Source organism: Coregonus lavaretus (assembly GCF_964263955.1).
Source record: "Coregonus lavaretus genome assembly, chromosome: 18".
Lineage (NCBI taxonomy): Eukaryota > Metazoa > Chordata > Actinopteri > Salmoniformes > Salmonidae > Coregonus > Coregonus lavaretus.
Window position 1 is genome coordinate 27,020,698 of NC_140005.1, and position 72,089 is coordinate 27,092,786.

Genomic DNA, 72,089 nt, shown 5'->3' on the forward strand with positions numbered 1-72,089 from the left:
TTTATCAATTGTAACCCACCAGAAAAACGTTGTAAACCCTTCTCCAATTTGATCTGTGATTCGCATTACTTTGGTGTCTATAACATTGATAATCTACAGGGTTCATGGTGAATTGGGGTGCCTTAGTATTATCCTTTTTAAGAGTGGTTATTTTAATATCAGAACAATTAGGTGAGGTTTGGTTTGATCCCAAATCTATCACACAAGAGAACATGGTCTGAGGCATAGGTGCAGTTAGGGTTGGCCTACCTGATGAACAGGCATAACAATTAGTTTGACCCAATGCCCTAGCTGTGTAGTTCATCCACCTTACCCAGAAGTTCTCATTTGAAATTCCTTCTACTTCTCCTTGGTTCATTTCCTGCTAGAGGAAATATTCTACCCTTGGTGGTTTAGTGCTATTTAGGATTCCTTCTGAGGGCCTTCCAAGGGGTATTCGATTATTTGTTGATACCTCTGGTGATAACATTGGATCTACCTGCTGATCTGTCTCGAGGGTGGAAGATTCATTTCTCTCCTGAAAAATGAACCTCAAACATATATCTGCCCCGAAATCATCAACACAGGCCCAATAGTTCCTTGCTATGTCATCTTGCATAATTGACTTTACCGTTATCACCAGTTCCGTTTTACATTTATCATGGGTTTGTTTAATTCCCCATCGGTGTACTGCGTCCATTCCATTCTCATAGTATGTTCCCCAGGTATGTTTAAACACCCTTGCCCAAGGACAGGAGCGTTCCCCAGTGCAAATGTATTTACCATACCTTCTAGGACCTAACTTTCTTGTACACGCCCCCTTCTTACCAAAGCCCCCAAAACCACCTATCTCTTCATGGGAGAAGTCAAATGGTATCTTGAATCCCCCATCTTGTCCTAAACTGACTTTAACTATTAAAATAATAATTCCCCCAATAGTCTTTCTTGGTTTCAGTATTTCTATGAGATCGAATCAGTGCATCATTTCCCTGTTTAGGTTGACCTGGATTAATCCATAATATGGTTAACATGATGATGCAGCTCAAAGTCCCCCAAAATCCCCAAAACCGCCATCCCAATCCTGTCCCTGACCCACCTGCCTGGTACTTCCCCATACCCACACCTCTATAAACACCCCACAGTGATGAAAGGTTGGGGTAGGGTTTCTTCGTTAACAGAGTTTACCCCCGAACCCTAGTGGGTCAGTTCTTCTCTTTAACTCTGTGTGTGTTCAACTGTGTTGGTATGTGGGCCTACCATTTTGCAGTGGGTAACGTGGACCCAAGTGGCTCTCTCAGCTATTCTTATAGCGAAGGCAGTTACCAATAGGACTTGGTATGGTCCCTCCCAGCGTAGCTGCTTTCAAGCCTTTTTCCTCAACGATTGGATCCACACCCAGTCTCCAGGTTATATACTATGAATCACCTTCTCCTTTAATTCTCCTGTAGGACACAAATTCTTAGACATACGGGTATGGTTAACGAACAATTTTCTCATGTGTTCTGCTAGTGTATTCTCTAGTTCTATGTCTGCCTGTTCTGGTCCTGCCAACTGTGGCATTCTGTAAGATCTTCCAAACACTTTAATATATATATATATATATATATTGTAATTTGTTATACCATAGGCCACAAAGTGTTTCCTAACCTCTACCAACCATCCCTCCCGTTGACACATGGCTCTGCCCGTGTGTCAATATTGCAGCATATATAAACAGTAATTACGGGATAATTGGTAAGCTGTCTTTGAGCCATATTCCTTCCTTATTTACTGCGCCTTGCTTCACCCATCTGTGAACTTCCTTAATTGGGGCCCTACTGTAGCTCTCTATAAGTAGATCTCTATCTATCGAAACTTCCTCTTTTGACAGCTGACTGGGTCTAGAGAAGTGTTTTAACCCTGCTGACAACATTTGATAATACCTCAACTTACTTCTATCCCGTAAAAGTAATCCAAGATTAGTACAATTGACTAGCAACAGGTATCCCTCATTCAGGGAAAGCTCTCTCTCTCTTCTGTTATTTTATGGTTCGAATCATATATATTATTACCAAATTATACATTTCTTCACACTTTTCACAGTACTATAAATTACCCTCAACTTGGTAAAATAAACTATCTTAAAGTCCTCCTCTCATGCCTTTAGAATTTACCAGTGTGGATGATCAATTAACACCAGAAAGTCAAAACAGAGTTCAGAGGCCGTTGAAATCATTCAACGAACTGTTCCATCCCATAGTATACTAAACATTACCATCATTCTAAATATTTCATAAGTCCTCATGACATTTGTTCTCACAAGAAATCATATATACCCTAAACTCAGTCAAAACAGAAAAACCCCATAAAATTCACTGTGTGTGCTCCTTTAAGACTTATCACCTTTGACCTGTTAAAAACCCCCTAAAATTGAAATAACAACCCTTTATAAACATCATACTAGGTGTGTTGTTTTTTATTTGAAAAACCCAATTGAAAAACAACAACCAAAAATAGCCAGGCCCCACTTAATTTGGTAGCTCACTTTTACAACCTAAATACTGCCTAACTCCACTAAACTGCTCCCCCTAGCCCTGGGCAACATTCCAATGAGATAAGCGAATCTCTTTCTCCTGGAAGAGAAATTATACATTTTATTAACCTTCAATTACCATCAGTAATCTAAAGATGGTAAGTACACACAAAACATGATACAGATATCCCCAGTCCTAACTCATCAATAATCGTTTGTATCAATCTAATTCCTCATAACTAATCCATAAAACCACTCAAAATTCCTTGAGTATACAATGATTATGTTTAATTGATTACCCTTCAGATCTTATCCTCTTTAAATCTCACAATGATTATTGAACCCCTAAATCTGCTCCATGTGATCTCATCTCAAATGATCCATTATCAATTATTTGATCAACACCATAGGAAAATCTGTCTCCCCTTCTATTGTTCCTGTCGCCCCTGTAAATGTCATATTTCATTAGTTAGCCAATACAATCAGATATTCTGTGTAAGTAAGACATTATATTTTATCCCAGGCATCTTCTTAACATAATGCTATAGGAGACTTCCATCAATTCTGGAAGACACTATATAATACCACGTTTCATTAAGTTCACTACACCTTCTAATATAAACCTATATCCCCTTTCTATTAATTGAATCCTCACAACCTGTTGCATTGATGTTTTTAAAATATAAACCTATTGTTCATTAACTTCATACTTATAACCAATGTTTATTCAATCCATCATCCTAATAGTCACAACTATATCCCATTGTTCAACGTACCAGAAACAGATTATCGTTTTAGAAATCACCAATTATTTTCATACACCACTGGTATACAATAAAGTAATAACCATTAGAATTTGTCAAATAAATACTTTTCATTCAACTTCCCCCGCACCCTGCTCCTTCCTACACAACGGGGGAGGCGCGGGGACCTGCCCTAATCATCTTCTTTCTTACGAAATCATGTCATTAGTACTTGTAACCACAACCCATTACTACTAAATAACATATTTTCATAGACCTTTCTAGAATACTCATCTACTTAAGCTATCTAATTCAACCTTTCACATTTCCCAATCCACCTAGTAATCTAGGTCCATAGCCCCAATGCAAAAGCTTTACCCACTGTTCCTACCTGGGTTCGAACCAGGGACCCTCTACATACATTGCCAGTCACTCCACAAAATCCGCGATCCTTTCAAAGCAACTACTTCCAGTTCATAGAGCAAGTGACGTCACAAAATGAAAACCACACTAGCTCTCACCTCATTCAGCAACACAAAAACTATCTCTCCCCGCACCTATTCCTGTTGAATAAGTGAGTCTTTCTATTTAACCCAAACCACGCTACAAATCTTCCATTCAACATCACCAAACCAAATACTCAGTAGTATCCGGTTACCACCCATACCAGCCGTTGAATTACACTCATACATAAAGATTTCACCTTTTGCCATTGAAATGCCCAATAAACCATAATAGTTCAATGGAACCCTATATTGGCTTTCTACTATATTATACATTACTTCTATAACCACATTATTTTTAACTTTTAGTCAAAACAAACAAAACATCTGTTCCCAGAGCTGCAACTTAAACTACTCTGTTATACTAACCGCTATGTGTTGCTAGGACAATCTCTTTTCTCACCCATGACGTATATCTATGTTTGGGTGAGCAAGTCAATATATAATTATTCTTCCAATTATTATTTTATGACATCTCTAGTCTCTCATTTAACACATCCCCTTCATCAAATATACTCCCAGCAGAACTGAAAAAAACAAAACAGACTGTGATTTCCAGGACACTGCCCCTTTGTTTCTGGCCTCACTACATCTAAAGTTGCTGGGGCCCCTTTCATTCCCCGCCAATAGATTAGGTAAGGCTATCAGTGGGTACTGGCCCCCTCCTACTCTCTCATCTCCTGACTCCCTCCTGAGCTTAGCTCTGAATCCTCCTGTTCCTCTCTTTTCTGTTTAATTTAGATCAGTACCACAATTTACATGCATTTGTTTAATCATGGATACCAGTTTAATTACATCAAGTCGCCCAGTAAAGACATTTATTTCCCTCCATAATACACATTTAGTTTCTCTCTAATTTCCATGTATTTCTCGTCCCCAGTAAATTCTGGGACCTCTTGTGAGGATTTGCCTCCCATGGTTGGTACTGTTACAAATCCCTTAGCCACCTCTTCTATATAACAAGTTATTCAAAACAGTTTCACACCACACCTGGAATCACCCCTTCCTGTATAGGTACAACAGGTTGACTAGACCCCCAGAATTATCTCCTACTCTACGGAGGAATTTATCCCCACAATGTAATCTTGATAATTCCTGACAGTCCCATACAACAGGAATGGGTTCTCCCTCTTTTCTATACAACCACCTGGAATTATTCATAGATGTGACTTTTGAGCAAATATTAGGTCTCACACATATACAACCTTACATGATTATTGGTTAACACTATCGGTAACCCAGAGTTTGTAAGGCTCCAGTTTCATGAAACGGATAGAGTTACGGCAAATCTACAGTTGTTTGTGACTTTTGACTTTACTAATATTCTATTTCTCACACATGCTATTTTAATTCCTTCTGGTGTACTTTTTGTATTTGTTTAACTCTGATTATTTGTTGACTGTTCTATAATCTCTTACAGGTTACATCCCATATGTGTACTTTTAATAGTTCCTTCTATTTCAACACTGGGTAGTTTCTTTTGGTAATTGGCCTATTACCGTGGATCGTTACGGACCCACCAACCTTAAATTGGCTACAACCTTAAATCGGCTACCGGCTACAACCTTAAATTGGCTACCTTAAAATGGCTACGCATTGATCAATTTGCTACTTTAAATTATGACGTTACCCTCAGTCAATATTTTAGCAAGTTCTCAAATCAATTTCACCAAGTAATGAATAACGACTACTGACCTTATCCTTGCAGCCGAGATTCAATGTAGGTTTTGATTCCGTCACCGTCTCTGTCATTAATCAGGTGTCCTCTGGCCTGTCTTAACCCTTAATGTCAAAGGGCAGGACTTTCTATTTACGAATGTATAATTCGCCCGTCGACGGTTTTCAGAGTTACCTGGAATGACAGAGGCAGGTATTGGATTCCGGCTCAGAAGGACCAAGCTGTTATGAGAATTCTTTAACAAACTATTTCAGTGTCTCTGTGCGGCTCCCAAAAGGTTGTAAGTCTTTTGGATTTAAGAAACGGACAGAGTCCCGGTCTGCATAGTCAGATATTTATTCATTGAGAATTCTGCCATCACAATTTCAGAGTCCATCTTTTATACTCATACGTCATACAAAAATCCCTCCTCTCTGTAGGTGGGCTGCAGTTTTCCACTTTAAAACTGCTCTCCTGACCATCAGTACACACACACACACACACACACACACACACACACACACACACACACACACACACACACACACACACACACACACACACACACACACACACACACACACACACACTCTTCCAAGCCTAACAGTTTCTCTCCTCCCTAAATTCCACAGTTATCTTGGTTTCTCAGTTGCCTGTAGACAGTTCTCCTTGTCCTTTGTTGTCTGGTCTAACTCTTACTCACATTGCTAAATAGTAGCTCAATGTCATAGTCTTTACTGGTCCTACACTCACACATTCTAACACATTTCACACAGTTTCAGGGTGTAATAATTAGTCATTAATAATTAATCTATCAGTTTCCATGGCCGAGCAGCCGTACACAAGCCTAAGATTACCATGCGCAATGCCATGCGTCGGCTGGAGTGGTGTCAAGCTCGCCACCATTGGACTCTGGAGCAGTGGAAACGTGTTCTCTGGACAATGCCTCCGTGCACAAAGCAAGGTCCATACATAAATTGTTTGTCGAGATCGGTGTGGAAGATCTTGACTGGCTTGCACAGAACCCTGACCTCAACTCCATCTAACACCTTTGGAATTAATTAGAATGCCGACTGTAAGCCAGGCCTAATCGGCCAACATCAGTGCCCGACCTCACTAATACTCTTGTGGCTGAATGGAAGCAAGTACCTTCAGCAATGTTCCAACATCTAGTAGAAATCCTTCCCAGAAGAGTGGAGGCTGTTATAGTAGCAAAGGGGGGACCAACTCCATATTAATGCCCATGATTTTGGAATGAGATGTTCGACGAGCAGGTGTTCACATACTTTTGGTCATGTAGTGTATCTCTCTTGCTCTCTCTCTCTTGCTCTCTCTCTTGCGCTCTCTCTCTTGCGCTCTCTCTCTCTCGCTCTCTGTATCGGGTTAGTTTGTGAGTGTGTGTGTGTCTAACATGTCTCTCTCTCTGTAGGTAAAAGCTTTACTCTGACCATAACTGTGTTCACCAGTTCTCCCCAGGTGGCCACGTACCACCAAAGTTACTGTAGACGGACCTAGAGAGTCACACCATGAACACACACACACAAACCCAGGCAACCCACCTAGGTTAGCAGGGTGTGTGTATCTGTAACTGCGTTGTTCTCTGGCCTGGTGTATTTGATGTAGGCCGAGAACTTGGCAAAGATGTCTCCCAGTTTGTAGCTGCCAGTTTAGGATACCTGATGAACACCAGCGTTAACACACACAATCTTATTCACACTCTTGACTGTGTGCTTGTGTACCTGGGTGGAGCCAGCATGTCCTCTAGGTATTCTTACATCTTATTGATGTCTGTCTTCACCTCTCCTTCGAAGGTCAGGAAGGGACGGTGTGTACCTGGAGCCATGTTATGGAGGTCCACCGGCTTCCTATAGGACAACACACATGCAGCTGGATTAGTGTGTGTCTGAGAGTGTGTGTGTTACCTCTTCAGGTCGACTGTAGTGACATTGAAGACGACTCCTTTTAGCCAGAGGATCATAAAGAGACACTGAGAGAATGATCAGTTACCTATACTCTCCCCATCGCTCCCTGCCTACATACACACACACACAATGGCGGCGGTTAAAAAAGGATCTTGTAAGGGGACACCAGACACACCAAGAATAATATAGAACAATTCCATTACACACTTCTACTACAACATTATAATTACCCTACTGTACTAAATTAACTATCCATAGAACTACCTCATATACCAGCTAACTCACACATTATAACTACCTTAATGTACTAAACTAACTATCCCTAGAACTACCTCATATACCAGTTAACTACCACACTATAACTACCCTACTGTATATAATATAATATGCCATTTAGCAGACGCTTTTATCCAAAGCGACTTACAGACATGTGTGCCTACATTTTTACGTATGGGTGGTCCCGGGGATCAAACCCACTACCCTGGCGTTACAAGCGCCATGCTCTACCAATTGAGCTACAGAGGACTGTACTAACCTAACTACCCCTAGAACTACCTCATATACACTGTACCAGCTAACTACCACACTATAACTACCATACTGTTCCAAATTAACAACCCCTAGCTACCTCATATACTAGCTAAATATCTATACCAATTTACATACGACACTATACCAACTACCCTGGCTTCATTAGACCTGTATATAAGGGAAATATGAATGAGTTTGAACAAGTCTCATGAGAATGAGTCTGGCAAGCTTCAAAATGTGGTTGTAGGGTGTACCTGTGTACACCCAACCCAGCTCCTGTGCCCTCTGTCGCCGGTGACGGTAGGCTACTCGAAGCGAGAGTGCGGCCAGGTTCGGTGGGCCCCCGCAGCCTGTGTCTGCCTCGGTCAAACACTGCTTGCCTCTCTTCCCAGAGTTGGGCTATCTAAACTAGCGCTGCATAGCGTGCTAGCCAGGTTGGCTAACTCGCAGAGACGAGCTAGCTATCACTAGTTATCCCTGCCTCCCCATGTTGGAGTTGCTGGGGTAGCTCTCTTGTTAAGTATACGTAGCGTTAAGTCGTTTGGTTATTCTAAACGGACCGTGCTGCGGTCAAAGAGGATAGCTAGCCTAGCTTATGCTAAAACGCCTCCTGGCTAACGTCGGCTAGAATGCTTAACTTTCAGCGAGTGAAACGTACTAGCTTTCCCCGGGGTTATGGCAAACCCATTCCTATGTTCAGTTCCTGGAGTTGGAGGGAGTGAAGGAGACAGGGTTTGCGTGCCCATCCGATGAAGAAGAAGCCCCCCAAGCACTTGGCTCGGTTAACCCCCGGAGCGAGAAGCCTTGGCACGGGTCTGAGTGACCATTACTGTGACAAATGTGCCCCCACTTTTGGCAAACGGGGTACTACGTCAGCCATTGCAAGAGCCCCCTGTGCCTGTAAAGTGGCCCGAGCTTCATGCAGGCTATACAGTCTCAACTCCTCCACCACCAGCCAATCGCTGTAATTGCTGGCGGCTCGTGAGCATTCAGAGTTTGTAGACTCAGGTGCTTTGTCACGTTCATTCATTTAACAGACCAAGGCGCAGCGTGATATACGTACATGTTTATTTAACTTAATAAACACTCGACAAAACAATAAACGAAACGAAACATGAAGTCCAAGGTAGCACACACAACATACCTTACAAGGAACAAGATCCCACAACCCACTAGTGCCAACAGGCTGCCTAAGTATGATCCCCAATCAGAGACAACGAGCTACAGCTGTCTCTGATTGGGAACCACACCGGCCAACATAGATCTACACATAATAGATCAAAACATAGAAAACACCACAAAGAATATACACACCCTGACTCAACATATACGAGTCCCCTGAGTCAGGGCGTGACAGTACCCCCCCCCAAAGGTGCGGACTCCGACTGCACAACATAAACATAACAGGGTAGGGGCCGGGTGGGCATTCCGCCTCGGAGGCAGATCCGGCTTGGAGCGTGACGACCTCTCACTCTCCGCCTCCCTGTTGCGCCCCTGGTCTGGTCTGGACCTCGGGGCGCTGCTTCCCCTCTCCTTCCTCCCACGATATGCCAGGCCCTGTCTGGACCCTGGTGTGGGAGACCCTGATCCTGGAGAGGGGCTGACTTCATGGTCTGGACTAGAGCCGCTGACCGGAGCTGGACTAGGCACCGGTGGAGCGGACTGCTTTGGCTCCGGAGTGGCACAGCTGACCGGAGCTGGATCAGGCACCGGTGGAGCAGTCTGCTCTGGCTCCGGAGTGGAGCAGCTGACCGGAGCTGGATCAGGCACCGGTGGAGCGGACTGCTCTGGCTCCGGAGTGGCGCAACTGACCTGAGCTGGATCAGGCACCGGTGGAGCGGACTGCTCTGGCTCCAGAGTGGAACGGGCACGGGCCGTGCCGGACTGGACAAACGCACCACTGGTCTGGTGCGAGGAGCAGGCACGGGCCGGACCTGACTAGGAACACGCACCACTGGCTTGGTGCGAGGGGCAGGAACGGACCGGGCCGGACTGGCGACGCGCACCACTGGCTTGGTGCGAGGAGCAGGAACAGGCCGGGCTGGACTGGCGACGCGCACCACTGGTTTGGTGCGAGGAGCAGGAACAGGCCGGGCCGGACTGGCGACGCGCAACACTAGCTTGGTGCGAGGAGCAGGAACAGGCCGGGCCGGGCTGGCGACGCGCACCACTGGCTTGGTGCGAGGAGCAGGAACAGGCCGGCTCCTAACCCTAGGCTCCGCCAACCACCCCGTGTGCCCCCCCAACATTTTTTCTTGGGGCTGCTTCTCGGGCTTCCTCGTCGACCGGCCTCCTCCGTGTTGCCGTTGCTCCTCTCCTGCCTGGGCATCTACCTTAGCCCATGGTCCTTTCCCCGCGAATATCTCCTCCCATGACCACAAATTGGCCACCTGTGACATGGCCATCCGCTCCGCCTGGACACGCTGCTTGGTCCTCGTTTGGTGGGATCTTCTGTCACGTTCGTTTAATGACGGGACAGACCAAGGCGCAGCGTGATATACGTACATGTTTATTTAACTTAATAAACACTTGACAAAACAATAAACGAAATGAAACGTGAAGTCCAAGGTAGCACACACAACATACCTTACAAGGAACAAGATCCCACAACCCACTAGTGCCAATAGGCTGCCTAAGAATGATCCCCAATCAGAGACAACGAGCTACAGCTGCCTCTGATTGGGAACCACACCGGCCAACATAGATCTACACATAATAGATCAAAACATAGAAGAATATACACACCCTGACTCAACATATACGAGTCCCCTGAGTCAGGGCGTGACATGCTTGCTGAGGTTTTTTCGCTCGGATTCCACTGCTCCCAGTATAGCACACAGTGTGCTTATGGCTGGGACAGGGGAAAGTCACTAGGCAGTGTGCCGTGTGCGCAATACCCAGACTGCCGCACCTGCCGGGGTCAGGCCGTTTCATTTAGTATCCGTTGGGGTTGGCTTGGGGCTTGATTATATTTCCCCATACTAAGTTGTACCGAAGTTGACTGACTGAAGGAGGAAAAACACCTGTTTGGTCCCGCACTGCCCATTCCTGGGCCCGGTGAAAAGCGGTATTAAATTGAAGGAATGAATCTGAGCCTCACACTTATCACATGTGGAAGGTGGGGCTTCCAGTGAGGTGCGGATTTCATTGGCCTTGTCAGGCATGATTGTAGATCATTCAACCGAAGTCGCGAGAGTGTGACTCCCCATAGTATGTTGTACCTCGTTTCCCTCCTTCAGGGAACAGTAGTTATAGTCATTACGTTACGTTTTCCTGTGCAGAAGTGTGTTTGTATGTAATAGTCTGTGTGTGTTCTCAGCCTGTGGTCTGGCCCCAGTCACATCTGTTCTGTTGTACCCAGCAACTCCTGGCTGTGCTGCGTGTGTGTGTATCAGAGCTTCTGTCCTGACCGTGACTCTGTGTGTGTGTGTGTGTGCCCTGGTTGTTTTGATTTGTACTCTGAGACCTGCTGTCAGAATGTGTGTGTCACTCAAAAATTGCCATGGGGGCGGGGGGATGAGGTGTCAGGAAGAAGAGGGGGAGAGAGGAGAGGAGGGATAGAGGGAGGAAAGCGGTAAAGGGTGGAAAAGGAGAGGTGCTTTGGGATTGTACTGTACTGTAGTGTAGTGAAAAGGAGGACAGGATGGATCATGTTCCCTTCCTTATCAACATAATTCGATCTGAAATGACACCCTATCCCTACATTGCACTGCTTTTGGCCAGAGACTTTTGCCCCGAGTCTAACCCTATGTGGCTCCGGTCAAAAGTGGTGCCCTACATAGGGAATAGGGTCCCATTTGGGACTCACCCTTAAACTCAAATGCACCTTGATGAGTTGGGAACGGTGTGTGTGTGTGGGTGTGTATGTTTGTGTTATGCCAGTGAACGTGTTTTTATTTAATGAGATGTGTTGTTGTGTTAAATCCACTATAGATAAGTATGAAGTTGACTATATAAAACATCAAACACATAATCAGCTACTCCACTTCATCAAGCCCTCACCTATACACTCACACCTGCCCTAATAAATTAATCAATCAATCAAACTTCCTGAAAGGAAGAAACCTTGAGAGGAATTTTGAACCTGTCAGAGAGGTGCAAGGCGCTCTCTAGTGGCCTTCAGCATTACTATCAGCCTCAGTCCTGTGTGTGTGCGTATGTATTTTCATTACTTGGTGCCGGAGAAGATGGCTGCCGTTTTACAGCCCTCTAACCAATTGTACTATTATGTGTGTTTTTTCGCGTTATTTGTAATTTATTCTGTACATAATGTTTCTGCCACCGTCTCTTATGACCAAAAAGAGCTTCTGGATATCAGGCAGCGATTACTCACCTCGTATTGGATGAAGATTTTTTCTTCAACGAGTCGGACGCGAAGGATATTCTACAGACACCCGACAAGGCCCAAATCCCTGTCATTCGCATGAGAAAGAGACGGAGATATCGTGGACGTAGGTCGGAGTGCCTTGTAAGGATCTGATGGCGAGCGAGTAAACTGCCTCTTCCATCAATCCTATTAGCCAATGTTCAATTATTTGAAAACAAATTGGATGACCAAAGACTAAGGTTATCCTACCAACGGGACATTAAAAACTGTAATATCTTATGTTTCACCGAGTCGTGGCTGAACGATGACATGGATAACATACAGCTAGCGGGCTACACGCTACATCGGCAGGATAGAACGGCTGACTCCGGTAATACAAGGGGTGGCGGTCTGTGTATATTTGTAAATAACAGCTGGTGCATAAAATCTAATACTAAGGAAGTCTCAAGGTTTTGCTCGCCTGAGGTAGAGTATCTCATGATAAGCTGTAGACACACTATTTACCAAGAGAGTTTTCATATATATTTTTTGTAGCTGTCTATCTACCACCACAAACCGATGCTGGCACTAAGATTGCACTCAATGAGCTGTATAAGGCCATAAGCAGACAGGAAAATGCTCATCCAGAGGCAGCGCTCCTAGTGGCTGGGGACTTTAATGCAGGGAAGCTTAAATCCGTTCTACCATAACTCTATCCTCCTGATTCCTGCTTATAAGCAAAAACTAAAGCAGGAAGCACCAGTGACTCGGTTAATAACAAAGTGGTCAGATGACGCAGATGTTAAGCTACAGGACTGTTTTGCTAGCACAGACTGGAATATGTTCTGGGATTCTTCAGATAGCATTGAGGAGTACACCACATCAGTCACTGGCTTCATCAATAAGTGCATCGATGACGTCGTCCCCACAGTGACCGTACGTACATACCCCAACCAGAAGCCATGGATTACAGGCAACATCCGCACTGAGCTAAAGGGTAGAGCTGCCACTTTCAAGGAGCGGGACTCTAACCCGGAAGCTTATAAGAAATCCAGCTATGCCCTCCGACGAACCATCAAACAGGCAAAGAGTCAATACAGGACTAAGACTGAATCATACTACACCGGCTCTGACGCTCGTCGATGTGGCAGGGCTTGAAAACTATTACAGACTACAAAGGGAAGCACAGCCGCGAACTGTCCAGTGACACAAGCCTACCAGACGAGCTAAATCACTTCTATGCTCGCTTCGAGGCAAGCAACACTGAAGCATGCATGAGAGCATCAGCTATTCCGGATGACTATGTGATCACGCTCTCTGTAGCCGATGTGAGTAAGACTTTTAAGCAGGTCAACATTCACAAGGCCGCAGGGCCAGACGGATTACCAGGACGTGTACTCCGAGCATGTGTTGACCAATTGGCAAGTGTCTTCACTGACATTTTCAACATGTCCCTGACTGAGTCTGTAATACCAACATGTTTCAAGCAGACCACCATAGTCCCTGTGCCCAAGGACACTAAGATAACCTGCCTAAATTACTACCGACCCGTAGCACTCACGTCTGTAGCCATGAAGTGCTTTGAACGGCTGGTCATGGCTCACATCAACACCATTATCCTAGAAACCCAAGACCCACACCAATTTGCATACCGCCCCAACAGATCCACAGATGATCAATCTCTATTGCACTCCACACTGCCCTTTCCCACCTGGACAAGAGGAACACCTACGTGAGAATGCTATTCATTGACTACAGCTCAGCGTTCAACACCATAGTGCCCTCAAAGCTCATCACTAAGCTAAGGATCCTGGGACTAAACACCTCCCTCTGCAACTGGATCCTGGACTTCCTGACGGGCCGCCCCCAGGTGGTAAGGGTAGGTAACAACACGTCTGCCATGCTGATCCTCAACACGGGGGCCCCTCAGGGGTGCGTGCTCAGTCTCCTCCTGTACTCCCTGTTCACCCATGACTGCATGGCCAGGCACGACTCCAACACCATCATTAAGTTTGCCGACAACACAACAGTGGTAGGCAAGATCACCGACAACGACGAGACAGCCTATAGAGAGGAGGTCAGAGACCTGGCCGTGTGGTGCCAGGATAACAACCTCTCCCTCAACATGATCAAGACAAAGGAGATGATTGTGGACTACAAGAAAAAAAAGAGGACTGAGCACGCCCCCATTCTCATCGACGGGGCTGTAGTGGAACAGGTTGAGAGCTTCAGGTTCCTTGGTGTCCACATTACCAACAAACTATCATGGTCCAAACACACCAAGACAGTCATGAAGAGGGCACGACAAAACCTATTCCCCCTCAGGAGACTGAAAAGATTTGGCATGGGTCCTCAGATCCTCAAAAAGTTATACAGCTGCACCATCGAGAGCATCCTGACTGATTGCATCACCGTCTGGTATGGTAACTGCTCGGCCTCCGACCGCAAGGCACTACAGAGGGTAGTGCGCACGGCCCAGTACATCACTTGGGTCAAGCTTCCTGCCATCCAGGACCTCTATACCAGGCGGTGTCAGAGGAAGGCCCTAAAAATGGTCAAAGACTCAAGCCACCCTAGTCATAGACTGTTCTCTCTGCTACCGCACGGCAAACGGTACCGGAGCGCCAAGTGTAGGTCCAAGAGGCTTCTCAACAGCTTCTACCCCCAAGCCATAAGACTCCTGAACAGCTAATCATGGCGACCCGGACTATTTGCACTGCACCCCGCACCCCACCCCATTCCCCTCTTTTACGCTGCTGCTACTCTGTTGACTATTTATGCATAGTCACTTTAACTCTACCCACATGTACATATGACCTCAATTACCTCGACTAGCCGGTGCCCCCACACATTTACTCTGTACCGGTACCCCCCTGTATATAGCCTCCCTACTGCTATTTTATTTTACTGCTGCTCTTTAGCTATTTGCTTTTATTTTTTATTTTTCTTAATTAACACTTTTTTATTTTAAATTTTTCTTTAATAAACTGTGTTGTTGGTTAAGGGCTTGTAAGTGAGCATTTCACTGTAATGTCTACACCTGTTGTATTCGGCGCATGTGGCAAATAAAATTTGATTTGATTTTATGTGTTATATAGCCCATGTTATCTCAGACCCTGAGAGAGCAACCTCCACTCTGATATTAGTCTACAAAGCATGATGTAACACACATACACACAAACACCAATGGTGTCTTAAACTCTCACACAGCTCTGTACATCTCACCCTGACATCATTACACACTTTTCACAGTACAGTCGTGGTCAAATGTTTTGAGAATGACACAAGTATTGGTCTTCACAAAGTTCGCTGCTTTAGTGTTATGAGATATTTTTGTCAGATGTTACTATGGTATACTGAAGTATAATTACAAGCATTCCATAAGTGTCAAAGGCTTTTATTGACAATTACATTACGTTTATGCAAAGAGTCCATATTTGCAATGTTGACCCTTCTTTTTCAAGGGTTTGTCAGAATATGTGGGTTTTTGTTTGTCCACCTGCCTCTTGAGGATCGACCACAAGTTCTCAGTGGGAATAAGGTCTGGGGAGTTTCCTGGCCATGGACCCAAAATGTCGATGTTTTGTTCCCCGAGCCACTTAGTTATCACTTTTGCCTCATGGCAAGGTGCTCCATCATGCTGGAAAAGGCATTGGTCGTCACCAAACTGTTCTTGGATGGTTGGGAGAAGTTGCTCTCGGAGGATGTGTTGGTACCAATCTTTATTCATGGCTGTGTTCTTAGGCAAAATTGTGAGTGAGGACTCCCTTGGCTGAGAAGCAACCCCACACATGAATGGTCTCAGGATGCTTTACTGTTGGCATGACACAGGACTGATGGTAGCGCTCACCTTGTCTTCTCCGGACAAGGTGTTTTCCGGATGCCCCAAACAATCGGAAAGGGGATTCATCAGAGAAAATGACTTTACCCCAGTCCTCAGCAGTCCAAACCCTGTACCTTTTGCAGAATATCAGTCTGTCTCTGATGTTTTTTCCTGGAGAGAAGTGGCTTCTTTGTTGCCCTTCTTGACACCAGGCCATCCTCCAAAAGTCTTCGCCTCACTGTGCGTGCAGATGCACTCACACCTGCCTGCTGCCATTCCTGAGCAAGCTCTGCCCTGGTGGTGCCCCGATCCCGCAGCTGAATCAACTTTAGGAGACGGTCCTGGCGCTTGCTGGACTTTCTTGGGCGCCCTGACGCCTTCTTCACAACAATTGAACCTCTTTCCTTGAAGTTCTTGATGATCTGAAAAATGGTTGATTTAGGTGCAATCTTACTAGCAGCAATATCCTTGCCTGTGAAGCCCTTTTTGTGCAAAGCAATAATGACGGCACGTGTTTCCTTGCAGGTAACCATGGTTAACAGAGGAAGAACAATGATTTCAAGCACCACCCTCCTTTTAAAGCTTCCAGTCTGTTATTTTTACTCAATCAGCATGACAGCGTGATCTCCAGCCTTGTCCTCGTCAACACTCTCACCTGTGTTAACGAGAGAATCACTGACATGATGGCAGAGCAGCTGGTCCTTTTGTGGCAGGGCTGAAATGCAGTGGAAATGTTTTTTGGGGATTAAGTTAATTTTCATGGCAAAGAGGGACTTTGCAATTAATTGCAATTCATCTGATCACTCTTCATGACATTCTGGAGTATATGCAAATTGCCATCATAAAAACTGAGGCAGCAGACTTTGTGAAAATTAGTATTTGTGTCATTCTCAAAACTTTTGACCACGTCTGTACATCTTAGCCTAAGGTAATATTAACATTGTCTTACCCTGACATAGAGTGAGACCACCTGCCCATCTGCTACTGGCAGAGGTTTCTGCTGCTCTGAAGATGATGATGAAGATGAAGAGGAGCACTGGGAAGAGGCTTCATCTGTGTTCACCTCGGCCTGCAGAACCATCCTCTCCCCCTCCCTCTTTTCCTCCTTCTCCTCTTCATCTCTCTCCTGCCTCTCCTCTCCTCTCCTCCCTCTCTTCCTTTTCCTCCTTTTCTCCCTTGTCTTCTGATGAGCTGGAGGAGCTGCTCTTGCTCTCCCGCAAGGTCAGAGTAACCATAGGTGCCTTTCTCAGGCTCCCGGTGTTCTCGTACTTCACCGTTAGACCGGTTCCGTTACTGGGTGCCTGGGGTGCTTCCACATCACAGTAAAGTTTGAGTAAACAGAATCATTCACCACGTCACTGGGCATCATACTACTGGTCTGGTTCTGGTTCTGGTAGGTAACCTCTGTTGGGCTATCTGAAAAAAGAAATACCATTGTTTTGTACTAGCAGCATGTAGTGAAACATGAAAGCATGGTAGTTGTTTACAATGTATTATGATGGTCTGTGTCCCAAAGTTTTTTGGGTAAAGTGACCAAAAACGTAGTAATTTATGAAACCTTGAAGATTTAAAATAGTTAGTTTATCTGGTGCTTCTCTCTTCAATACAGTTTTTAGTTGGCTCGCACTCATTCAACTGACTTTGCTACTCTTATACAATTCTAAATAGCCAACACACACAAAAAAAAAAATCTTATCATTCTCAACATATCCCTAAAAACAGCAAGTTACAATGTTTACCTTTGTTTACACTTCGTTGGTCCTGTCACCATGACGACAGGCTTGCTTAACTGTAGCTAACTTTAGCCAACGTTAGCTACCTATGCTAACAGACTTTTATAAATTAATTTAACTATCAAAACATCATCAAAAAATAACAACAATTATATCATTACACTCCGCTTAACTTGGTGTTTCATATCCTATGCTTTATAACTCGCTCACCGTGATGATAACGTTTAAAATATTTTGTTTATCTGGTGCTTCTCTCTTTAGTTTTCAGTTGGCTTGGCTCTCTCATTCAGCTGACTCACTGACTACTACTGCAGTGTCGCCAACTCCTCAGTAAGGAAAGTAGCTATTGGCTGTCCTAAAAGTCACTAAATGATGTCATCACCCAATTTGCATAATTGGCCATGTGCATGTAATTGTGATGGACGCTGTAGGAGAGAGGAATAACGTTGTAGGAGAGACAAAAAGTGAGTAAAAAACACCCTAAATATGTTTAGAACTACAAATGAACTTTCTTCTGTCGATTCTTGTTTTTTTTTATGTCACAATTCCAACCCTCCTCCTTTATCCGGGCTTGGGACCGGCAAAAGTGACCCAAAAGAGACACTCTGGTGGAGTAACTTCGTTTTTTATTTTATTTTATTTATTTATTTATTGTATTTATTTTTTAGTTTCGTTTTCTTAAGTTTGGTTTGGTTTTTAACCTTATGGTCCACTTAGGAGCCTACAACAAGTCACAGTGAAACATGAATATTTTTAACCATAACATTTAAAACATTTTTTTGTATACAATCTACATTAACAATCTAAATGGACCAACAAGAGACAATAGAAAAAACTGTCAATGGCAATGTGACAAAATGATGGTAACTAGTCTGGCCCTAATTCAGGTTAATTGTTTGTTTTTTTCAAACCACCCTCCACACACACACAGGCAGTGCTGGCTCACAGAAAGAGTGGGTCATCGTCATTTTGGTCAAGGCTCTCTATGGCAGGTTCAGCAACTGAGGGAGCTGACTTAAATGAGTAAGCAGCTGATGTGCCAAAAAGCTGCAAAACACAATCAGGCAGCTGGTGCTCATAGCAAGCCTCACCAGACAGATTCAGTCCACATCAAATGTACAGGATGGAGTTAAGGGTCTGCAAGGACATCCGATTTCTAAGTTTGCTTTTTACCACACTCATCTGGCTGAATACTCTCTCGACTTCAGCATTCGAGTGTGGCAAGGACAACACAGACACAGCAGCCATGGCAAGTTCTTGAAACGGGTTGATATCTGCTGCATCCCTGAACTTCCAAATCTCACTCCAGAAGCCCAGTGTGTTTTTTGTCTCATTCCATTTACTAAGATGGATGGCACGCCATTGCTGGACAATCTTGTCTATCTCTGCAGGGGAGTAGGCAAGGAGCTTGGCAATTTTTTCTATTTCTCCAGGGCTCTTATTGTGCTTTAGAGTTTCCTCCACATTGAAAACTGACATGTACTGCAATGCTTCGATGTTGTCTGGCAGTCTCACCCTCAACTCATTAGTGAGGGAGATGGTGAAGGCTACACACCGCTTTCGGACATCGTTTTCATCCTCAGGCGCAAGGTGGAGCTCAGCTGCCTTTGACTCCAAAAGGTAACCAAGGTACGGTTTGGGCCCTTTGAGTACATCAACATTTGCCAGTGGATTCAGCACCCTGCTGCTCACAGACTTGATCAGGCTAACCAAGCTGTCAAGTAGCTTAAGAGAATCTACTTGCTCTCCCTCAAAAGCCTTGATGGCCAACTGTACCTCACCCAGAACTGAATTAAAAAAAGTCAGATACAATATGTTTTGAGGATCACTGTACAACCTCAGTCATGTAGCAGTGTTCACTGGACTTGGTGACTGCGAAATTAAGCCTAAGCTCCTCCCACTGGTCCAAAATGTGTGAAACCGCGGGTTCAATGGAGAGCCAACTTGTGGCAAACACCTTGGTTATCTGTAAAGGTTTCTCCCCACCGTTGATGGTCTCATATATGGCCTTGTAGGCCTCGCTGCGCTTTGGAGACACTGAAAACCAGTTACAGTGAGGGAAAAAAGTATTTGATCCCCTGCTGATTTTGTACGTTTGCCCACTGACAAAGAAATGATCAGTCTATAATTTTAATGGTAGGTTTATTTGAACAGTGAGAGACAGAATAACAACAACAAAATCCAGAAAAACGCATGTCAAAAATGTCATAAATTGATTTGCATTTTAATGAGGGAAATAAGTACTTGACCCCTCTGCAAAACATGACTTAGTACTTGGTGTCAAAACCCTTGTTGGCAATCACAGAGGTCAGACGTTTCTTGTAGTTGGCCACCAGGTTTGCACACAACTCAAGAGGGATTTTGTCCCACTCCTCTTTGCAGATCTTCTCCAAGTCATTAAGGTTTCGAGGCTGACGTTTGGCAACTCGAATCTTCAGCTCCCTCCACAGATTTTCTATGGGATTAAGGTCTGGAGACTGGCTGGGCCACTCCAGGACCTTAATGTGCTTCTTCTTGAGCCACTCCTTTGTTGCCTTGGCTGTCTGTTTTGGGTCATTGTCATGCTGGAATACCCATCCACGACCCATTTTCAATGCCCTGGCTGAGGGAATGCCCTGGCTCACCCAAGATTTGACGGTACATGGCCCCGTCCATCATCCCTTTGATGTGGTGAAGTTGTCCTGTCCCCTTAGCAGAAAAACACCCCCAAAGCATAATGTTTCCACCTCCATGTTTGACGGTGGGGATGGTGTTCTTGGGGTCATAGGCAGCATTCCTCCTCCTCCAAACACAGCAAGTTGAGTTGATGCCAAAGAGCTCCATTTTGGTCTCATCTGACCACAACACTTTCATCCAGTTCTCCTCTGAATCATTCAGATGTTCATTGGCAAACTTCAGACGGGCATGTATATGTGCTTTCTTGAGCAGGGGGACCTTGCGGGTGCTGCAGGATTTCAGTCCTTCACGGCGTAGTGTGTTACCAATTGTTTTCTTGGTGACTATGGTCCCAGCTGCCTTGAGATCATTGTCAAGATCCTCCCATGTAGTTCTGGGCTGATTCCTCACCGTTCTCATGATCATTGCAACTCCACGAGGTGAGATCTTGCATGGAGCCCCAGGCCGAGGGAGATTGACAGTTATTTTGTGTTTCTTCCATTTGCGAATAATCGCACCAACTGTTGTCACCTTCTCACCAAGCTGCTTGGTGATGGTCTTATAGCCCATTCCAGCCTTGTGTAGGTCTACAATATTGTCCCTGACATCCTTGGAGAGCTCTTTGGTCTTGGCCATGGTGGAGAGTTTGGAATCTGATTGATTGATTGCTTCTCTGGACAGGTGTCTTTTATACAGGTAACAAACTGAGATTAGGAGCACTCCCTTTAAGAGTGTGCTCCTAATCTCAGCTCGTTACCTGTATAAAAGACACCTGGGCGCCAGAAATCTTTCTGATTGAGAGGGGGTCAAATACTTATTTCCCTCATTAAAATGCAAATCAATTTATAACATTTTTGACATGCGTTTTTCTGGATTTTGTTGTTGTTATTCTGTCTCTCACTGTTCAAATAAACCTACCATTAAAATTATAGACTGATCATGTGACACTCTGGCTCTATGGACTTTGAGAATTGAGCCAGGGTTGTTCATTTTCATGTGTTCGGGTGTATTTCATTTGGTGATGTTGGGGATGGGTGAGTTTCATTTTGTTTGTGTCTAGTTGTGATTGGTCTGTGACTCCCAATCGGAGGTAACGAGTGTCAGCTGTCGGCTCGTTATCTCTGATTGGGAGCCATATATATTCTGTGTGTTTTCTCCTTTGTTTTGTGGGTTATTGTTTCTTTGTTGCTGTTTGTCGTATTTCAGTAGTGAACTTCACGTATCGTCTTTTGTTGTTTTCGTGGTTGCTTTGATTAATAAAGTCATCATGTTCACTCGCAACGCTGCGCATTGGTCCAATCCTTCAGACGAGCGTGACAGAATAACCCACCAAAAAAGGACCAAGCAGCGCGTCCAGGAGCAAGGGGTCTGGACACAGGAGTTATGGATGCCTCCTAAGGACTTTTGGACATGGGAGGAGATTCGGGCTGGAAAGGGTCCTTGGGCACAACCGGAGGAACATCATCGCCCTCGTGAAGAGCTGGAGGCAGCTGCAGCCGAGAGGAGGTGGTCTGAGGAGGAATATCACCGCCCTCGTGAAGAGCTGGAGGCAGCTGCAGCCGAGAGGAGGTGGTATGAAGAGGAAGCGCGGAGTCGAGGCTGGAAGCCCGTGGTTACTCCCCAAAAATGTTTTGGGGGGGGGCACATGGCTTGGGCGCCTGGGCAGCAGAAGGCTGCCACAGGGAGAAAAGGAGAGAAGGCTATCGGATTACGGGAGCCATTGGCGAGTAGAGGGAGGGAAGTTGTTGTGGCACGGCATGAGAGACTGAAGTGTGTTACCAGTCTGGTCCGGTCCGTTCTTGATCCCCAGTTAAGGCCAGTGGTGGGTGTTCCCGGTACGGACCGGTCTGTTCCTACTCCACGCACCAGGTCCACGATGTGCGTCGCCAGCCCGGCCCGGCCTGTTCCGGCCACTCGCACCAGGGATAAGGTGCGCGTCGCCAGCCCAGCCCGGCCTGTTCCTGCTCCACGCACGAATCCTACGGGGTGCGTCACCAGTCGGCCAGAGTCTGCCGTCTGCCCAACGGCGCCTGAACTGGCTGTCTGCCCAACGGCGCCTGAACTGCCCGTCGGCCCTATGGCGTCTGAACTGCCCGTCTGTCAAGCGCTGCATAAGTCGCCCGTCTGTACTGAGCCTGCAAAGCCGCCCGTCTGCCATGAGCCTTCAGAGCCGTCCGCCAGATCGGAGCCGCTAGTGCCTTCCGCCAGACAGGAGCCGCTAGAGCCTTCCGCCAGACGGAATCATACACCTGCTATGGAATCAGCAGGAGCCGACGCAGCCCATACTAGACTGGAAGCTCAGGTTCGGAACCAGAAAGAGCAGCTCCTGCAGATGGGAGCCGCCCTGCTGGAGGTGATGACTGCAATCCGAGGCTGGGGTCCGCCTCCACCGCCAGCCTCCCAGCCAGCACCATCAGCCAGCCATGAGCAGCCAGATCTGTCAACCAGCCATGAGCAGCCAGATCCGTCAGCCAGCCATGAGCAGCCAGATCCGTCAGCCAGCCATGAGCAGCCAGACCCGTCAGCCAGCCATGAGCAGCCAGGTCCGTCAGCCAGCCATGAGCAGCCAGATCCGTCAGCCAGCCATGAGCAGCCAGATCCGTCAGCCAGCCATGAGCAGCCAGATCCGTCAGCCAGCCATGAGCAGCCAGATCCGTCAGCCAGCCATGAGCAGCCAGACCCGTCAGCCAGCCATGAGCAGCCAGACCCGTCAGCCAGCCATGAGCAGCCAGACCCGTCAGCCAGCCATGAGCAGCCAGATCCGTCAGCCAGCCATGAGCAGCCAGATCCGTCAGCCAGCCATGAGCAGCCAGATCCGTCAGCCAGCCATGAGCAGCCAGATCCGTCAGCCAGCCATGAGCAGCAGGATCCGCCAGAGCCGTCTAGCCAGGATCCGCCAGAGCCGTCTAGCCAGGATCCGCCAGAGCCGTCCCGCCAGGATCCGCCAGAGCCGTCTAGCCAGGATCCGCCAGAGCCGTCTAGCCAGGATCCGCCAGAGCCGTCTAGCCAGGATCCGCCAGAGCCGTCCAGCCAGGATCCGCCAGAGCCGTCTAGCCAGGATCCGCCAGAGCCGTCCAGCCAGGATCCGCCAGAGCCGTCCAGCCAGGATCCGCCAGAGCCGTCCAGCCAGGATCCGCCAGAGCCGTCTAGCCAGGATCCGCCAGAGCCGTCCAGCCTGGATCCGCCAGAGCCGTCCCGCCAGGATCCGCCAGAGCCGTCCCGCCAGGATCCGCCAGAGCCGTCCCGCCAGGATCCGCCAGAGCCAGCCAGCCAGGATCCGCCATCTAGTCAGGTGATGCCCCTTAGCCCGGTGCTGCCCCTTAGTCCGGTGCTGCCCTTTAGCCCGGTGCTGCCCCTTAGTCCGGTGCTGCCCCTGAGTCCGGTGCCGCCCCTTAGCCCGGTGCTGCCCCGTAGTCCGGTACTGCCCCTTAGTCCTGTACTGCCCTTTAGTCCGGTACTGCCCCGTAGTCCGGTGCAGCCCCTTAGTCCGGTGCTGTCCCTTAGCCCGGTGCTGCCCCTTATCCCGGTGCTGCCCCTTAGGCCGATGCTGCCCCTTAGTCCGGTGTTGCCCCTTAGTCCAGGTGGGGTTAGTTGGAGGGTGGTCATTGGGAGGAGGCTACCGAAGCAGGTTGTGACTGTGGTGGGGTGGGGATCACGACCGGGGCCAGAGCCGCCACCATGGACAGACGCCCACCCAGACCCTCCCCTAGTCCTGATGTTGGTGCGCCCGGAGTTCGCACCTTTAGGGGGGGGTACTGTGACACTCTGGCTCTATGGACTTTGAGAATTGAGCCAGGGTTGTTCATTTTCATGTGTTCGGGTGTATTTCATTTGGTGATGTTGGGGATGGGTGAGTTTCATTTTGTTTGTGTCTAGTTGTGATTGGTCTGTGACTCCCAATCGGAGGTAACGAGTGTCAGCTGTCGGCTCGTTATCTCTGATTGGGAGCCATATATATTCTGTGTGTTTTCTCCTTTGTTTTGTGGGTTATTGTTTCTTTGTTGCTGTTTGTCGTATTTCAGTAGTGAACTTCACGTATCGTCTTTTGTTGTTTTCGTGGTTGCTTTGATTAATAAAGTCATCATGTTCACTCGCAACGCTGCGCATTGGTCCAATCCTTCAGACGAGCGTGACAGATCATTTCTTTGTCAGTGGGCCAACGTACAAAATCAGCAGGGGATCAAATACTTTTTTCCCTCACTGTATAAGTCTCTCGTACCAAGTACTCCACACTACGGGGGATGATGTCATTGGAAGCATGACAGTATGAAAAAAAAAATTATGCACTCACTAACGTAAGTCGCTCTGGATAAGAGCGTCTGCTAAATGACTAAAATGTAAAAATGTAAATGACTTACAGCAAGCTGCAGAGAGTGGCACACACAGCGAATAAGAACCAGATCTTTGAGGCCATACTCCTCCTTCGGCACTTTATGGACCCCATTGTTAATCCCCGTCATAACAGAGGCATTGTCAGTCCATATCCCCAGGAGTTTCTCTTTTTTAAGGCAACACTTCTCGAGGAAAGCCACAACAGCACGGGCTATAGATTTGGCATCTCCTCCCTCCAACTCAACAAGCCCCAGAAATGTTTATACAATTGTCTGCTTGGTGTCACTAAAGTACCTTATCACAACCCCCAGGTACTTAGAAACACTTACATCCGTGGACTCATCAAGGAGGAGGATGAAACGCTGGTCACCCACATCTGCGACCAACTTTTTCAGAAAGTATGGTGCTAGAACACCATTTATATCATTTCCGTGCACTTTGTCCTGTGCATTTTGAAGTGGGTAGCAGCAGTGGAGTCTGAGAAAGCAGCTCTACATGCTTCTCCAATGTGATCACATGCCAGCATGGAACAGTGTTCAGCGATAGCTAATGCCATGGTGGCCTCAGCCTTTTTTGCAGAGTCAATTTTTTTAACCATAAATGGCAGCTTGTTTTGGGTGGAACTGTTATAAGGCTTTGCCCTTTGAGTATGTTTTTGAGTTCTCATGTATTTTTTTACATCACTAAGTTTGGCGTAGAAATCAACCTTACAATACAGGCAGTATGCCCGAGTATCATCTCCAATAAACAGCTTCAACCAGCCTTTGAATTCAGGGTTTGATTTCCACTCCTTTCTTTATTTTTGAGTGTACAGTTTAGACTGAGACATGTTGAGCTAGCCAGCTAGATGTTTAGCTTATGTCACAGAGAGGCACACACACAGTGGACGAGGTGAGTAAGTGACTGAAGCTGTGTGAGTCAAATGCAGTGATTTGTTTTTGTGCAGTGATTTATTTTAGACAAAGAACATTTTACATTTACATCCTGCCCTGAATGTAAGCCAGGGCGGGATCAGCCAGCGGCGGCTTCCCACATGCGCGATTCATTTGCAGTCTGGACATGGAGGGGGGAACATCTCATGCTCTGACTGCAGCGCGAGGACTGGGCCGCCTGTGAGTGCTTTGGGACAGGGGTGGGGCCCACGGGGGTGGGGCCCACGGCAGCACCCGCTGCTCGTGCGGCAGCACCCGCTGCTCGTTGAGAAGAGTAAGAACGATACGTGCTTTCACGTCAGAGTCTCCAAAAGTCTCCAATAACACCAGAAAAAGTCGCTAGATTTGTCGCTAGTCGATATTTTGAAAATGTGTCGCTAGAGGGGTCTGAATACTCGCTAAATATAGCAACAAAGTCGCTAAGTTGGCAACACTGCTAGGCAGGCTAGCACGAGAGCCATTGTATTGTATTTATGTTTATTTATTTTCCCTTTTGTAGTTTAACTATTCGCACATCGTTTCAAGACTGTATATAGCCATAATATGACATCTGAAATGTCTCTATTCCTTTGGAACTTTTGTGAGTGTAATGTTTAAGGTACTAGGGGGTAACTAGCCCCCTCCCTGTAATTCACATTAATACCACAATGTGTGGGGATCTATTTTCTCATAATTGGATCTGCATGTGATGAATAGCTTAGAAGGAATGCATTGGTGATTAAACATAAAAGGTTTGTACTGTACTGATATAAATTGTTTCACATAACAAGCTGTGATTCATGTGAGGAACATTAGGGGGTAGGATGAGATAAGAACTTGTGTCTCAAAATACTAGACTACACTGCTTCTTTGTGATCTGTGAACCGTCCAAGGACGTGTACTGCAAAAGTGCTGACTTTCTGGATAAGTTGCAATACAACTAGATGCCTGGCAACAGTGTGCAACAGTGGAGCGCCAAGGGCCTGGGACCAGCCTGTGCGCCAACGGATTGGCTGAGTAAGTCTAAACCACGCTCAGTCTCTACTCTGATTGGCCAGCAGAGAGCGGGAACTATCTCTGTCAGAGTATTTTAAGAAGAACTCATAACAATGGCTTAGTTCTCTGTCTGCCCTGCGTGGTATTTCAGTGAGCCCGTATACGAACCATCATACTTATCATACATACATTTTGCATATAATAAATTTAGCTTGGATTGAATATCTCTTGATTATGTTTTCTCTTATTCCAATACCAGATTTGAATTACGCAATTTCTAACAAATGTCACCAAATTATTTTACCAACACTTTCCCTGGCTGCCACTGCTCTTGCTCAACAAAAAATGTCCTCAGTGTCATCACAACTTTTGGAGATATTTCAACAAAACGATTTTTTGGTAATTTGGTCTAATTTTTTGAAATTTTGAAAAAGTTGTAGATATATTTCAATGAAGTTAGATCTATATATTTTTTTAATATACAAGTAGGAAAGCCTTAAGAAAATTATCCACTTTTTTAGAGAGAAAAATGTCGATTTTTATTTTGTAAAGTAGTAATATGTTGGATGAGTGTGTTGGGGGCTACTCGCCCCGCTTACTATGGTTATGAATGCGTTTCTACCTGTAATTTAGACTAGCCAGGTTAGCGCTAGTTTATGCTAACTTGCTAGCTAGCAACTTCACTAGCAGTAAATGCTAGCCAGCTAGCTAGTTAACATAAGCTGCTAGGAGTGCTAGCTAGCAACCTTACTAGGAAAGGGAAAGGGGGATACCTAGTCAGTTGTACAACTGAATGCATTCAACTGAAATGTGTCTTCCGTATTTAACCCAACCCCTCTGAATCAGAGAGGTGCGGGGAGCTGCCTTAATCGACATCCACGTCTTCGGCGCCCGGGGAACAGTGGGTTAACTGCCTTGCTCAGGGGCAGAACTATAGATTTGTACCTTTTCAGCTCGGGGATACTACCAGATTGTCTGAGGTAAAATACATTAAAAGAGATAACGTAACTTAATTGCAGTTGTAAATGTTTCCACTCATGACTGATAGCTTTACAGTTAATGTTACTTAGCTTTTTAGCTATTTTACACAGCATGTCATGTCATATAGCTAGATAGCTAGCTACGTTTTTAAGAGAGAGCTTTTCAATTTGCATCTCTTCCCCTGTTTTCAGTCACGGGTGGGGACTGGATTAGATGTGAGCAGTGCAGGAGGTTGCCTCATGAGTTGTTCTCCAATTTTACTGGGGATAGCTTTATTTGTGACCTATTTACAAATTAGAATCATGCAATAGCAGTGCATAAATTAATGAGTTAAGTTATGAGTTATTGTTATTAAATGTAATATTCCAATGTTATTTAATGTTATTAGCTATATTCCATTTCAAAATTCCAATGGATTTTTTTTTTTTATGAATTAAAGACAACTATTGAAAACCTTTTGCTCCTGAATGTCATTTTAAAGAATGCTGGGATTTAAAATATTGCATTATTCAAATAATATTTAGTGCAATTGTACATAATGGATTGTTGTCACGCCCTGACTCAGGGGACGGTTATTTGTTGAGTCAGGGTGTGTATATTTCGTGTTGTGTTTATTTCTATGTTTAGTTTCTAGATCGTTTAGATCTATGTTGGCCAGGGTGGTTCCCAATCAGAGGCAGCTGTAGCTCGTTGTCTCTGATTGGGGCCCATACTTAGGCAGCCTTTTGGCACCAGTCTGTGTGGGATCTTGTTCCGTAAAGGTATGTTATTTGTCTACCTTGGACTTCACGTTTCATTTTGTTCTTTTGTCGTGTGTTCAGTACGGAAATAAATATGAATGCATATCACGCTGCGCCTTGGTCCTTCTCGTTAATGAACGATCGTGACAGAAGATCCCACCAATCCTGGATCAAGCAGCGTGATGAGGAGAAAGGATGGACTTGGGAGGAGATGAGCGAGAGTCTGGCAAGAGGGATGGAGGCCATGAGCACGGGGGAGAGACAAGCCCAAACATTTTTTAGGGGGGGGCTCACGCCGTGGACGACGAGGCAGCAGGAGGCCGCGATAGAGCGGTTCAGCCGTTTAGCAGAGGAGGCCGCCAGATTAAGGGGGTCATTGGTGCAGAGGGAGCAGAAGGAAAGTGTAGAGGCACGGCGAGAGGAGCTGGTTAGGCAGCAGAAGGAGCGGGGGTTAATGAAGGAACCCAGTCCTGCTCCTCGCACTAATCAAGTGGTGCGTGTCGCCAGTCCGGTCCGGCCCGTTCCTGATTCCCGCACTAAGCCAGTGGTGGGTGTTCCCAGCCCAGTCCGGCCCGTTCCTGCTCCCCGCACCAAGCCAGTGGTGCGCGTCGTCAGCCCAGTCCGTCCCGTTCCTGCTCCCCGCACCAAGCCAGTGGTGCGCATCGTCAGCCCAGTCCGGCCCGTTCCTGCTCCCCGCACCAAGCCAGTGGTGCGCGTCGTCAGCCCAGTCCGGCCCGTTCCTGCTCCCCGCACCAAGCCAGTGGTGCGCGTCGTCAGCCCAGTCCGGCCCGTTCCTGCTCCCCGCACCAAGCCAGGGGTGCGCGTCGTCAGCCCAGTCCGGCCCATTCCTGCTCCCCGCACCAGGCCAGTGGTGCGCGTCGTCAGCCCAGTCCGGACCGTTCCTGCTCCCCGCACCAAGCCAGGGGTGCGTGTCATCAGCCAGGTCCGGTCCGTTCCTGCTCCCCGCACCAAGCCAGTGGTGCGTGTGTCCAGTCCGGCACGGCCCGTGCCTGTTCCACCGGTGCCTGGTCCGGCACCGGTCAGCTGCTCCACTCCGGAGTCAGAGCAATCCGCTCCACCGGGGTCCAGTCCAGCCCCGGTCAGCGGCTCCACTCTGGAGCCAGAGCAGTCCGCTCCACCGGTGCCTGATCCAGCTCCAGTCAGCGGTTCCAGACCAGACCAGGGGCGCAACGGGGAGGTGGAGAGTAAGTGGTGGTTACACCCGGAGCCGGATCCGCCTCCGAGGCGGAATGCCCACCCAGCCCCTACCCTATTAGGTTTATGTGGCGCGGTCGGAGTCCGCACCTTTGGGGGGGGGTACTGTCACGCCCTGACTCAGGGGACGTTTATTTGAGTCAGGGTGTGTATATTTCTATGTTTTGTTTCTAGATCGTTTAGATCTATGTTGGCCAGTGTGGTTCCCAATCAGAGGCAGCTGTAGCGCGTTGTCTCTGATTGGGGACCATACTTAGGCAGCCTTTTGGCACCAGTCTGTGTGGGATCTTGTTCCGTAAAGGTATGTTATTTGTCTACCTTGGACTTCACGTTTCATTTTGTTATTTTGTCGTGTGTTCAGTACGGAAATAAATATGAATGCATATCACGCTGCGCCTTGGTCCTTCTCGTTAATGAACGATCGTGACAATTGTATGGAAAAGGAACAACAAAGAAAGAACAAATAAAATGAATGTGCAGGTGAGTTAAAAAGAGGGACTTTACATAAAATATCCTCATAGTATGGATATTAATGGTGACACCGCCTGCCCTCCAGGACACCTACAGTACCCAATGTCACAGGAAGGCCAAAAATATCAATCAAGGACATCAACCACCCGAGCCACGGCCTATTCACCCCACTACCATCCAGAAGGCGAGGTCAGTACAGGTGCATCAAAGCTGGGACCGAGAGACTGAAAAACTGCTTCTAAAGGCCAGCAGACTGTTAAATAGCCATCACTAGCCGGCTACAACCCGGTTACTCAACCCTGCACCTTAGAGGCTCCTGCCCCATATACATAGACATGGAATCACTGGTCACTTTAATAATGGAACACTAGTCACTTTAATAATGTTTACATACTGCTTTACTCATTTAATATGTACAGTTGAAGTCGGAAGTTTACATACACCTTAGCCAAACACATTTAAACTCAGTTTTTCACAATTCCTGACATTTACTCCTAGTAAAAATTCCCTGTCTTAGGTCAGTTAAGATCACCACTTTATTTTAAGAATGTGAAATGTCAGAATAATAGTAGAGAGACTGATTTATTTAAGCTTTTAATTCTTTCATCACATTCCCAGTGGGTCAGAAGTTTACATACACTCAATTAGTATTTGGTAGCATTGCCTTTAAATTGTTTAACTTGGGTCAAATGTTTTGGGTAGCCTTCCACAAGCTTCCCACAATAAGCTGGGTGAATTTTGGCCCATTCCTCCAGACAGAGCTGTTGTAACTGAGTCAGGTTTGTAGGCCTCCTTGCTCGCACACACTTTTTCAGTTCTACCCACAAATGTTCTATAAGATTGAGGTCAGGGCTTTGTGATGGCCACTCCAATGCCTTGACATTGCTGTCCTTAAGCCATTTTGCCACAACTTTGGAAGCATGCTTGGGGTCATTGTCCATTTGGAAGACCCATTTGCGACCAAGCTTTAACTTCCTGACTGATGTCTTGAAATGTTGTTTCAATATATCCACATAATTTTCCTTCCTCATGATGCAATCTATTTTGTGAAGTGCACCAGTCCCTCCTGCAGCAAAGCACCCCCACAGCATGATGCTGCCACCCCCATGCTTCACGGTTGGGATGGTGTTCTTCGGCTTGCAAACATAACAATGGTCATTATGGCCAAACAGTTCTATTTTTGTTTCATCAGACCAGAGGACATTTCTCCAAAAAGTACGATCTTTGTCCCCATGTGCAGTTGCAAACCGTAGTCTGGCTTTTTTATGGCGGTTTTGGAGCAGTGGCATCTTCCTTGCTGAGCGGCCTTTCAGGTTATGTCGATATAGGACTCGTTTACTGTGGATATAGATACCTTTGTACCTGTTTCTTCCAGCATCTTCACAAGGTCATTTGCTGTTGTTCTGGGATTGATTTGCACTTTTCGCACCAAAGTACGCTCATCTTTAGGAGACAGAACGCGTCTCCTTCCTGAGCGGTATGACGGCTGCGTGGTCCCATGGTGTTTATACTTGCGTACTATTGTTTGTACAGATGAACGTGGTACCTTCAGGCATTTGGAAATTGCTCCCAAGGATGAACCAGACTTGTGGAGGTCTACAATTTTTTTTCTGAGGTCTTGGCTGATTTCTTTTGATTTTCCCATGATATCAAGCAAAGAAGCACTGAGTTTGAAGGTAGGCCTTGAAATACATCCACAGGTACACCTCCAATTGACTGAAATGATGTCAATTAGCCTATCAGAAGCTTCTAAAGCCATGACATCATTTTCTGGAATTTTCCAAGCTGTTTAAAGGCACAGTCAACTTAGTGTATGTAAACTTCTGACCCACTGCAATTGTGATACAGTGAATTATAAGTGAAATAATCTGTCTATAAACAATTGTTGGAAAAATTACTTGTGTCATGCACAAAGTAGATGTCCTAACCGACTTGACAAAACTATAGTTTGTTAACAAGAAATTTGTGGAGTGGTTGAAAAACAAGTTTTAATGACTCCAACCTAGGTGTATGTAAACTTCCGACTTCAACTGTATTCTGTAGCTAAGAAAGTAAAACTAAGTGTATGTTGTGTACTAAGCTGTTAGTAGCCCATGTGGCTCACTCTAATAATTTGGTCCTTTTCCCCCTCATAACTTAGCCTACTGTTCTGACTTGGTGGTGCACATGTAGCCTATAGCCTGTTTTAGAGAAATGTCATCATCGAATATTGTAAGAGCTTTCATTGTCTGCTTATATGCCCCCTTTATTTATCCTACGGTTCTGACTTGGTGTACAGGGAGAATACTATAAGAATGGCCCATGTTCTGAATTCTGTCGCTGAACATTTCAAAAGTGCTGAACAAATAGTTATATTGACTACGTCTGTCTTAGCTCGCTCATTCATGTCTTAATCAAAATTACAGATTGCCTCTTATCCTCTCATCATTCCCTTATGCCATAGTTTGTACATCTGAATTGTCAGTAGAAACCACATTTGTTTAAGCAAGTCACCCATATCAGCTATGTTTTTTAAAAAGGCAGTAAATGAGGCTGAATGAACTGTTTTGCTGCCTGACAAGGCTCCGCTGATAGCCAGGTGTAGCGGTGGTAAGGATTCAGTCCATGGTGCTGAAAAGAAAGCTCTGCTGTTGGGACAGCTTTATGTAGGCCCTAACAGTTTGTGGGCACTGTTTGTTAACGTTATAGTGCATTGAGTAAGTTTTACGACTTTGTCGTTGTGGGGGTATGATTAATCCCGCCCGGGCGCCAGTGTAGGCGTGTTTTGCATTGGCTGAAAGTTGAAGCATTCAATTTGGAACCGGGCTGCCTCCTGGGCGTGAGCCATGTGACCGGTTCAAAGCCCATGGCGAAGTCGGCTCAAAACAAAAGTGACGTTTAGTGTTGTGTTGCGGCAAAACATTTTTGGGGAAGTTTGCCCCACCAAGATTTACATGCTAAAATCGCCACTGCATATACAGTGGGGAGAACAAGTATTTTATACACTACCGATTTTGCAGGTTTTCCTACTTACAAAGGATGTAGAGGTCTGTAATTTCTATCATAGGTACACTTCAACTGTGAGAGACGGAATCTAAGAAAATCCAGAAAATCCAGAAAATCACATTGTATGATTTTTAAGTAATTAATTTACTTTTTATTGCATGACATAAGTATTTGTTACATCAGAAAAGCAGAACTTAATATTTGGTACAGAAACCTTTGTTTGCAATTACAGAGATCATACGTTTCCTGTAGGTCTTGACCAGGTTTGCACACACTGCAGCAGGGATTTTGGCCCACTCCTCCATACAGACCTTCTCCAGATCCTTCAGGTTTCGGGGCTGTCGCTGGGCAATACGGACTTTCAGCTCCCTCCAAAGATTTTCTATTGGGTTCAGGTCTGGAGACTGGCTAGGCCACTCCAGGACCTTGAGATGCTTCTTACGGAGCCACTCCTTAGTTGCCCTGGCTGTGTGTTTCGGGTCGTTGTCATGCTGGAAGACCCAGCCACAACCCATCTTCAATGCTCTTAATGAGGGAAGGAGGTTGTTGGCCAAGATCTCGCGATACATGGCCCCATCCATCCTCCCCTCAATACGGTGCAGTATTGCAGAAAAGTATCCCCAAAGAATGATGTTTCCACCTTCATGCTTCACAGTTGGGATGGTGTTCTTGGGGTTGTACTCATCCTTCTTCTTCCTCCAAACACGGCGAGTGGAGGTTAGACCAAAAAGCTATATTTTTGTCTCATCAGACCACATTACCTTCTCCCATTCCTCCTCTGGATCATCCAGATGGTCATTGGGAAACTTCAGACGGGCCTGGACATGCGTTGGCTTGAGCAGGGGGACCTTGCGTGCGCTGCAGGATTTTAATCCATGACGGCGTAGTGTGTTACTAATGGTTTTCTTTGAGACTGTGGTCCCAGCTCTTTTCAGGTCATTGACCAGGTCCTGCCGTGTAGTTCTGGGCTGATCCCTCACCTTCCTCATGATCATTGATGCCCCACGAGGTGAGATCTTGCATGGAGCCCCAGACCGAGGGTGATTGACCGTCATCTTGAACTTCTTCCATTTTCTAATAATTGCGCCAACAGTTGTTGCCTTCTCACCAAGCTGCTTGCCTATTGTCCTGTAGCCCATCCCAGCCTTGTGCAGGTCTACAATTTTATCCCTGATGTCCTTACACAGCTCTCTGGTCTTGGCCATTGTGGAGAGGTTGGAGTCTGTTTGATTGAGTGTGTGGACAGGTGTCTTTTATACAGGTAACGAGTTCAAACAGGTGCAGTTAATACAGGTAATGAGTGGAGAACAGGAGGGCTTCTTAAAGAAAAACTAACAGGTCTGTGAGAGACGGAATTCTTACTGGTTGGTATGTGATCTAATAAAGAAAGAAAGAAAGAATGCCATTTAGCAGACGCTTTTATCCAAAGCGACTTACAGTCATGCGTGCATACATTTTTGTGTATGGGTGGTCCCGGGGATCGAACCCACTACCTTGGCGTTACAAGCGCCGTGCTCTACCAGCTGAGCTACAGAGGACCATATACTTATGTCATGCAATGAAATGCAAATTAATTAATTAAAAATCATACAATGTGATTTTCTGGATTTTTGTTTTAGATTCCGTCTCTCACAGTTGAAGTGTACCTATGATAAAAATTACAGACATGCTTTGTAAGTAGGAAAACCTGCAAAATCGGCAGTGTATCAAATACTTGTTCTCCCCACTGTATCTCACATTCTCCCACATTTCAGGTTGGCAACACAGGGAACCCAAACATGAGCAGAAAAAAGTACTATTAATACAGAAAGTATTATCCCTTTTTCACAGCAACTATTTCCCTTTTTCTTTGATGTTACAAACAAACTAGGACCAACAAAAATAGCCTGCCTCTGACTTTATCTGAAACTTGCCCATACTGGTATATACAGTTATCAATATAATACCAACCAACCTCTTTTGACCTTGGGGGGGTTTATTTATTTCATGCATTATACTGCCATTGTACTATGGGAATGCACAATTAATAAAGATGGTACCATATGATCATTTTTGGTACCATTTATCATAATTGTGCGTTACCATGGTATAATGTATAATGCACATTAAAACCATGGTATTTCCATGATCCACATCTATACCATGGTAAAAGTGAGGCAATACCTACATGGTACTACTATGGTACTTTCATTCATACCTACTATTGGTACTTCAATTCTACCATGGTATAGTCTGAATCATGGAAATGTACCATGGTTTTAGCCTTGAAGTATGATGGTACTACCATGGTACTGCCATTGTACCTACATATTACTATGGTATTGCATCATTTATACCATTGAATAGATCTGAATCATGGAAATGCACCATGGTTTTAGCTTTGAAGTATGATGGGACTGCCATGCACCTAAATAATACCATGGTGCATTTCCATGATTCAGATCTATTCAATGGTATAAATGACGCAATACCATGGTAATATTGAGGTACACTGGCAGTACCATGGTAGTACCATCATACTTCAAGGCTAAAACCATGGTACATTTCCATGATTCAGACTATACCATGGTAAAATTGAAGTACCATAGTAGTACCAAGGTATGAATGAAAGTACCATAGTAGTACCATGGTACTGTACATTTTTGTAAGGGGAGGAAAGGAAGAGAGGAGAGGAGGCGAGAGGAGAGACAAGAAGAGGAGAAGACATGAGAGGAGAGACAGTGGGAGAACCTCAATTGCATACTACTCGCACCCTCTCTCTTAGCCGCCATCGCAAAAGAAGGAGGCGAGGAGAGAGAATGCTAAGATATGCGATTGAGATTCTCCCGAGGAGAGGAGAGGAAGAGAGGAGGCGAGAGGACACTTGTAGATCAGCCATTTGTCCACTGGACCAATCAGGAAGCATTTGTTGTGGGGTGAAACGGCTGTCAACGTTTTCTACAATACGATTGGTTGACCGAGCTGCTTGTCAACGGAGCGCCTCTATTTTGAGCAAATTTGACGACGCTGTCATTGTGGGGGTATGATTAATCCCGGCCGGGCAGGCGTGTTATGCGTCGGTTGAAAGTTGATACATTCGATTTGGAAACGGGCTGCCTCCCGGGCGTGAGCCAGTTGGCCGGTTCAAACCCCACGGCTAAATCGGCTCAAAACACAAGTGACGAAATTAAGCACGTAGTAGTAATTACTAGGAATCTGTGTTTTCTCATGCGAAAGGGATTGCTTTTGATAAAAACGCTTTATCTGCCTTCCCAATGAAAGGTAGTTAGAAAATTAAAACATTTATTTGATGGAAAAGAGATGTATGTTTCTGGAAGATGCACCATGCTACCTTGTTGACAAAATGACCGAGCGGCGCAGATTACTGTTCGATTTTGAGAAGAGCGCGTCTCCCTCCCCGCTTTCGCCCAATGACATGGCAGGCATATGCCCGGTACCCGCGGCTTAGCATAATCGAATCTGCCCATTGTGAGCTTGAAATGACAACAGCTAGCTACGAGGAAGTGAAAGCGGGTATATTTAAAACCAAACCTTTGCTTTTGGAGGAACATAGACTGAGAACGTCCACAGAACGACAATCTAATGAGAAAGCTGTCAGATACGTGTAATTGTTGACAAACAAGGTGCGTATGATGATCTTGCGCAATCCTTGAGCCGGCTGGGTAACGTTAGTAAACATTAAACGTTCGCTACCTGGCAAAGGTAGCTAGTTAGCTAGCTAGCTTACTTTTAGCTTGGAGGACAAGTCGTCAACTCTTAGTTAACTACACAGCTAGAGAGCTAATCAACTGTCTGTCAGGGATATGTGATGTGAACGGGGTGGTGTCAAAATACCTAGTTAGCTTGCCAACTATATAGTGTGTCATGTCATACAGGGCCAGCACAGGACTTCCTGATTGTCTAGCTAGCTAGGTCCATTATCTTCGTCGCGAGGTTGTCATATGATTTCCATGTTAAACCCTTGTCTGCACGCTTTACATATGGGCGGTGAGGTTCACTGGGACTTGTTTGACAATCAACACAGGTGTGTGTGTGTGTGTGTGTGTGTGTGTGTGTGTGTGTGTGTGTGTGTGTGTGTGTGTGTCTTGTGAGCCCTGCCAGATCACACCAGTGTTAATTCAGTATATTAGTCAGATTTCATGGAACAGTAAAAGATCAGAGTCCTCTCTGTTCTCCTCAGTAAGATGGTTAACTTCATCTAATGGAAACACAAACTAGAAAATTACATTTGGAGTGGGACGAGTCTCCCTCAGGGAGAGAGGGAGCTTTTTTCAGAAAGTTGAAGCTTGGAATACATGTATAACAAGGTTTTATTGGTGTCTACTCCACAAACCTAATTTGGTCGTTCTCTTTCGGTAAGTTTCCGTAGACTTTCGGTTGAAGCAGATGCACCTCCCCTTACTGCAATCATCGACTTCCGTCTTCTTTCGTATGCCTCCTTAAACACGGTCATATAAAGGCTTTATTTGCTTTAAAGCACAGGAGGCTGCTGAGGGGAGAACGGCTCATAATAATGGCGCGAATGGCATCAAACACCTGGAAACCATGTGTTTGATACCATTCCACACTTCCCGCTCCAGTCATTAACACGAGCCCGTTCTCCCCAATTAAGGTGCCACCAACCTCCTGTGCTTTAAAGTGTCTACTCTACAACACTAATTTGGTCTATCTCTCTCTCAGGATGTTAGTCCTGCTGTACTTCCTCTTTACCTTCGCCTCATTGGCTGCTTCAGTGGGGCAGACAGGAAGTGGAAAAGGATGTGAGGCGGGCGCTGCGGCCCCCATTCCGGTGCTGCTGGTGTCGTTTGATGGTTTCAGAGCCGACTACCTTCAACGGTTCCCTCTACCCAACCTAAAGCAGCTGTACTCGCAGGGAGTCCTGGTGGAACAGATTACTAATGTCTTCATCACCAAGACCTTCCCTAACCACTACAGCCTGGTAATGTATAACCTTTTACCCCTGAGCTCTAACCCCTTGTGAGTTATCGAGGGGATGGTGTACTACAAACATTTAAAAAATGGAATACCCAAAAAGCCTACTAAATAGGTAGTATGGGAATTCGATCACATCTGAATTCTAGCCAGCAGTTTGTACGACCCCTAAATTCTAACCTCTATGCCCTCCAGGTGACAGGTCTGTATGCAGAGTCTCATGGCGTCGTAGCTAGCAATATGTATGACCACGTGACTCAGAAGCATTTCACTACCTTCAACGACACCGACCCTTTCTGGTGGAATGAAGCCGCACCCCTCTGGGTCACTGCGCTGGATTGTGGGTACAAGACGGGCGTGGCCATGTGGCCGGGGTCAGACGTGCCGATCAGGAACAGAACAGCGACTCACTTCATGCCCTACAACCCCTCCGTGACCTTTAGTCAACGCCTGGCCAATGTCACTCACTGGCTGACTGGGGTATGTAACCTCTGACCCATAATCCCAGTTATTGTTTTCACTGAGTACTGCTTTCAGAGATGGAAGAGGAAGTGAGACATCCCACTCCCTAATCTTTTCTGGTTCATATACAGTCAATGAATTGAGCAGACCAGTCCCAGCTGCTATCGCATTGGTGTCTATGGGACAGCAACCCCTTAAGCAGACCGGAACTGTGACACATTTTTTCAATGGTAAATGGCCTGAATAAGTTATCTTCATTCATCCACCATCTTTGCTGCTTTTATGTTTTGCCTCCATTCCTCTCTCTCCAGGGCCAGGGTAATGGGGAGGGGCCAGTATCGTTTGCAGCTCTGTACTGGGAGGAGCCAGACAGGACAGGTCACAAATATGGACCAGACAACACCACCCACATAGGACAGGCTCTTAAAGAGGTACTGTACGTGTGTGTGTGTAACACAATATTACATTGCATTATGTGGCGCAGTGGTCTAAGGCACTGCATCGCAGTGCTAGCTGTGCCACTAGAGATCCTGGTTCAAATCCAGGCTCTGTCATAGCCGGCCGCGACCGGGAGACCCATGGGGCGGCACACAATTGGCCCAGCGTCGTCCAGGGTATGGGAGGGAATGGCCGGCAGGGATGTAGCTCAGTTGGTAGAGCATGGCGTTTGCAACGCCAGGGTTGTGGGTTCGTTTCCCACGGGGGGCCAGTATGAAAAAATTAAAAATAATAATAATGTATGCACTCACTAACTGTAAGTTGCTCTGGATAAGAGCGTCTGCTAAATGACTAAAATGTAAATGTAATTATATTGTGCTCAGTTCTGCTGATTTTGATCTGTATGGGTTTGTGTGTGTGTGACGTGTCTTAACAGGTAGATGACAATGTGGGTCTGCTGATGTCAGAGCTGAAGCATGCAGGGTTGTGGGGGCATGTCAACGTCATAATCACCAGCGACCACGGAATGGCCCAGTGTTCTGCTGATCGCATCATCAGACTGGATGACTGTCTGCACCCTGACAACTACTCAGTAATAGACCTAACCCCTATCGCTGCTATCATACCCAACGGAGGTACACACACACACACACACACACACACACACACACTTGCTATGAGTGAGACGTTTGTGACTGGTTAAAGGAGAGGTTGCTTAATGTGTGTGTGTGTGTGTCTCAGACCCCGAGGCTGTGTTTTCCCTTCTGAGTGGTTGCCATACCCACATGACTGCGTACCTGAAGAAGGACATTCCTGATAGGCTGCACTACAGGAACAATGACAGGATTCAACCAATCATATTAGTCGCTGACGAGGGATGGACTATCGTACAGAGAGGAGGGCTACCACGTCGTAAGGCTGTTACACATGACCCCCCCCACACACACACACACACACACACACACATACACAACTAACCCTCTGTCTGTGTGTGTACCCTCTAGTGGGAGACCACGGCTATGACAACACTCTACCCAGCATGCACCCCTTCCTGGTGGCAGTGGGCCCAGGTTTCCTTCCTGGTTACCGTCTCCCGCTGTTACAGAGTGTTGATGTCTACCCAATAATGTGTCAGCTGCTAGGGGTGCCACCAGCGCCAAACAACGGATCTCTGTCCCAGGCACGCTGCTTCCTGGCTGGGGAGGACTGTGTTGACATCCCCCTGGTGGTGGGACTGGTGTTGGGGGTACTGCTGGTTCTCATCACACTCACTGGTCAGTCTGCGGTATTGCTTGTAATATATACGTTACGTTATTATCATGTTTTAAGTGAACTATGTAGTTTTTGATATTGCCGAAAGAGAGAGAAGGAGCACTTGTTATATTTTAGATTTTGTCATTGACTTTAATATTTGACTTTTTATTATTGATATTGAAATTTGTACTGCACTGTTGAGGAGAGCTTGCAAGTAAGCATTTCACTGTACCGTTTACACCTGCTGTATCCTCTTACACGTGACGAATAAACTTTGATTTGATCTCTCTCTCTCTCTCTCTCTCAGGACTGTTCATGTTGTGGAGGCCACGGCGTCAGTCATCCTCTCGTCCCTTCCAACGCCTCTCAATACAGGACGATGATGATGACGACCCTCTGCTGGACTAGAGTAATCAGCTCCCAGCTTTACTAGACTGAACAACCACAGATCAGTACGTCATATCACATCCAACCAGAGATCATCACCACCACGCTCCCAACAACCAATCGGTACTCTGGTCAAACGTTTTTCACTAAATAGGGAAGAGAGTGTCATTTCAGACACAGCCATACTCTGTTTTAAGACTAAACAGAGCGGTTGTCAGATTTCAGATTCACACACTCCTCTTTCTCTGTGGTACCATACTCATGACGTATTCAAATAAATGCATGAACTATCAATAAACAAATATTGAACCATAAATAGATAATAAGACACCAAAGGGAACAGTTATTTGGTAGAAACAAACTGGGGTTACTTGAATATGTCTATATACAGAGAAGCCACCTATAATGATATAACATGTTATATATGTGAAGAAATGCTCTGTTAATTTGTAAAGATTTGCAAGACAATCATAAAAAGAAGAATACATTTTTATGTTTGCTAAAAGAGATTCTAGTAAAGGGAGGTAAATCTGAATATTGAAGAGTATATTTCATAAGAGTACTGCTATATTGCAGTAGTATATTGCAGTAGTAGTTATTGTTTGAACAGCAGTCATGCTGTAAAGTTGTTATATAGGTTTTATTAAGGGTTTTATTAGATAATCTGTAGACTACTAAGCCAGGGAGTGGTGTCAGAAACCGGAGTGAAGCTATGTTTCTGTTGATGGTGTTTGTTAGTCAGTTTATTTGATTATATTTAGTAGTGTGTGTTTGCTGAGCTAAGCTATAGCACAATATGGTTTCCTGTAGTGTTAAGGAGACCTGCTATACTGTTAGATTCATGGTCAGGGGCCTCATTTATAAACGTACAAAGTATACCCCAAAACATGCATGCGCCATTTACTTTTAAATTGTTTCAAATATACAATCAACCTTGCAGAATGCATGGACAGTGTATGGCATGTTTATTTAGAAAAAGTCAAAACGTTCTGCCCACACCTCTACAGAAATGTGATAAAATTAGCCATTACTCTTTCTTTTAGAAACTGTCGTGGCCTAATTCCAATAGTTACTCTTTCTTTTAGAAACTGTCGTGGCCTAATTCCAATAGTTCCAAATTATACAGCATATAAAGGGCGTTATTGTCACCATAAATGGTGAATGGCGGTGTTATAATGCTCGTTCACGCACGCACAGTTTTAGGATGGTTCGGATTTATAACGGGACATATGCGTGTGTATGGTGTGCACCAAGTTTATAAATCTCTATATTTTTAGACATATTATTTTTTTAAATAGCGCATGCAGATAGTTTTACATTTACGCAGCGGTTATGAATGAGGCCCCAGGTCCTTTATCTGAAAATAAGTTATTGAAGAAGAACTTTACTTATGGCTTCTGTTTAAGTTTCTGATTATCTCTTCAAGCTACAGTGTGTGTGCGTGTATGTCGGCTGAGAAAGGGTGTCCAATGTCTTTTTATTATCCTTTAAAATATTTTTATGCGCTCCATGTTTATTTTGCACCTTTTCGTTTGTGTGTGTGGTTTGTTTCCAGAGAGCTCTGATCTTCCATTATTAAATGATTGTAGTTGTGTAGAGAAGTCGAAGATCTGCTGTCACTATGGGTACTATACCATAGTTACTATGTTTGCAGTACTATTATTACTGTACTGTAACTATGCTGTTACTATGGTTACTGTATTGTTACTATGCGAACCAGTTGATGTCCCGCCTCCAGGTGGCTACTGAATTGGTCCTCTGTGTGTTTCTGCTCATATTGTCATTGAATGACACATAAAAGTATAAAGTGTCCACATTGTATCATTATTTTTCAAAATGCTTAGATTCCACCCCCACCCACTATGTCTTCCCCCTACCTATGCTTAATCATTACACTTGAATGTATAATTGACAGGTGTGTGTCTGTAGCTAGGTTTCCATCCAGTTGGTGACAGATTTTCATGCAAATATTGTAAAATCTGCATAAAACAATATGCACATTTTCCCACCAGAGATGTGTTTTCATCAAACGGACTTATTGCTGATAAAAGGATGTGCGTGATGACGTAGTGCACATAAAAATAATTCCCATGCACCTAATAAAAAATACAAGTTAAATGGGTTTCCATCTGCTGTTACTGTCATAGGCTACTGGTCTTTTTCCTTTCAAGCATGGTTTTGTTTGCTATTGAATGAGTGATGGATAAATGGTAGCCTAATAGTTGTTGTGTAGAGGTAATAAACCAGTCATGTCAGAAAAAGAGAGAAATGCCCTGAAATATGATTGATTTAGGCCTATATAATAAAAGTAAAATAAAAATATTAGGCAACGTGCTGCTATGTGATCTTCTTACCAACGGCAAAGGCATCTGGTTTTCATTAGGCCTACATTTTAATGATTTTATTAGCCTACCATTATTATAATTCCCATGCATCAAACACCTCCATTTACCCCAAAATAACAATATTTGCTTGCAATACAGTTGATCAACCACTAGAAGTTGTGCATATGCAATTTGTAAGATTTGCATGGAGTTATGCACACTTTCCCATCAAGTTCAAAATGGATAAATTAGATACATTTAGATAAATAAGGCCCCAGGAAACAACACACGTTGGAAAATGAATTGTTTTTTTTAAATCTTCAATTCAGTCACAACATAATGTATTAAAATGGAAAGATACAAAATGTTAGTAGATACTGACTCATGTAACATTTGTATATTGTTCAGATTAAACTATATGTTTTAAAATATTGGTTTTCTTATGTCGTATTATTATTTTATTTTTTATTTTTTTTATACTGCAGATAGATTGTAACTTCCATCAATGTAATTGTCTGCATCACTTTCAATCCCCCATATGTTTTTTTTCTACAAAAATATATGTATATATATATATACAGTGGGGGAAAAAAGTATTTAGTCAGCCACCAATTGTGCAAGTTCTCCCACTTAAAATATGAGAGAGGCCTGTAATTTTCATCATAGGTACACGTCAACTATGACAGACAAAATGAGAAAAAAAATCCAGAAAATCACATTGTAGGATTTTTTATGAATTTATTTGCAAATTATGGTGGAAAATAAGTATTTGGTCAATAACAAAAGTTTCTCAATACTTTGTTATATACCCTTTGTTGGCAATGACACAGGTCAAACGTTTTCTGTAAGTCTTCACAAGGTTTTCACACACTGTTGCTGGTATTTTGGCCCATTCCTCCATGTAGATCTCCTCTAGAGCAGTGATGTTTTGGGGCTGTCGCTGGGCAACACAGACTTTCAACCCCCTCCAAAGATTTTCTATGGGGTTGAGATCTGGAGACTGGCTAGGCCACTCCAGGACCTTGAAATGCTTCTTACGAAGCCACTCCTTCGTTGCCCGGGCGGTGTGTTTGGGATCATTGTCATGCTGAAAGACCCAGCCACGTTTCGTCTTCAATGCCCTTGCTGATGGAAGGAGGTTTTCACTCAAAATCTCACGATACATGGCCCCGTTCATTCTTTCCTTTACACGGATCAGTCGTCCTGGTCCCTTTGCAGAAAAACAGCCCCAAAGCATGATGTTTTCACCCCCATGCTTCACAGTAGGTATGGTGTTCTTTGGATGCAACTCAGCATTCTTTGTCCTCCAAACACGACGAGTTGAGTTTTTACCAAAAAGTTATATTTTGGTTTCATCTGACCATATGACATTCTCCCAATCCTCTTCTGGATCATCCAAATGCACTCTAGCAAACTTCAGACGGGCCTGGACATGTACTGGCTTAAGCAGGGGGACACGTCTGGCACTGCAGGATTTGAGTCCCTGGCGCCGTAGTGTGTTACTGATGGTAGGCTTTGTTACTTTGGTCCCAGCTCTCTGCAGGTCATTCACTAGGTCCCCCTGTGTGGTTCTGGGATTTTTGCTCACCGTTCTTGTGATCATTTTGACCCCACGAGGTGAGATCTTGCGTGGAGCCCCAGATCGAGGGAGATTATCAGTGGTCTTGTATGTCTTCCATTTCCTAATAATTGCTCCCACAGTTGATTTCTTCAAACCAAGCTGCTTACCTATTGCAGATTTAGTCTTCCCAGCCTGGTGCATGTCTATAATTTTGTTTCTGGTGTCCTTTGACAGTTCTTTGGTCTTGGCCATAGTGGAGTTTGGAGTGTGACTGTTTGAGGTTGTGGACAGGTGTCTTTTATACTGATAACAAGTTCAAACAGGTGCCATTAATACAGGTAACGAGTGGAGGACAGAGGAGCCTCTTAAAGAAGAAGTTACAGGTCTGTGAGAGCCAGAAATCTTGCTTGTTTGTAGGTGACCAAATACTTATTTTCCACCATAATTTGCAAATAAATTCATTAAAAATCCTACAATGCAAATAGTCTGGGTAGCCATTTGATTAGATGTTCAGGAGTCTTATGGCTTGGGGGTAAAAGCTGTTTAGAAGCCTGTTGGACCTAGACTTGGTGCTCCGGTACCGCTTGCCTTGCGGTAGCAGAGAGAACAGTCTATGACTAGGGTGGCTGGAGTCTTTGATCATTTTTAGGGCCTTCCTCTGACACCGCCTGGTATAGAGGTCCTGGATGTCAGGAAGCTTGGCCCCAGTGATGTACTGGGCCGTACGCACTACCCTCTGTAGTGCCTTGCGGTCGGAGGCCGAGCAGTCGCCATACCAGGCAGTGATGCTACCAGTCAGGATGCTCTCGATGGTGCAGCTGTAGAACCTTTGAGGATCTGAGGACCCATGTCAAATCTTTTCAGTCTCCTTAGGGGGAATAGGTTTTGTTGTGCCCTCTTCACGACTGTCTTGGTGTGCTTGGACCATGTTAGTTTGTTGGTGATGTGGACACCAAGGAACTTTAAGCTCTCAACCTGCTCCACTACAGCCCCGTCGATGAGAATGGGGGCGTGCTCAGTCCTCTTCTTTTTCCTGTAGTCCACAATCTTCTCCTTTGTCTTGATCACGTTGAGGTAGAGGTTGTTGTCCTGGCACCACACGGCCAGGTCTCTGACCTCCTGTCTCGTCGTTGTCGGTGATCAGGCCTACCACTGTTGTGTCGTCGGCAAACTTCATGATGGTGTTGGAGTTGTGCCTGGCCATGCAGTCATGAGTGAACAGGGAGTACAGGAGGGGACTGAGCACGCACTCCTGAGGGGTCCCTGTGTTGAGGATCAGCGTGGCGGATGTGTTGGTACCTACCCTTATCACCTGGGGGCGGCCCGTCAGGAAGTCCAGGATCCAGTTGCAGAGGGAGGTGTTTAGTCCCAGGGTCCTTAGCTTAGTGATGAGCTTTGAGTGCACTATGGTGTTGAATGCTGAGCTTTAGTCAATTAATAGCATTCTCACATAGGTGTTCCTTTTGTCCAGGTGTGAAAGGGCAGTGTGGAGTGCAATAGAGATTGATCATCTTTGGATCTGTTGGGGCGGTATGCAAATTGGAGTGGGTCTAGGGATTCTGGGATAATGGTGTTGATGTGAGCCATGACCAGCCTTTCAAAGCACTTCATGGCTACAGATGTGAGTGCTACGGGTCGGTAGTCATTTAGGCAGGTTACCTTAGTGTTCTTTGGCACAGGGACTATGGTGGTCTGCTTGAAACATGTTGGTATTACATACTCAGACAGGGAGAAGTTGAAAATGTCAGTGAAGACACTTGCCAGTTGGTCAGCGCATTCTCGGTGTACAGGTCCTGGTAATCTGTCTGGCCCTGCTGCCTTGTGAATGTTGACCTGTTTAAAGGTCTTACTCACATCGGCTACAGAGAGCGTGATCACACAGTCATCCGGAACAGCTGATGCTCTCATGCATGTTTCAGTGTTACTTGCCTCGAAGCGAGCATAGAAGTAATTTAGCTCATCTGGTAGGCTCATGTCACTGGGCAGCTCGCGGCTGTTCTTACCTTTGTAGTCTGTAATAGTTTGCAAGCCCTGCCACATCCGACGAGCGTCGGAGCTGGTGTAGTACGATTCGATCTTAGTCCTGTATTGACGCTTTGCCTGTTTGATGGTTCGTCGGCGGGTATAGCTGGATTTCTTATAAGCTTCCGGGTTAGTCACGCTCCTTGAAAGCGGCAGCTCTACCCTTTAGCTCAGTGCGGATGTTGTCTGTAATCCATGGCTTCTGGTTGGGGTATGTACGTGCAGTCACTGTGGGGATGACGTCATCGATGCACTTATTGATGAAGCCAGTGACTGATGTGGTGTACTCCTCAATGCCATCGGAAGAATCCCGGAACATATTCCAGTCTGTGCTAGCAAAACAGTCCTGTAGCTTAGCATCTGCTTCATCTGACCACTTTTTTATTGACCGAGTCACTGGTGCTTCCTGCTTTAGTTTTTGCTTGTAAACAGGAATCAGGAGGATAGAATTATGGTCAGATTTGCCAAATGGAGGGCGAGGGAGAGCTTTGTACACTTCTCTGTGTGTGGAATAAAGGTGGTCTAGACTTTTTTTTCCCTCTGGTTGCACATTTAACATGCTGGTAGAAATGAGGTAAAACAGATTTAAGTTTCCCTGCATTAAATTCCCCGGCCACTAGGAGCGCCGCCTCTGGATGAGCGTTTTCCTGTTTGCTTATGGCCGTATACAGTTCATTGAGTGCGGTCTTCCCGCCAGCATCGGTTTGTGGTGGAAAATAGACAGCTACGAAGAATATATATGAAAACTCTCTTGGTAGATAGTGTGGTCTACAGTTTATCATGAGATACTCTACCTCAGGCGAGCAAAACCTTGAGACTTCCTTAGATATCATGCACCAGCTGTTGTTTATAAATATACATAGACCGCCACCCCTTGTCTTACCAGAGGCTGCCGTTCTATCCTGCCGATACAGTGTATAACCCGCCAGCTGTATGTTATTCATGTCTTCGTTCAGCCACGACTCTGTGAAACATAAGATATTACAGTTTTTAATGTTTGTTGGTAGGATGTACGTGCTTGTATTTCGTCCACTTTATTATCAACGATTGTAAATTGGCCAATAGTATCGATGGCAAAGGCAGATAAGCCACTCGTCGCCGGCTCCTTACCAAGCACACCGATCTCCTTCCTCGATATCTCCTTTTCTTTCTATCAAATACTATATTTGATATAGTGTATCAAATACTTGTTCTCCCCACTGTATATATACACACACTACTGTTCAAATGTAGTTGTTTTCGAAAGAAAAGCATTTTTTTTGTCCATTAAAATAACATCAAATTGATCTGAAATACAGTGTAGACATTCTTAATGTTGTAAATGACTATTGTAGCTGGAAATGACAGATTTTTTATGGAATATCTACATAGGCGTACAGAGGCCCATTATCAGCAACCATCAGTCCTGTGATCCAATGGCACGTTGTGTTTGCTAATCCAAGTTTATCATTTTAAAAGACTAATTGATCATTAGAAACCCCTTTTGCAATTATGTTAGCACAGCTGAAAACTGTTGTGCTGATTAAAGAAGCAATAAAACTGGCCTTCTTGAGACTACATTTACGTCATTTAGCAGGCGCTCTTATACAGAGTAACTTACAAATTGGTGCATTCACCTTATAGCCAGTGGGATAACCACTTTACAATATTATTATTTTTTTTATTTTTTTGGGGGGTGGGATAAGGGGGGTAGAAGGATTACTTTATCCTATCCCAGGTATTCCTTAAAGAGGTGGGGTTTCAAGTGTCTCCGGAAGGTGGTGAATGACTCCGCTGTCCTAGCATCGTGAGGGAGCTTGTTCCACCATTGGGGTGCCAGAGCAGCGAACAGTTTTGACTGGGCTGAGCGGGAACTGTGCTTCCGCAGAGGTAGGGGGGCCAGCAGGCCAGATGTGGATGAACGCAATGCCCTCGTTTGGGTGTAGGGACTGATCAGAGCCTGAAGGTACGGAGGTGCCGTTCCCCTCACAGCTCCGTAGGCAAGCACCATGGTCTTGTAGCAGATGCGAGCTTCAACTGGAAGCCAGTGGAGTGTGAGGAGGAGCGGGGTGACGTGAGAGAACTTGGGAAGGTTGAACACCAGACGGGCTGCGGCATTCTGGATGAGTTGTAGGGGTTTAATGGCACAGGCAGGGAGCCCAGCCAACAGCGAGTTGCAGTAATCCAGACGGGAGATGACAAGTGCCTGTATTAGGACCTGTGCCGCTTCCTGTGTAAGGCAGGGCCGTACTCTCCGAATGTTGTAGACCATGAACCTACAGGATCGGGTCACCACCTTGATGTTAGTGGAGAACGACAGGGTGTTGTCCAGGGTCACGCCAAGACTCTTCGCACTCTGGGAGGAGGACACAACGGAGTTGTCAACTGTGATGGCGAGATCATGGAACGGGCAGTCCTTCCCCGGGAGGAAGAGCAGCCTCGTCTTGCCTAGGTTCAGCTTGAGGTGGTGATCTGTCATCCACACTGATATGTCTACCAGACATGCAGAGATGCGATTCACCACCTGGTTATCAGAAGGGGGAAAGGAGAAGATTAGTTGTGTGTCTTTTGCGTAGCAATGATAGGAGAGGCCATGTGAGGATATGACAGAGCCAAGTGACTTGGTGTATAGCGAGAATAGGAGAGGGCCTAGAACTGAGCCCTGGGGGACACCAGTGGTGAGAGCACGTGGTGCGGAGACAGATTGGTAGGAGCGACCGGTCAGGTAGGACGCAATTCAAGAGTGAGCCGCGCCGGAGATGCCCAACTCGGAGAGGGTGGAGAGGAGGATCTGATGGTTCACAGTATCAAAGGCAGCAGACAGGTCTAGAAGGACAAGAGCAGAGGAGAGAGAGTTAGCTTTAGCAGTGCGGAGAGCCTCCGTGACACAGAGAAGAGCAGTCTCAGTTGAATGACCAGTCTTGAAACCTGACTGGTTTGGATCAAGAAGGTCATTCTGAGAGAGATAGCAAGAGAGTTGGCTAGAGACGGCACGCTCAAGAGTTTTGGAGAGAAAAGAAAGAAGGGATACTGGTCTGTAGTTGTTGACATCAGAGTGTTGGTTTTTTGAGAAGGGGTGCAACTCTCGCTCTCTTGAAGACGGAAGGGACATAGCCAGCGGTCAAGGATGAGTTGATGAGCGAGGTGAGGTAAGGGAGAAGGTCACCGGAGATGGTCTGGAGAAGAGAGGAGGGGATAGGGTCAAGCGGGCAGGTTGTTGGGCGGCCGGCCGTCACAAGTCGCAAGATTTCATCTGGAGAGAGAGGGGAGAAAGAAGTCAAAGCATAGGGTAGGGCAGTGTGAGCAGGACCAGCAGTGTCATTTGACTTAACAAACGAGGATCGGATGTCGTCAACCTTCTTTTCAAAATGGTTGATGAAGTCATCCACAGAGAGGGATGGGGGGGGGGGGATTCAGCAGGGAGGAGAAGGTGGCAAAGAGCTTCCTAGGGTTAGAGGCAGATGCTTGGAATTTACAGTGGTAGAAAGTGGCTTTAGCAGCAGAAACAGATGAAGAAAATGTAGAGAGGAGGGAGTGAAAAGATGCCAGGTCCGCAGGGAGTCTAGTTTTCCTCCATTTCCGCTCGGCTGCCCGGAGGCCTGTTCTGTGAGCTCGCAATGAGTCGTCAAGCCACGGAGCAGGAGGGGAGGACCGAGCCGGCCGGGAGGATTGGGGACATAGAGAGTCAAAGGATGCAGAAAGGGAGGAGAGGAGGGTTGAGGAGGCAGAATCAGGAGATTGGAGGGAGAAGGTTGAGCAGAGGGAAGAGATGATAGGATGGAAGAGGAGAGAGTAGCGGGAGAGAGAGAGCGAAGGTTGCGACGGCGCATTACCATCTGAGTAGGGGCAGAGTGAGTATTGTTGGAGGAGAGCGAGAGAGAAAAGGATACAAAGTAGTGGTCGGAGACATGGAGGGGAGTTGCAGTGAGATTAGTAGAAGAACAGCATCTAGTAAAGATGAGGTCAAGCGTATTGCCTGCCTTGTGAGTAGGGGGGGACGGTGAGAGGGTGAGGTCAAAAGAGGAGAGGAGTGGAAAGAAGGAGGCAGAGAGAAATGAGTCAAAGGTAGCCGTAGGGAGGTTGAAGTCACCCAGAACTGTGAGGGGTGAGCCATCCTCAGGAAAGGAACTTATCAAGGCGTCAAGCTCATTGATGAACTCTCCAAGGGAACCTGGAGGGCGATAAATGACAAGGATGTGAAGCTTGAATGGGCTAGTGACTGTGACAGCATGGAATTCAAATGAGGAGATAGACAGATGGGTCAGGGGAAAAAGAGAGAATGTCCACTTGGGAGAGATGAGGATTCCTGTGCCACCACCCCGCTGACCAGATGCTCTCGGGGTATGCGAGAACACATGGTCAGACGAGGAGAGAGCAGTAGGAGTAGCAGTGTTTTCAGTGGTAATCCATGTTTCCGTCAGCGCCAAGAAGTCGAAGGACTGGAGGGTAGCATTGCTCTGGTAGCATAGGTAAGTATCTGGAGCATCAGTAATTGTGGGTTCAATTACAGGATCAAAATGTCCAGAAACAAATAACTTCCTTCTGAAACTTGTCAGTCTATTCTAGTTCTGAGAAATGAAGGCTATTCCATGCGAGAAATTGTCAAGAAACAGAAGATCTCGTACAATGCTGTGTACTACTCCCTTCACAGAACAGCACAAACTGGCTCTAACCAGAATAGAAAGAGGAGTGGGAGGCCCCGGTGCACAACTGAGCAAGAGGACAAATACATTAGAGTGTCTAGTTTGAGAAACAGACGCCTCACAGGTCCTAAACTGGCAGCTTCATTAAATAGTACCCGCAAAACACCAGTTCAACGTCAACAGTGAAGAGGCGACTCCGGGATGCTGACCTTCCAGGCAGATTTGCAAAGAAAAAGCCATATCTCAGACTGGCCAATAAAAATGCAAGATTAAGATGGGCAAAATAACACAGACACTGGACAGAGGAAGATTGGAAAAAAGTGTTATGGACAGACAAATCGAAGTTTGAGGTGTTCGGATCACAAAGAACAACATTTGTGAGAAGCAGACCAAATGAAAAGATGCTGGAGGAGTGCTTGACGCCATCTGTCAAGCATGGTGGAGGCAATGTGATGGTCTGGGGTGCATTGGTGGTGGTAAAGTGGGAGATTTGTACAGGGTAAAAGGGATCTTGAAGAAGGAAGGCTATCACTCCATTTTGCAACGCCATGCCATACCCTGTGGACGGCGCATGATTGGAGCTAATTTCCTCCTACAACAGGACAATGACCCAAAGCACAGCTCCAAACTATGCAATAACTATTTAGTGAAGAAGCAGTCAGCTGGTATTCTGTCTATATGGAGTGGCCAGCACAGTCACCGGATCTCAACCCTATTGAGCTGTTGTGGGAGCAGCTTGACCGTATGGTACGTAAGAAGTGCCCATCAAGCCAATCCAACATGTGGGAGGTGCTTCAGGAAGCATGGGGTGAAATCTCTTCCGATTACCTTAACAAATTGACAACTAGAATGCCAAAGGTCTGCAAGGCTGTAATTACTGCAAATTGAGGATTCTTTGACGAAAGCAAGTTTGAAGGACACAATTATTATTTCAATTAAAAATCATTATTTCTAACCTTGTTAATGACTACATTTCCTATTCATTTTGCTATATTTCCTATTCAAACTCATTTAATGTATGTTTTCATGGAAAACAAGTACATTTCTAAGTGACCCCAAACTTTTGAACGGTAGTGTGTATATATACAGCTCTGGAAAAAATTAAAAGACCACTGCAAAATTATCAGTTTCTCTGGTTTTACTATTTATATGTATTTGTTTGGGTAAAATCATTTTTTTTGTTTTATTCTATAAACTACTGACAACATTTCTCCCAAAAACAAAGGAGGACCAAGGCACTCTTCACCAAGGCCCTGTATTTAGCGCCGGAGAAGATGGCTGCCGTTTTACAGCCCTCTAACCAATTGTACTATTATGTGTGTTTTTCCGCGTTATTTGTAATTTATTTTTTTACATAATGTTTCTGCCATCGTCTCTTATAACCAAAAAGAGCTTCTGGATATCAGGACAGCGATTACTCACCTCGTATTGGACGAAGATTTTTTCTTCAACGAGGCGGCCGCGAAGGATATCATACAGACACCCGACAAGGCCCAAATCCCCGTCATTCGCGTGAGGAAGAGACGGAGATATCGCGGACGAAGATCGGGGTGCCTTGTAAGGATCTGACGGCGAGCGAGTAAACTGCCTCTTCCATCAATCCTATTAGCCAACGTTCAATCTTTTGAAAATAAAGTGGACGATTTAAGATTACGGTTATCCTACCAACGGGACATTAAAAACTGTAATATCTTATGTTTCACGGAGTCGTGGCTGAACGACAACAATGATAACATTCAGCTAGCAGGCTATACGCTACATCGGCAGGACAGAACGGCTGACTCCGGTAAGACAAGGGGTGGCGGTCTGTGTATATTTGTAAACAACAGCTGGTGCACAAAATCAAATACTAAGGAAGTCTCGAGGTTTTGCTCGCCTGAGGTAGAGTATCATATGATAAGCTGTAGACCACACTATTTACCAAGATAGTTTTCATCTATATTTTTCATAGCTGTCTATTTACCACCACAAACCAATGCTGGCATTAAGATTGCACTGAATGAGTTGTACAAGGCCATTAATCAACAGGAAAACGCTCATCCAGATGCAGCGCTCCTAGTGGCCGGGGACTTTAATGCAGGGAAACTTAAATCCGTTCTACCTAATTTCTACCAGCATGTTAAATGTGCAACCAGAGGGAAAAAAACTCTAGACCACCTTTACTCCACACACAGAGACGCATACAAAGCTCTCCCTCGCCCTCCATTTGGCAAATCTGACCATAACTCTATCCTCCTGATTCCTGCTTATAAGCAAAAACTAAAGCAGGAAGCACCAGTGACTCGGTTAATAAAAAAGTGGTCAGATGACGCAGATGCTAAGCTACAGGACTGTTTTGCTAGCACAGACTGGAACATGTTCCGGGATTCTTCAGACAGCATTGAGGAGTACACCACATCAGTCACTGGCTTCATCAATAAGTGCATCGATGATGTCGTCCCCACAGTGACCGTACGTACATACCCCAACCAGAAGCCATGGATTACAGGAAACATCCGCACTGAGCTAAAGGGTAGAGCTGCCGCTTTCAAGGAACGGGACTCTAACCCGGACGCTTATAAGAAATCCCGCTATGACCTCCGACGAACCATCAAACAGGCAAAGAGTCAATACAGGACTAAGATTGAATCATACTACACTGGCTCTGACGCTCGTCGATGTGGCAGGGCTTGAAAACTATTACAGACTACAAAGGGAAGCACAGACGCGAGCTGCCCAGTGACACAAGCCTACCAGACGAGCTAAACCACTTCTATGCTCGCTTCGAGGCAAGCAACACTGAAGCATGCATGAGAGCACCAGCTGTTCCGGATGACTATGTGATCACGCTCTCCATAGCCGATGTGAGTAAGACTTTTAAGCAGGTCAACATTCACAAGGCCGCAGGGCCAGACGGATTACCAGGACGTGTACTCCGAGCATGTGCTGACCAACTGGCAAGTGTCTTCACTGACATTTTCAACATGTCCCTGACTGAGTCTGTAATACCAACATGTTTCAAGCAGACCACCATAGTCCCCGTGCCCAAAGACTCTAAGATAACCTGCCTAAATGACTACCGACCCGTAGCACTGACGTCTGTAGCCATGAAGTGCTTTGAAAGGCTGGTCATGGTTCACATCAACAGCATTATCCCAGAAACCCTAGACCCACTCCAATTTGCATACCGCCCCAACAGATCCACAGATGATGCAATCTCTATCGCACTCCACACTGCCCTTTCCCACCTGGACAAGAGGAACACCTACGTGAGAATGCTATTCATTGACTACAGCTCAGCATTCAACACCATAGTGCCCTCTAAGCTCATCACTAAGCTAAGGATCCTGGGACTAAACACCTCCCTCTGCAACTGGATCCTGGACTTCCTGACGGGCTGCCCCCAGGTGGTAAGGGTAGGTAACAACACATCTGCCACACTGATCCTCAACACGGGGGCCCCTCAGGGGTGAGTGCTCAGTCCCCTCCTGTACTCTCTGTTCACCCATGACTGCATGGCCAGGCACGACTCCAACACCATCATTAAGTTTGCCGACGACACAACAGTGGTAGGCCTGATCACCGACAACGATGAGACAGCCTATAGGGAGGAGGTCAGAGATCTGGCCGTGTGGTGCCAGGACAACAACCTCTCCCTCAACGTGACCAAGACAAAGGAGATGATTGTGGACTACAGGAAAAAAAATAGGACTGAGCACGCCCCCATTCTCATCGACGGGGCTGTAGTGGAACAGGTTGAGAGCTTCAAGTTCCTTGGTGTCCACATCACCAACGAACTATCATGGTCCAAACACACCAAGACAGTCGTGAAGAGGGCACGACAAAGCCTATTCCCCCTCAGGAGACTAAAAAGATTTGGCATGGGTCCCCAGATCCTCAAAAAATTCTACAGCTGCACCATCGAGAGCATCCTGACTGGTTGCATCACCGCCTGGTATGGCAACTGCTTGGCCTCCGACCGCAAGGCACTACAGAGGGTAGTGCGTACGGCCCAGTACATCACTGGGGCAAAGCTTCCTGCCATCCAGGACCTCTATACCAGGCGGTGTCAGAGGAAGGCCCTCAAAATTGTCAAAGACTCCAGCCACCCTAGTCATAGACTGTTCTCTCTGCTACCGCACGGCAAGCGGTACCGGAGTGCCAAGTCTAGGTCCAAAAGACTTCTCAACAGCTTCTACCCCCAAGCCATAAGACTCCTGAACAGCTAATCATGGCTACCCGGACTATTTGCACTGCCCCCCCACCCCATCCTTTTTACGCTGCTGCTACTCTGTTAAGTATTTATGCATATTCACTTTAACTCTATCCACATGTACATATTACCTCAACTACCTCAACTAGCCGGTGCCCCCGCACATTGACTCTGCAACGGTACCCCCCTGTATATATAGCCTCCCTACTGTCACTTTATTTTACTTCTGCTCTTTTTTTTCTCAACACTTTTTTTTTGTTGTTGTTTTATTCTTACTTTTTTTGTTTAAAATAAATGCACTGTTGGTTAAGGGCTGTAAGTAAGCATTTCACTGTAATGTCTGCACCTGTTGTATTCGGCGCATGTGACCAATACAACTTGATTTGATTTGATTTTATATAATTATTTAAAATGCCTTTATTTGTATGGCATGTTCAATAGAAACAAGGTTTTTAAAAAATCTGACGCGTTTCGGCTGCATGGCCTTCGTCAGGGAGTACAAATAAATAATACAATGTCCTCTTTTGAACAGCTTTTCCAATTAGCACTAATTTGAAGAGGGAGTGGTTACAAAAGTTGATTGGACACACCTAGTAAGCAATACTATACACATTAAAAAGTGAAATACTGTAACTATGTTATCATACAAATACAACTCCAAGTTAGAAGTATCAGAACACTTAGAAAGGTAGTTCTAACCTTAAATATGACTGGGAAAAGTGTCAGAAATAAGAAAGCAATATATTCCATAGTACACAAGAAACCAGCAAAACATGAACAACAACAGTCTAAACATAGCTGAGGGCAATTGAGCACAATGTCCACTAGATGACAGCAAATGGACCTATCACAACCCTACAGGAAGGGTGAGAAATCCATATATTCATTTAAACCAGGGTATTTAGTGGCCTGTAGTTTGTAAATCCAAAAACTTTCCCTTTGGTTTAACTGTTTAAGACGGTCCCCTTTTCTAATAGAGGCCGGAATATGATCAATACCCATAGCTTGTAGGGAGGCAGGGTTACCAAAGCGTAAGGACTTGTAGTGCCTTGCCATGGGGTAGTCTTCATTGCCTACCCGTGTGGCGTACTTGTGTTCCGCTAAGCGGTCTTGAAGGCGTCTCTTTGTCCGTCCAATGTAGAACACCTTGCACTGTGGACATTCCAATCTATAGATGACATGAGTGGTTTTGCAGTTAATGAAATGCTTGACGTAATACTCCATTTTGGAAGCTGTGTCAACAAAATACTTTTTCTGTGCAATATTTCTGCAATGGTTGCACTGGTTACATTTAAAAGAGCCCTTGGGTTTGTGGTCAAGCCATGTTTTTTGAGAGTCACCCGGAAGATAACTGTGGACTAATTTGTCATTTAGGGTAGGACATCTCTTAAAACGTATGACTGGTGGCTCAGGAAAGACTTGGCATGGTAGCGTATCACTTTGGATGATTCCCCAATTATTTTTAATGATTATTTTAATGTTCTCTGCTTCAGTGCTGTATTTTGTAACAAAATACACTCTCTCTGATGTATCACGAGGCACTCCCCTTCGCAACAAGTTCTCTCTGTCAAGTAATCCAGCCCTTATACCTGCATCTTTCAGGACCTGAAAGCCGTAACCCCGATTCAAGAAGCGATTCTCCAATTCAGCAGATTTGACACTGTAGTCTGTTTCCTGATCGCAAATTCTGCGGACTCTTTGGAATTGGCCATATGGAATGTTCTCTTTTAGCCTTTTGGGGTGAAAGTTGTCTGCCCTCAGAATGGTATTCCCATCTGTAGTCTTCCTAAAGATTGATGTGTGCAAGCAACCTTTGTCATTTTTACTAATGTCGAGGTCCAAAAAATGTATGTTATCCTTGCTGTACTCCATAGTTAGTTTGATGTTAGGATTAATGCTGTTAAGTTATTGGTGGAAGGAAATAAGTTCATCTTCTGAGCCGGACCAAAACAGGCAAACATCATCAATATAGCGTCCCCACCATATAATCCGGTCAAATAAATGGTTATTAGAAGGATCCAAAATGAAGTCATTTTCCCATTTACCCAAGTACAAACCAGCGTAGGAAGGGCTGTAACAAGCTCCCATGGCACATCCTTTGACCTGTTTAAAAATACGGTCCTGAAAGATAAAGATGTTATGATTTAAAGTCCATTCAGTCAGTGAGACAATGAATTCTGTAGGAGGCATCTCAGTTTCAGGTCGGGGACTCAAGAAATGGTGCATAGCTGCCAAACCTTGTTCATGTTCAATGGTGGTGTATAGAGACTCCACATCCATGGTGACTAAAAAGGAAGCTGTACCTATATTATTCAATTCCTTAATTTTGTTCAACACATCTGTGGTATCTTGAATGTAGGCTGGGAGTGACGTCAGAAAAGGCTTAATAAAGTAATCAATGTACTTAGAGATGGGTTCTGTCAGACTTTTATTACCACTAATGACTGGCCTGCCTGGGGGATTTTCAAGATTTTTGTGTACTTTTGGAAGAAGGTAAAAAGAAGCCATACGCGGACTGCCATTGAAAAGAAATTTGAACTCATTGTCTGAAATGTAGCCATTCTCTGGAAATTAAGATATGCAAGATATTTGAATAGATATATTTTTTTAATAGCTATATATATATAGCTATTAAAAATATATATTCAAATATCTTGCATATCTTAATTTCCATCATTATCATAGTCAATGAACAGCATTCTTACATAGGTATTCCTCTTGTCCAGATGGGATAGGGCAGTGTGCAGTGTGATGGCGATTGCATCGTCTGTGGATATATTGGGGCGGTAAGCAAATTGAAGTGGGTCTAGGGTGACAGGTAAGGTAGAGGTGATATGATCCTTGACAAGTCTCTCAAAGCACTTCATGACGACAGAGGTGAGTGCTACGGGGCAATAGTCATTTAGTTCAGTTACCTTTGCTTTCTCGGGTACAGGGACAATGGTGACCATCTTGAAGCATGTGGGGACAGCAGACAGGGTTAGGGAGAGTTTGAATATGTCCGTAAACACACCAGCCGGCTGGTCTGCGCATGCTCTGAGGACGCGGCTAGGGATGCCGTCTGGGCCGGCTCGCAAGCTACCCGGAGCATATCCCAGTCTGCGTGATCAAAACAATCTTGAAGCGTGGATTCCGATTGGTCAGACCAGCTTTGAATAGTCCTTAGCACAGGTACTTCCTGTTTGAGTTTCTGCCTATAGGAAGGGAGGAGCAAAATGGAGTCGTGGTCAGATTTGCCGAAAGGTGGGCGGGGGAGGGCCTTGTAGCCACCCCGGAAGTTTGAATAGCAATGGTCGAGGATTTTAGCAGCCCGAGTACATTACATTTAAGTCATTTAGCAGACGCTCTTATCCAGAGCGACTTACATTATTTATTTTCCTACCCCCTGTGGGAATCGAACCCACAACCCTGGCGTTGCAAACGCCATGCTCTATCAACTGAGCTACATCCCTGCCGGCCATTCCCTCCCCTACCCTGGACGACGCTGGGCCAATTGCGCGTCACCCCATGGGTCTCCCGGTCACGGCCGGCTACGACAGAGCCTGGATTCGAACCAGGATCTCTAGTGGCACAGCTAGCACTGCAATGCAGTGCCTTAGACCACTGCGCCACTCGGGAGATACAACAGTCGATATGTTGATAGAACTTCGGCAGCCTAGCCCTCAAATTTGCTTTGTTAAAATCCCCGGCTACAATAAATGCAGCCTCAGGATATGTGGTTTCCAGTTTGCATCAAGTCTAGTGAAGTTCTTTGAGGGCCGTCGTGGTATCGGCTTGAGGGGGGATATACACGGCCGTTCTGCATCCCGGAGAGATAGTTATTTCTGTCTGTGCGAAGAACCGAGAACCCATCTTCGTCGGCGCCAGGTAATTAGGTGGTGCGGTCTGCCTAACGCATTACTGGGGGCAAACTACCTGCCCTCCAGGACACCTATAGCACCTGATGTCACAGGAAGGCCAAAAAGATCACCAAGGACATCAACCACTGCCTGTTCACCCCGCTATCATCCAGAAGGCGAGGTCAGTACAGGTGCATCAAAGCCGGGACCGAGATAATGAAAAACAGTACCAGTCAAAAGTTTGGACACATCTACTCATTCAAGGGTTTTTCTTATTTTTACTATTTTCTACATTGTAGAATAATAGTGAAGACATCAAAACTATTAAATAATACATATGGAATCATGTAGTAACCAGAAAAGTGTTAAACAAATAGCCAGCCTTTGCCTTGATGACAGCTTTGCACACTCTTGGCATTCTCTCAACCAGCTTCACGAGGTAGTCACCTGGAATGGATTTCAATTAACAAGTGTGCCTTCTTAATGCGTTTGAGCCAATCAGCTGTGTTGTGACAAGGTAGGGGTGGTATATAGAAGATAGCCCTATTTGGTAAAAGACCAAGTCCATATTATGGCAAGAACAGCTCAAATAAGCAAAGAGAAACGACAGTCCATCATTACTTTAAGACATGACAGTCCATCATTACTTTAAGACATGAAGGTCAGTCAATCTGGAAAATTTCAAGAACTTTGAAAGTTTATTCAAGTGCAGTCGCAAAAACCATCAAGCGCTATGTTGAAACTGGCTCTCATGAGGACCGCCATAGGAATGGAAGACCCAGAGTTACCTCTGCTGCAGAGGATAGGTTCATTAGAGTTATCAGCCTCAGAAATTGCAGCCCAAATAAATGCTTCACAGAGTTCAAGTAACAGACATCTCAACATCAACTGTTCATACTGTGTGAATTAGGCCTTCATGGTCTAATTGCTGCAAAGAAACCACTACTAAAGGACACCAATAAGAAGAAGAGACTTGATTGAGCCAAGAAACACGAGCAATGGACATTAGACTGGTTTTTGGTTCCAACCGCCGTGGCTCTGCATTTGTATTTCCCACCGTAAAGCATGGAGGAAAAGGTGTTATGGTGTGGGGGTGCTTTGCTGGTGACACGGTCTGTGATTTATTTAGAATTGAAGGCACACTTAACCAGCATGGCTACCACAGCATTCTGCAGCGATACGCCATCCCATCTGGTTTGGGCTTAGTGGGACTATCATTTGTTTTTCAACAGGACAATGACCCAACACACCTCCAAGCTGTGTAAGGGCTATTTTCACCAAGAAGGAGAGTGATGGAGTGCTGCATCAGATGACCTGGCCTCCACAATCCCCTGACCTCAACCCAATTGAGATGGTTTGGGTTGAGTCGGACGGCAGCCAGGAAAAGCAGCCAACAAGTGCTCAGCATATGTGGGAACATACAGTGGGGAGAACAAGTATTTGATACACTGCCGATTTTGCAGGTTTTCCTACTTACAAAGTATGTAGAGGTCTGTAATTTTTATCATAGGTACACTTCAACTGTGAGAGACGGAATCTAAAACAAAAATCCAGAATATCACATTGTATGATTTTTACCTAATTAATTTACTTTTTATTGCATGACATAAGTATTAGATACATCAGAAAAGCAGAACTTAATATTTGGTACAGAAACCTTTGTTTGCAATTACAGAGATCATACGTTTCCTGTAGGTCTTGACCAGGTTTTCACACACTGCAGCAGGGATTTTGGCCCACTGCTCCATACAGACCTTCTCCAGATCCTTCAGGATTCAGGGCTGTCACTGGGCAATACAGACTTTCAGCTCTCTCCAAAGATTTTATATTGAGTTCAGGTCTGGAGACTGGCTAGGTCACTCCAGGACCTTGAGATGCTTCTTACGGAGCCACTCCTTAGTTGCCCTGGCTGTGTGTTTCGGGTCGTTGTCATGCTGGAAGACCCAGCCACGACCCATCTTCAATGCTCTTACTGATGGAAGGAGGTTGTTGGCCAAGATCTCGCGATACATGGCCCCATCCATCCTCCCCTCAATATGGTGCAGTCGTCCTGTCCCCTTTGCAGAAAAACATCCCCAAAGAATGATGTTTCCACCTCCATGCTTCACGGTTGGGATGGTGTTCTTGGGGTTGTACTCATCCTTCTTCTTCCTCCAAACACGGCGAGTGGAGTTTAGACCAAAAAGCTCTATTTTTGTCTCATCAGACGACATGACCTTCTCCCATTCCTCCTCTGGATCATCCAGATGGTCATTGGCAAACTACAGATGGGCCTGGACATGCTCTGGCTTGAGCAGGGGGACCTTGCGTGCGCTGCAGGATTTTAATCCATGACGGCGTAGTGTGTTACTAATGGTTTTCTTTGAGACTGTGGTCCCAGCTCTCTTCATGTCATTGACCAGGTCCTGCCGTGTAGTTCTGGGCTGATCCCTCACCTTCCTCATGATCATTGATGCCACACGAGGTGAGATCTTGCATGGAGCCCCAGACCGAGGGTGATTGACCGTCATCTTGAACTTCTTCTATTTTCTAATAATTGCGCCAACAGTTGTTGCCTTCTCACCAAGCTGCTTACCTATTGTCCTGTAGCCCATCCCAGCCTTGTGCAGGTCTACAATTTTATCCCTGATGTCCTTACACAGCTCTCTGGTCTTGGCCATTGTGGAGAGGTTGGAGTCTGTTTGATTGAGTGTGTGGACAGGTGTCTTTTATACAGGTAACGAGTTCAAACAGGTGCAGTTTATACAGGTAATGAGGGGAGAACAGGAGGGCTTCTTAAAGAAAAACTAACCGGTCTGTGAGAGCTGGAATACTTACTGGTTGGTAGGTGATCAAATACTTATGTCATGCAAGAAAATGCAAATTAATTACTTAAAAATCATACAATGTGATTTTCTGGATTTCTTTTAGATTCCGTCTCTCATAGTTGAAGTGTACCTATGATAAAAATTACAGACCTCTACATGCTTTGTAAGTAGGAAAACCTGCAAAATCGGCAGTGTATCAAATACTTGTTCTCCCCACTGTATGTGGGAACTCCTTCAAGACTGTTGGAAAAGCATTCCAGGTGAAGCTGGTTGAGAGAATGCCAAGAGTGTGCAAAGCTGTCATCAAGGCAAAGGGTGGCTATTTGAAGAATCTCAAATATAAAATATATTTTCATTTGTTTAACACTTTTTTGGTTACTACATGATTCCATATGTGTTATTCCATAGTTTTGATGTCTTCACTATTATTCCACAATGTAAAAAATTGTAAAAAGAAAGAAAAACCCTGGAATGAGTAGGTGTGTCCAAACTTGTACTGACTGGTACTGTATGTTCATATACATTTGCACCAAATTAAGTTAACAAATGAAGTTCACATACATATTAACATACTGTATATACTGTATTTGCACCATATGAAGTTGATCGGTGGAAGGCTTCGTGTTGATTGGTGGAGGGATGGTCAGGTGTATTCAGATAAAGGTCTCTGTTACCATGACAACCTCAGAGATGAGGTTATCAGAAACAGCACGACATATCCCTAAACTACATGACAGACAATTATATATGTTCTACACAATACATTTCTATCTTAATGTTCTGTGATGTTGTGCCCTCCTGAACAGACAAACAAGCAAACATAACAGACTACCGGACTCAGAGCCCAGTCACAACACACATAATACACACAAATCCCTGTACATTGAAATATACACTCTGAGTACAGAACATCTTTCCATGGCATACAGTGCCTTGCAAAAGTATTCATCCCCCTTGGCGTTTTTCCTATTGTGCTGCATTACAAGCTGTAATTTAAATGGATTTTTATTTGGATTTCATGTAATGGCCCAGTCAAAACTGTTCGCTGCTCTGGCACCCCAATGGTGGAACAAGCTCCCTCACGACGCCAGGACAGCGGAGTCACTCACCACCTTCCGGAGACATTTGAAACCCCACCTCTTTAAGGATTACCTGGGATAGGATAAAGTAACCCTTCTACCCCCCCCCCCCCAAAAAAAATTTGTAAAGTGGTTATCCCACTGGCTATAGGGTGAACGCACCAATTGGTGAGTCGTTCTGGATAAGAGCGTCTGCTAAATGACGTAAATGTGCCCTTGAGCAAGGCACTTAACCCTAATTGCTCCTGTAAGTCGCTCTGGATAAGAGCGTCTGCTAAATGACTAAAATGTAAATGTAAATGTAAATGTAATGGACATACACAAAATAGTACAAATTGGTGAAGTGAAATGAAAAAAAAAAGTGGTGCGTGCATATGTATTCACCCCCTTTGCTATGAAGCCCCTAAATAAGATCTGGTGCAACCAATTACCTACAGAAGTCACATAATTAGTTAAATACAGTCCACCTGTGTGCAATCTAAGTGTCACATGATCTCAGTATATATACACCTGTTCTGAAAGGCCCCAGAGTCTGCAACACCACTAAGCAAGGGGCACCACCAAGCAAGCAGCACCATGAAGACCAAGGAGCTCTCCAAACAGGTCAGGGACAAAGTTGTGGAGAAGTACAGATCAGGGTTGGGTTATAAAAAAATATCAGAAACTTTGAATATCCCACGGAGCACCATTAAATCCATTATAAAAAAATTGAAAGAATATGGCACCACAACAAACCTGCCAAGAGAGGGGCGCCCACCAAAACTCACGGACCAGGCAAGGAGGGAATTAATCAGAGAGGCAACAAAGAGACCAAAGATAACCCTGAAGGAGCTACAAAGCTCCACAGCGGAGAGTGGTGTATCTGTCCATGGGACCACTTTAAGCCGTACACTCCATAGAGCTGGGCTTTACGGAAGAGTGGCCAGAAAAAAGCCATTGCTTAAAGAAAAAAATAAGCAAACACATTTGGTGGTCGCCAAAAGGCATGTATGAGACTCCCCAAACATATGGAAGAAGGTACTCTGGTCAGATGAGACTAAAATTGAGCTATTTGGTCATGAAGGAAAACGCTATGTCTGGCGCAAACCCAACACCTCTCATTACCCTGAGAACCCCTGCCGATGTTTTTCATCGGCAGGGACTGGGAAACTGGTCAGAATTCAAGGAATGATGGATGGCGCTAAATACATGGAAATCCTTGAGGGAAACCTGTTTCAGTCTTCCAGAGATTTGAGACTGGGACGGAGGTTCACCTTCCAGCAGGACAATGACGCTAAGCATACTGCTAAAGCAACACTCGAGTGGTTTAAGGGGAAACATTTAAATGTCTTGGAATGGCCTAGTCAAAGCCCAGACCTCAATCCAATTGAGAATCTGTGGTATGACTTAAAGATTGCTGTACACCAGTGGAACCCATCCAACTTGAAGGAGCTGGAGCAGTTTTGCCTTGAAGAATGGGCAAAAATCCCAGTGGCTAGATGTGCCAAGCTTATAGAGACATACCCCAAGAGACTTGCAGCTGTAATTGCTGCAAAAGGTGGCTCTACAAAGTATTGACTTTGGGGGGGGGTGGGAGAACGCTCAAGTTCTGTTTTTTTGTCTTATTTCTTGTTTGTTTCACAAAAAAATTATTTTGCATCTTCAAAGTGGTACGCATGTTGTGTAAATCAAATGATACAAACCCCCAAAAGATCCATTTTAATTCCAGGTTGTAAGGCAACAAAATAGGAAAAATGCCAAGGGGGTGAATACTTTCGCAACACTGCTGGATTTTTCCCGATCAACAGTTTCCCGTGTGTATCAAGGATGGTCCACCACCCAAAGGACATCCAGCCAACTTGACACAACTGTGGGAAGCATTGGAGTCAACATGGGCCAGCATCCAAGTGGAACGCTATCGACACCTTGTAGAGTCCATGCCCTGACGAATTGAGGCTGTTCTGAGGGCAAAAGGGGGTGCAACTCGATATTATATATGTGTTGTACACTCAGTGTATACACATCCAGTTAGCCAAACTAAAGAGAATATAAACGCACAGCTAGCAGACAGCTTTCAGGCAGCAGTTTATATATATCTATATTTAAAAAATGCCTTTCAGTTTCATATTATCTTTTAGTATTATTCATGTGGACCCGAGAATAACCTGACATACTGCCTTCTCTTACTCTCCAGTCTTCTCAGCAGAGTGAGGAAGAAAAAAGGAATACAAAACACAGATGAAGAGTTAAAACAGAGAGAGAAAAGTCACACTGCAGTAGCACACAGTCAGTACATACTGCACTAGTCTGTGTGTGTTGTTTCCTGGGCTCGAACCAGGGACCCTCTGTCACTCCACAAAAGCCGCGGTCTTGCAGAGCAAAAGGGAAGGGAAACAACTATTTATACACTGAACAAAAATATAAATGTAACATGTTAAGTGTTGGTCCCAGTTTCATGAGCTGAAATAAAAGATCCCAGAAATCTCCATATGCACAAAAAGCTTATTTCTCTCAAATGATTAGCATTTTGTTTACAGCCCTGTTAGTGAGCATTTCTCCTTTGCCAAGATAATCCATCCACCTGACAGGTGTGGCATATCAAGAAGCTGATTAAATAGCATGATCATTACACAGGTCCACCTTGTGCTGAGGACAATAAAAGGCCACTCTAAAATGTACAGTTTTGTCACACAACACAGACCATGTGTAACCACGCCAGCCTAGGACCTCCACATCCGGCTTCTTCACCTGCGGGATTGTCTGAGACCAGCCACCGGGACAGCTGATGAAACTGTGGGTTTTCACAACCAAATAATTTCTGTGCAGACTGTCAGAAACCATCTCAGGGAAGCTCATCTGCGTGCTCGTTGTCCTCGCCTGGGTCTTGACCTATCTGCAGTTCGGCATTGTAACCAATTTCAGTGGGCAAATGCTCACCTTCAATGTCCACTGGCATGCTGGAGACGTGTGCTTTTCACGCATGAATCCCGATTTCAACTGTACCGGGCAGATGGCAGACAGTATGGCGTCGTGTGGGCGAGCGGTTTGTTGATGTCAATATTGTGAAAAGAGTGCCCCATGGTGTCGGTGTGGTTATGCTATGGGCAGGCATAAGCTAGGGACAACGAACACAATTGCATTTTATCGATGGCAATTTGAATGCTCAGAGATATCGTAAAGAGATCCTGAGGCCCATTGTCGTGCCATTCATCCGCACCATCACCTCATGTTTCAGCATGATAATGCACGGCCCGATGTCGCAAGGATCTGTACACTATTCCTTAAAGCTGAAAATGTCCCAGTTCTTCCATGGGACATGCCACCCATTAAGCATGTTTGGGATGCTCTGGATCAACGTATACGTTTATATTTTTTGTTCAGTGTAGGTCTCAGAGCAGGTGATGTCACGATTGAACGCTACTAGCACGCACCACTGACTAGCTAGCCATTTCACATCAGCTACATGTGTGCAGTGGGGAAAAAAGTATTTAGTCAGCCACCAATTGTGCAAGTTCTCCCACTTAAAAAGATGAGAGAGGCCTGTAATTTTCATCATAGGTATACGTCAACTATGACAGACAAAATGAGAAAAAAATATCCAGAAAATCACATTGTAGGATTTTTTATGAATTTATTTGCAAATTATGGTGGAAAATAAGTATTTGGTCAATAACAAAAGTTTCTCAATACTTTGTTGTATACCCTTTGTTGGCAATGACACTGGTCAAACGTTTTCTGTAAGTCTTCGCAAGGTTTTCACACACTGTTGCTGGTATTTTGGCCCATTCCTCCATGCAGATCTCCTCTAGAGCAGTGATGTTTTGGGGCTGTCGCTGGGCAACACGGACTTTCAACTCCCTCCAAAGATTATCTATGGGGTTGAGATCTGGAGACTGGCTAGGCCACTCCAGGACCTTGAAATGCTTCTTACGAAGCCACTCCTTCGTTGCCCGGGCGGTGTGTTTGGGATCATTGTCATGCTGAAAGACCCAGCCACGTTTCATCTTCAATGCCCTTGCTGATGGAAGGAGGTTTTCACTCAAAATCTCACGATACATGGCCCCATTCATTCTTTCCTTTACACGGATCAGTCGTCCTGGTCCCTTGGCAGAAAAACAGCCCCAAAGCATGATGTTTCCACCCCCATGCTTCACAGTAGGTATGGTGTTCTTTGGATGCAACTCAGCATTCTTTGTCCTCCAAACACGACGAGTTGAGTTTTTACCAAAAAGTTATATTTTGGTTTCATCTGACCATATGACATTCTCCCAATCCTCTTCTGGATCATCCAAATGCGCTCTAGCAAACTTCAGATGGGCCTGGACATGTACTGGCTTAAGCAGGGGGACACGTCTGGCACTGCAGGATTTGAGTCCCTGGCGGCGTAGTGTGTTACTGATGGTAGGCTTTGTTACTTTGGTCCCAGCTCTCTGCAGGTCATTCATTAGGTCCCCCCGTGTGGTTCTGGGATTTTTGCTCACCGTTCTTGTGATCATTTTGACCCCACGGGGTGAGATCTGGCGTGGAGCCCCAGATCGAGGGAGATTATCAGTGGTCTTGTATGTCTTCCATTTCCTAATAATTGCTCCCACAGTTGATTTCTTCAAACCAAGCTGCTTACCTATTGCAGATTTAGTCTTCCCAGCCTGGTGCATGTCTATAATTTTGTTTCTGGTGTCCTTTGACAGCTCTTTGGTCTTGGCCATAGTGGAGTTTGGAGTGTGACTGTTTGAGGTTGTGGACAGGTGTCTTTTATACTGATAACAAGTTCAAACAGGTGCCATTAATACAGGTAACGAGTGGAGGACAGAGGAGCCTCTTAAAGAAGAAGTTACAGGTCTGTGAGAGCCAGAAATCTTGCTTGTTTGTAGGTGACCAAATACTTATTTTCCACCATAATTTGCAAATAAATTCATAAAAAATCCTACAATGTGATTTTCTGGATTTTTTTTCTTCTCAATTTGTCTGTCATAGTTGATGTGTACCTATGATGAAAATTACAGGCCTCTCTCATCTTTTTAAGTGGGAGAACTTGCACAATTGGTGGCTGACTAAATACTTTTTCCCCCCACTGTATGTGTGTGTATATGTGTGTCAGAGAGAAGACTCGTACTGCAGTAGTTCGTAGAGCAGAGGTCTGTCCCTGTATCGTATGCCTGCGGCTGCAGGTGTCAGGTACTGCAGTAGGTTGATGGTTCTTCGCAGCCGTCTGTCCACGTAGTGAGCATCCCAGGCCGGGTAACGTTTCCTGGGCATGTCAATCTTTATCAGAGGACCCTCGAAACGAAGTGAGGTGGGGGGCTCCGAACGCACCTGGAACACCGGACTTTCAACTCCCTCCAAAGATTATCTATGGGGTTGAGATCTGGAGACTGGCTAGGCCACTCCAGGACCTTGAAATGCTTCTTACGAAGCCACTCCTTCGTTGCCCGGGCGGTGTGTTTGGGATCATTGTCATGCTGAAAGACCCAGCCACGTTTCATCTTCAATGCCCTTGCTGATGGAAGGAGGTTTTCACTCAAAATCTCACGATACATGGCCCCATTCATTCTTTCCTTTACACGGATCAGTCGTCCTGGTCCCTTGGCAGAAAAACAGCCCCAAAGCATGATGTTTCCACCCCCATGCTTCACAGTAGGTATGGTGTTCTTTGGATGCAACTCAGCATTCTTTGTCCTCCAAACACGACGAGTTGAGTTTTTACCAAAAAGTTATATTTTGGTTTCATCTGACCATATGACATTCTCCCAATCCTCTTCTGGATCATCCAAATGCGCTCTAGCAAACTTCAGATGGGCCTGGACATGTACTGGCTTAAGCAGGGGGACACGTCTGGCACTGCAGGATTTGAGTCCCTGGCGGCGTAGTGTGTTACTGATGGTAGGCTTTGTTACTTTGGTCCCAGCTCTCTGCAGGTCATTCATTAGGTCCCCCCGTGTGGTTCTGGGATTTTTGCTCACCGTTCTTGTGATCATTTTGACCCCACGGGGTGAGATCTGGCGTGGAGCCCCAGATCGAGGGAGATTATCAGTGGTCTTGTATGTCTTCCATTTCCTAATAATTGCTCCCACAGTTGATTTCTTCAAACCAAGCTGCTTACCTATTGCAGATTTAGTCTTCCCAGCCTGGTGCATGTCTATAATTTTGTTTCTGGTGTCCTTTGACAGCTCTTTGGTCTTGGCCATAGTGGAGTTTGGAGTGTGACTGTTTGAGGTTGTGGACAGGTGTCTTTTATACTGATAACAAGTTCAAACAGGTGCCATTAATACAGGTAACGAGTGGAGGACAGAGGAGCCTCTTAAAGAAGAAGTTACAGATCTGTGAGAGCCAGAAATCTTGCTTGTTTGTAGGTGACCAAATACTTATTTTCCACCATAATTTGCAAATAAATTCATAAAAAATCCTACAATGTGATTTTCTGGATTTCTTTTCTTCTCAATTTGTCTGTCATAGTTGATGTGTACCTATGATGAAAATTACAGGCCTCTCTCATCTTTTTAAGTGGGAGAACTTGCACAATTGGTGGCTGACTAAATACTTTTTCCCCCCACTGTATGTGTGTGTATATGTGTGTCAGAGAGAAGACTCGTACTGCAGTAGTTCGTAGAGCAGAGGTCTGTCCCTGTATCGTATGCCTGCGGCTGCAGGTGTCAGGTACTGCAGTAGGTTGATGGTTCTTCGCAGCCGTCTGTCCACGTAGTGAGCATCCCAGGCCGGGTAACGTTTCCTGGGCATGTCAATCTTTATCAGAGGACCCTCGAAACGACGTGAGGTGGGGGGCTCCGAACGCACCTGGAACACCGGCAGACAGCTGTCTGCGATGACGTCATCACTGTGGGAAGGGGTGGCCAGGTGGGCTGGGGTGGGCGGGGCGGATGGGGGCAGGGGGTTACCCCACAGCAGCTCGTCACAGCAGGTTGAGGCCAAGGTGGGGTGTGTGTGTGAGGGGTGGAGAAGGCTGTAGTATAGAAGCATCACCAGTACTCCACCCGCAAAGGACAGGTAAACACCACACAACGCTGGTACCGCGTAGTTGTCTGTCTCTGCATGGTCACGATACACATACCTGTAACACACACACACGCAACTATTATGATATGCACGCACAAACATTTGTCTCTGCACAATCATGATAGATACATCTATTACAAGATAAAACACATTGGTGTGTCTGTCTGTCTGTCTACATACCACAGTCCGGTGAGAAGTGTATTCTCAGCCAGTACCACAGAGTAGTAAGCAACCATGCGTCCCCTGGTGTGTCCCTCCTTGACGTTGAACCAACAGAAGATGTAGACGATGCCCACCACCATGTTAAACAGCACCTCCTCCCAGCGAGACATACAGAAGTCTGTTCCTCCATGCACCACCCACAGCGCCATGCCACACCAGTGGAGCACCACAAAGATGCCAAAGTACAGGTGGAAGAGGGAGGCGAAGAGGGCGAGAGAGAGAACGCGGGAGGAGATGGTGAAAAGGCGCCAGAGAAGGTGGAGAAGGGCACCGCGGTAACTCAGACTACGCTGGTCATCCCTGGAGTCACGCAGGAGCTTGTGGTACGAAGCCAACACCCAGGATAGAGACAGAAGAGAGCCTAGACTAGATATACCTAGAGAGAGAGGGATTGATTCTCATCTTGATAATACTAGTTGACGAGTGAGTGTGTGTGATATGTGTACCGTGTGTGAACTGTATGTGTATACGTACACTGTAGAGTTTCAGCACGGTTCTGCTGTATCATAATGCAGAGCTGTAGTACTAGTTGAGGAGCTGACTCCAGGAAGGTCTCCAGTAGCCTCAGCATGTTGACGTCTGCGTACTCAAACATCATGGCCCAGTAGAACCTCCTCTGAGCCTCCTTATGCTCCTTCATTCGGTGGGACTGGATACCCAGGTATAACGTACGGATATACCTGGGGGTCAGAGGTTGGAGGTGAGAGGTCAATCATCATGCCCCCTGTAATACCTCCATCATGGCCCAGTGAGAGATAGAACCTGTTTGAATGAATAAGATCAATTACTGAGTGCCCCAGGCTGTGTGTGTGTGTGTGTGTTTGTGTGTGCATGTGCATAGACCTGCTTATACAACCATCTGGGCTGCATCATATGAGCAACTGTCATATGACATCAATAATTCACTGGCCACTTAGAAACACACACATGCATGCGCACACAGGCAGACACACACATTTTACCAGAGAAAATGGAAAAATGCCACATCACTACAGAGGAAGAAGAGAGAGAACCTAATTGATTTGAGTTTCATTTGCGTAAAAATTGTATGTTGTTATCCATCCTTTCACTCTCTCGCTCTCTCTCTCCTTCCCCTCCCCCCTTCACTACTGTTATGCGTGTTCAAGCTCTCTTTTCTCTCCCTTCTACTCCCTCCCTCCATCTCACAGTGATCTATCTCAATCAGACTGAACCATTCCACACACATACACCACTCTTTGGGACAGGCCACTCCATTAGGGGAAGTGTTACACATGGGCACACATGCAGACACACACCACTGGGGAGGGACAGGGTTGTTGTTTTCACTGTGAGCCTTTATAAAAACATGCAAGAAACCACATGACCTGGTGTGTGTGTGTCAAACAGTCATACAGGAGTCATACAGTCAGTCAGGCGCCCCAGCCCACCTTGTATTTGAATGCTCAGTGCATTACTAGTCGAACATGGACGGTCCAAACGCTCCTCAGAGGACTCTCATTTAGGAGAGGGGGGGGGGGGGGGGGGGGGGGGGGCTTTGACCATTGGTGTTCAGTCAGGATTTTTTGATGTAGTGTTTTTCTAGGGTGTAGCGCAAACGCAAGAGAAAATGAAAATCGATTGATTAAACTGTTTTTACCTAACGGTGGGAAAATCAGCTTTATTCAGGTCAGTGCAGCTTCTGCCCATGTTCTGCACACGTGCCCTTTGTTGCTAATATGGCCATTTGGTCAAGTGGATGGTTCGAGTAGCCTTGCTAATGCTACTTACTGTAGTTTTTTGTAGATTCAGTGTTGCCTGTTGTAGAGCTGTGCATGGTGTGTGTGTGTCTGTAAAATGTGTCCTACCTTATCAGGACCAGAATGTCCTGACAAGTCCCCAGATTATTTTTTCACTCACACAAAAGCAAAGCTATTCATTTCTCATATATTGTCTAAGGAAGGTAAACCGCAAACACAGATGCATGCAGCCAAACTCACATAAA

At 45.5% G+C, this 72,089-nt stretch overlaps 2 protein-coding genes and 1 pseudogene across 3 annotated transcripts in view; 1 reads left to right on the forward strand and 2 right to left on the reverse strand.

Moving 5' to 3' along the window:
• Positions 1–6,953: 6,953 nt before the first annotated feature.
• On the reverse strand, positions 6,954–17,411 carry LOC311145615 (annotated as a pseudogene). Its single transcript has 4 exons — positions 16,926–17,411; positions 7,317–7,426; positions 7,110–7,259; positions 6,954–7,053 (listed from the first exon to the last, which is right to left on the reverse strand). The product of its transcript is annotated as an uncharacterized misc_RNA (transcript).
• A 19,044-nt stretch (positions 17,412–36,455) lies between these two features.
• Positions 36,456–42,586, forward strand: LOC311146020 (bis(5'-adenosyl)-triphosphatase enpp4-like). The gene is made up of 8 exons (XM_084182459.1): positions 36,456–36,618; positions 37,676–37,934; positions 38,123–38,407; positions 38,701–38,820; positions 39,264–39,462; positions 39,569–39,739; positions 39,832–40,101; positions 40,389–42,586. Exons 2-8 carry the CDS (start codon positions 37,677–37,679, stop codon positions 40,487–40,489), a joined length of 1,404 nt encoding a protein of 467 aa, XP_084038585.1. The 5' UTR covers positions 36,456–36,618; position 37,676; the 3' UTR covers positions 40,490–42,586.
• A 26,879-nt stretch (positions 42,587–69,465) lies between these two features.
• Positions 69,466–72,089, reverse strand: part of LOC311145405 (XK-related protein 6-like) — a gene marked incomplete at its 5' end in the record, with an annotated part of 3,464 nt that continues 840 nt past the window's right edge. Inside the window, 3 exons of the mRNA XM_084181633.1 lie at positions 69,466–69,959; positions 70,085–70,502; positions 70,601–70,806. Of these exons, the coding sequence (XP_084037759.1) occupies positions 69,467–69,959; positions 70,085–70,502; positions 70,601–70,806 (1,117 nt within the window). The 3' untranslated portion in view covers position 69,466. The remainder of the gene's footprint in view (positions 69,960–70,084; positions 70,503–70,600; positions 70,807–72,089) is intronic.

Excerpts from the sequence above, each read along its gene's own strand:
- LOC311146020 (XM_084182459.1), top strand. The coding sequence starts at position 37,677 with ATGTTAGTCCTGCTGTACTTCCTCTTTACCTTCGCCTCATTGGCTGCT. Across the intron at positions 38,408-38,700 it reads TCACTCACTGGCTGACTGGG|GGCCAGGGTAATGGGGAGGG; the intron begins GTATGTAACCTC and ends CTCTCTCTCCAG. Across the intron at positions 39,740-39,831 it reads GAGAGGAGGGCTACCACGTC|TGGGAGACCACGGCTATGAC; the intron begins GTAAGGCTGTTA and ends TGTACCCTCTAG.